Genomic DNA, 60,948 nt, shown 5'->3' on the forward strand with positions numbered 1-60,948 from the left:
AAACATGCCCCTTCACTTTACATGCCTTTCCACTGAATTTCCCCCACCTCTTTACCAGTTCTCTCCCTCTTTTGTGCCAAATATTGATCTGGCCAATACATAACTAGTAATGCTATTGGATGGAGAACTTTCTATGGGAATACTAACTTTCTATGGGCTAGAGCCTTTTTTTTTGGGCTTTTCATCTGGGCTTGTATTTATTTCTCATGACAGCCCACATTTTTCTTTCGAGCCGAAGCAAGCAAATAAAAATAAATGACCCAAAGTGCTTTTCTTACAAAAATTAGAAAAATAAATTTTGTATTTTAGCCCCTGATCTTTGGAGTAGTTTTACTGTGGCCCATAAATTTTGGATTTATTCACTTTGGTGCTTAATTTAATTGTAATTTGGTTCCTGAACTTTATCTTTTATTTAATTTTGACTCCTAAACTTTTTAAAAATATTTTTTTGACCCCAAAAATTTTTTATTTTTGTAATTTAGTCCCTAGTGAATTTGATTCTCTTTATTATAATTGTTTCTTTTCTTTAATAGCTAATAATGTTACTTTTGAATGTATTCAACTTGTAATTTTTAGTTGTCCTTAAGTTTCTTTATGTTTGACATATTCATGTGAATTTAGTACTTTTCTATTATTATTATTATTATTATTTTCAATTAAATTGGTATCATGATCTTTTTGTTCATTTTGAGTATAAATAAGGAAATTTGACTCCATTTAGTCACCACTTCAAAAGGGAGGTACCCCTATTATTTTTTAAATGTCAATTACGTGCTCTTATGTGCTCCTACGTGATCCTATGTGTTTATATATTTTATATGATTTATTATTTATTTGATTCAAATGTTCATTCAAATTTTCTTGTATTTGTTTAGTTAATTTTTATAATTATTTGGAAGGTATTTAAATACCCTAAGATGTAATAGATAGGTAATATTTTTGAAAATTGTAATTAGATAGACAAACATAATAGATAAGATAGACAGATTTATTTTATTATATTTTCCCATTTTAGATTGTAATTAGACCCCCTATTGTAATAGATAGGATAGATATGTTTCTTTTATTATATTTCCCATTTTTAGAATGTAGTTAGACTTCTGTCGTGCCCCACTTTTTGATAAATAAATAAATGGTTTAAAAAATGTATTTTTTGTGATTGAATTTGTGAAAGAAAAATGGGTCTAAATGGGGGTTTGAGAATGCGACGATTTGACCCAAAATTATAGTTTAAAAAGGGTTTTTTGAAACAAAATACGGAGTCGCCACTTGGTAATGAGTTAAGATGTACCAAGTCACCTAAAAATATATTTTTAAAGAAAAATAGGAAAAAGTAGTGATAAAACCCTTTTTAAACGACTCCTAGTCTACGTAAACCAAAGAAAAAGGTTCGGGAGTCACATTTGACAAAGGGGAAGGCAAGGATAAAATCCAAGGCACCCCTTTGACCTAGCCAAGGCTAGTTGCATGATTTAATCAAAAATTTTCTTGTTTTAACCAAAGAATTTATTACATTTGGATGCACTACATGAATGCAAACCCTCGACCTAGGGGTATTGGGGGAAATTTCCCTTCAAAGGTTGAGTGGTGCCAATCACATTAATTGTGAAGCCCAATAACGATCCTTTGAAGAAGTCACGAATAATGCGAGTGGGATGCAAATGAATGGAATGCATGTATGCAATGTAAGGACATGAGTTTGAAAAAGTAATAAAAGACAAGAATGTGTAAATGAAAATGTGCACGTGAGTGGGCAAGGTGCGGTATGTGAAATGATAATATGAAGTGCATGTGTGCAAGTAATGATAAAAGTGTTTGTGTGCAAGTGAAAATATAAAAGTGCACGTGTGCAAAATGGGAGGAAAAAATGAAAGTGTAATGAGGGTAAAAATGGGAGAGTGGATGCATGGACCTAGGGAATTCATGCATATTGGGTACGGGGAGACCTAAATCGTGACTCAATTTGTCCTTTTATAGAGGGAATACAAGCGTGCTAAGGCTTAGAAAAAGCCACACTCGTCTATATCCCATATTTAAGGAGACTCTCAAGCAAATGAACCCTATAACTAGCATGAAATGCAAAAGTCCTAAAATGGAGGGAAAGGGGGTTCGAGGAGCATGCTAAATGATAAAACTAAAAAGAATGCATGACATGTAATGAACATGCAAATATGTACTAACGAGGGGAAGTCCCTAAGGGTCTAGCGTTGGACTAGCCCATTCTATGAATTCCGACTAGCGTTGGACTAGTGGAAACGTATATTCATCCATCACATTCATTCATGGCTATGGAAAGCGAGTAGACATGCCAAAACACTTATAAACACATAGCACATAACATTTAGCATGCTCGACTAGATGCAAGGCCCTAATAAAGCAAATTAACACGTAGTAACTAAGCATGCAAGACACATAAGACAATTTAAGCCCTAACTATTACATTTGCTAGCTAGGCACATGACTTCGATAGGTCTTCATTGAATGCTCCTCCAAGCCCTATCTATTACTTTAGGGAGACCCTACTACAATCTAAAAGGGGGAAAAGGAATAAAATAATTAAATCCCTAACTATTACAAGGCAAGAGGTGTACACATACCCCAAAATGAATAACTTAAATAAAAAGCAAAAGTAAATAAAATAAGTGAAAGAATTGAAGAAAAGCAAAGAAAGCAAAGTAGACATGCATATTCACATAACACGTAGGAGCACGTAGGAAAAATAAACTCAAGAATATAGAAGTTACCTCCCTTGCAATGGAAATCAAGTAAATGAGATATTAGCTTCAAAACAATAAAAAGGTCAAGGTACCAATTTATTTGGCAAATAATCACAAAGGATAAAAATAAGCATGAATTTGAATCAATTAAATCATGTCGACAATTCATATTTAAGAAGTCAAGAGAAGAAAGGACCTGATTGCAAAGATTGACAAAACTTTGGGGCCAAAATTAAAGAAAAATAAAGTTCAGGGACCTATTTGCAATTAATTTAAGGACCCAATTGAAAGAAGTTGAAAATGTCCAGGGCCACAATACAGTTAATGTGAAATTCAGGGACTGATTCGCAAATGCATTTTCTGGTTTCTTAGTGGATCAGGCAACTTGGGCCATTTCTTATTTGCTGGGCCAAGACTCCCTAAGCCCGCTGCAATGCCCAAAGACTATAGGTGGGCTGGCCTTCATTTCTTAACAAAGCAAACCCAACAAAAGGATTGGGTTTTTATTTCCTAAACCCAAACTAGAAACCCAATCAAAATAAAACAGACCCACCTTTACAAACCCAAACAAATATCATTACCCAAAAACTAAACCCATAATATTAAAATCAACAAAATAAACAAAACAACTAAAATTATTAAGGACTAATTATGCTCCTAATCCCAGGAAAAAGCAAACAGCTTAAAAAACATGAAAAAACAATTGAAACTTATTAAGGGCAGAAATGATTTGATTGCAGCAATTTTCGGGTCATAATGAATAAAAGAATATGTGAGAGGTTCAAACAAAAATAAAATTAAGGACCTGATTGAAGGGCTTATGACAGCTTTAGGGTAAATTATGAAGTCTTAAAAACTCTGAGGTTAAATCACAAGGAAAAGGAAAACAAGCATCAGTTTCCGTCGAACTCACACAAACAAATCATCATTCAAAGGGAAATCTCAGTTAGGCATTTTCTCAAACAGATTAGGGGCATTATAAGTTTCATTCATTCTCTGCTCAATTGAAGTTAACCAACCCCAAAATTTTATATGAACAATCAGAAACAATAAAAAAAAACAATTTCAGTCCAATCAAATGCATAACGCATGTGTATTCTAAAATTCAGGAACAATCCGCATAAAAATTGAACTAACAACTCACGGAAGTGATGCCTTGGGATTTCAGCATCTGCACTTGACGAAGAAAGAAAAACGATATTCAAAGGCAGAGAGATGGCTTACAGTGCTCTTGCTCCGTGAAAATCCGTAGATGAAGACGGTGGATTCCGGCGAGGTGGTGACGGTTTGTTCTGGTGGTGGTGGCTCCGGTTCTTGAGCAGGCGGCTGGTGGCAATGGCGGACAGCAGCGGCAGCAAACACGAATTGGTGGAGGCCTGGTTCTTCTTCCCGTTTCTTCTCTCCGTTTCTTTTTGCCAGTCGTCACCAGAATCTCTTCATCCTCTGCTTCTTTTATTTCTGGCCACCCCAATCCCTTAGCTTCCCTTTCTGTTTTTCCCTCCTAACCAGATGAAGCCTCCTCTCTGTTTCTGGTATCTCTTGTTTTTGTTCTATTTCCAACCCCCCCCCCAAAGCTTCCTCTATTTTTCAGCCCTTTTGATTTTTCCTCCGTTGGCAATTCCTTTTCCAGATTTCCGATGTTTTCCTCCCTCTCCCTTCCTTGCTTCTCACGATTTCCAGATTTCTCTTGTTCCTTTTCTTCCTATAGCCAGCCACCCCAATGCCCTGGTTCGATTATGATGGTTGATTCCGGTGGTGGCGGTGGTGATGGCGGGCAGCAGCCGCAGCGGATGCGGGGCCAGTGGTGATTTGGGCAGGCGGCACGAGCCTCTCTTCTCTCTGTTTTTCTTCCGAAACCCCCCCAGCTTCTGTCTCTCGCGGTTTTTCCCTTTTTTCCTTTCCGCCGCCAGCTCCTCTGTTTTTCTTTCTAATTTTCGTTGCTTTTTCCTTCATCCGCCCCTGATTTTCTTTTTTTTTGTTTTCCCTGTTTTTTAGCCTTAGCTCCCTTTTCCCATTGTCCCCTGTTTTTTTTCGATCAAGCCCCCTTAACCCCAACAAGTGTGTTTGACACCTACCCCTATACACTTGTCCTATAATTCCTTAGACACTTGTCTAATGATTGTTGTGTACACTTGTTCAACATGCACACTTCCACCTATTTTGCCATTTTCATTTTCTTCAAAAATCAATGAATGATAAGTTAACAATTTTCAAACCAAATTTAAGAGAATTAAGGCTACTTTTAACATCTTACAAAAATAAAAATGATGAATCTAACCCAATTAAAAAAAATAAATAATAAATAAATGATAAAGATGAAATTAAAAATAATCAAAATTTGGTGTCTACAGTTTGCCCCTCTTTGTCTGAGTTTTGAAAAAACTTGAGACAAAGAAGTAGACACCAAATACTTACCTGCATTATTCGGCTGCAAAATGATTCCAACGAACAAGAATTCTAAAAATGGGACTGACCCGAACATGAATGCAAAAATGGGATAGACCCGAACAGAAATGCAAGCGGGATAGACCCGAACAGAAATTTAAAATCGGGATAGACCCACGGGATAGACCCGAACAGAAATTTAAAATTGGGATAGACCCGAACAGAAATTTAAATTTGGGATAGACCCACGGGATAGACCCGAACAGAAATGCAAGCGGGATAGACCCGAACAGAAATTTAAAATCGGGATAGACCCACGGGATAGACCCGAACAGAAATTTAAAATTGGGATAGACCCACGGGATAGACCCGAACAGAAATTTAAAATTGGGATAGACCCACGGGATAGACCCGAACAGAAATTTAAAATTGGGATAGACCCACGGGATAGACCCGGACAGAAATTTAAAATTGGGATAGACCCACGGGATAGACCCGGACAGAAATTTATAATTGGGATAGACCCATGTTTATTGGTGATGCAAATGAAAGAAGTGAAATGAAGGGTTAATGGGACTGACCCATGTTTGTTAGTGATGCAAATGAAAATTGAAAGGCACGCTAGTGGGACAAACCCGAGCCTGCCGTGATGAACTTGATTTGATTTTTGATTTTTGGATTTTTGGACTTTTGGATTTTTTTGATTTTTTGATTTTTTTGATTTTTTTGATTTTTTTTTTTTTTTTAGGGAACCTTTTCAAAATTTGCCCCAGTATGATGAATTGGTCAATGAGACGACATCTGAGCCTGACGGGGTGTGGACGGTCAGCGGGATAAAACCCGGTCCTGCCGAGATTGGCGGGATAAAACCCGGTCCCAATGTGATAAAAGCGGTCAGCGGGATTATACCCAGTCCTGCCGAGATTGGCGGGATAAAACCCGGTCCCAATGTGAGATAAGCGGTCAGCGGGATTAAACCCGGTCCTGCCGAGATTGGCGGGATAAAACCCGGTCCCAATTGATCTTGTGAAGTTGGCGGCATAAAATCCAGGCCCAACGGGATGTTTGAAATGTTGGCGGCACAAAATCCAGGCCCAACTTGATTTTTGGAATGTTGGCGGCACAAAATCCAGGCCCAACTTGATATTGGAATGTTGGCGGCACAAAATCCAGGCCCAACTTGATGTTTGAAATGTTGGCGGCACAAAATCCAGGCCCAACTTGATGTTTGAAATGTTGGCGGCACAAAATCCAGGCCCAACTTGATATTTGGAATGGTCAGTGGGATAAGACCCAGTCCTGCCATCCAACTGGTCAAGAAATTGAATTTGATTTGTCAAAATATAAGAAATTAAATTTGATTTTCCAAGAAACAAGAATTTGAACTTGATTTTTGATTTTTTGACTTTTGAATTTTCTGATTTTTCGAGAGAATCATTTTTCAACAATAATTTGCCCCAGTGTTGGGCCCTTTTTCCCTTCTTTCTTCTCTTCCTTCGGCATCGGCCTTCCACAACTCAGAAGCTTTTCGTCGACTTTAACTGTGAATACCTGCACAGGGGGCTTATATGCACTCAAATTTACAAGAAAAAGACAGTGTGATTGATTTGAAAGTCTTGCTTGAGTCTTTGACGAAATCCTCAAATGGACTATAAAAATTTGCCCCAGTGTGGGCTTATTTTGTGAAATCTTGGAAGCAAAAATTTTGCCCCAGTATGGGCCCATTTGATTGCAAAAAATTGGTTTGGATGCCTTTCCATTTATTTGAACAAAGTAAGAAACTGAACGTCTTGCTTAAAACCACACAGCAAATTTTATGATGAATTTCTCAAAATAATGCCAAATTACAAGAGATTTCTTCCTTACCTTAGCACCGAAGCTTTGGGTAATGGGCGTTATTTCTGATTTGGAAATTAGAGGTCAAGATTTGTCTTATTCATGTGCTCAGATGGTATGTAATCCCTTCAATACCATATCTTAGTGAAAGCAAAGAGTTTGTCACACTTATTTTTTAAGAAAACGTAGTCCACATATGAGCTTTATAGGCTTGCAGCAATATGGATGGAAACGATAGCTAAACATGCAAAAACTGGTTATACCTTTATGATCATGAGTGATCGATGGATTGCTTATGAGCATAATCATCACTTTGGGTTGTCATGAAGGAATAAGTCAACGATGGACTTTTATGGGCTTGTAATGTGGCTTGAAGACGATAGTTAAAGAAATAATTTTCAAGGACATTGCACCGAAGATCGCATTTTCAATATCGCCCTCATCTGGACTCCAAGATTTTGGAGTTCGTTTGACTTTTTATCATTGCCCAACAGGGTCTTTTAGCATCAAATCTTTTTTGCATCTTTCTTTTGCATTCGCTCGCTTTTCCCCTTTTTCCAAAAGTGCCCTCGCGAGTTTTCACATGAAGAGCAGTGTCAACTTCACACCTAATCAATTCAGAAATACAACTAAAATTTTCCGGCATCAGAAATTTCCTTGACAAGGCCATTGCAAAGAACAGAAGTCAGGACTTTCGGCTTTATAATGAGGTCAGGTGGGGTGCTTAGAAAAGCTAAGGCTTGAAAACGGATTTCAAAACTGGTTTGAAGAATCTGAGATCGCATTGTTGTGCCAACCCTACTTTAGGGTTAAATCAGAATTTGCCCCAGTTTATGCTTACTTGAGGCTTTTTCTCTTTCATTTTCTTTTTTTTTCTGATTTTTCGGCCTTCGGCCATTTTTGAACTTTCACAAAATTTGCCCCAATTTATTTTTTGAACTGAGGTTCTCTTTTCTTCCTTTGCCTTTTGATTTTGTGGCTTTTCACTTTTTGAAACTTTTCCTTTTCCAACTCGAACTTGCCCCAGTGAGGGGTTTGCGACTCTCAGGGGTTGCCAAACGAAGTATTTCATTCTAAAGGCTCAAAAGGGATAACTAGAGATGGAATGCTTGATCGGAAAAGAAGAGGGCCTGACTTTAATTCCGTTCCCTACATTAACTCTGAAAAGAAATTTTTATTAATGAGAAATTTTTGGCATGTATCTGAATTAATTGACTGAGGAAGACCCTTGCTCAATCATACTTGTGAAACATAGGCGGTTCGTGCGGACAAATCTCCTCCTTTTTTTCCAAAATTGAAGCCCAAGTGGAATCAAATTTTCCCCATTTGCGGTTCCCTCCTTTTTCCTTGTTCTTTTTTCTTTTTCAAAATTCCCCAATCTCCTTCCCCAATGTGGGGTGCGATCATATGTGCACTCGAAAAGAACCACCAATTTTTTGGCTCAAATGAGGATGCAAGGGATAAATGGTGTTTAGGTTGTAGAAATGACGGCCAAAGCATCATTCTTACACTTCATGACAATCAAAGTAATGCAATGCTCATTGAGAACCCATTCCCTTTTGAAAACCTTCCCAATGTAGGGTAACGATCATTAGGCACTTATTTGAAACGAAATTATTCTTTTAAAGGCTCAAATGGGAGAGCAAATGATAAAATGTGTATAGGTGGAGAAAAGAATGCTTGAAGTATCATTCCAAATTTTCGAAAACAAACAAGAATAATGCACATTTTTGCTTTCACTTAGATGTGAATTGAATCTGGATTAGACACCTTGAACATTTTCAAGCAAAAGTTGCCCCAATTTATCAGTCAATGTGACTGACCTTATTTCGGGATTAAGTGAAGGAGAAAGGTATCTCATGGGCCATCTGAATGACCTCTTTCAATTTTTTTTTTTTGAGCACTCTTATTGTGTAACTCGGATCAGCAATCTAGTGTACATAAGGATTTTTGAAAGCGTACACTTGTGAATTTTCAGGTTGGAGGTTGAAAAATCTTAATTTGGTCTTATTTGTCAAAATTCATCATGAAATCTCCAATGAGTAAGAATAAAGAATGAAATGTACATAAATATACACAAAACAATAATTGTCCAAAAATTTTATTGTTGAAAAAATTTGAAACAAAATTTCTCATTCAATTATGGTACAAATGAGAAGAGAGAGACTTGTAAAGAGCTCCACATATGCACTTTTTGTCTCTTTTCTTTTGGGAACAAAATGTATTAACAAATCAAATATACAAAATTTTCCTTTGGAAAACAATTACAACATCCCTCAGAGGCTTTAGCGTAGAGCTTCCAGATAAATCATTTATGTTTTCGTGGCAATGTCTGCCCAAGAATCAAGTAATACTTGTAATCTTCAAGCTTTATTGGATCAAAATTATCAGATATAGAAGAATATTTTCGCCTTATTGAAACATTTTTATGAATGCAAGGGAGGGGGGAAACAAAAGAAAAATACCCTGAGTTAGTAAGAAAGAATATAAAATTGGTATGCATGTCCTATGGGGGGAACCCTTTTATGCCAAGGGTAGGCCTAGCATGAAAATGCAATCCACTAGAGTAGGCACCATACCATACCTGATGGATCTGATCAACTCATTGAGTGAAACATAATTTTGAAGAATTTGGTCAATTGGAGTGACGAGAGATTTGTCAAAATGAAGACAACGTCCGAATAGATTGATCACCTTTGATTTGCAAAACGCACGGATTTGACCTTGACGAACCTCCTATCGAAGAGATTGGAATTCGTTGACAAATTTTCTCAGTGAAGCATGAGTCAAAACCCCAACTGATCAAATAGTTGGATACAATGGATGGTTTTCTCAAAAATCGACTAGATTTCGCAATTTGGAATTCGACATTGAAATCCTGATTGGTTAAATGGGTTGAATGAAATTGACAATTTATTTAAATCGACCGAATTACCCTAAAAAGGGAACGGGTCAAATGAATTGAGTGAAATTTAACTTATCCAAAATTAATCAGACCACCCTAAAAAGGGTAAATTGATCAAATAGATTGAACGAAACTTGATTTATTCAAAATCGGCTCGGTTGTCCTAAAAATGGGTAAATTGGCCAAATGAATGATTTATTCAAAAATCGGCCGAATGACCCTAAAAAGGGTAAATCGGTCAAATGAATTGACGATTTATTCAAAATCGATCGGATGACCCTAAAAAGGGTAAATTGGTCAAATGAATTGACGATTTATTGAAAATCGACCAGGTAACCCTAAAAAGGGTAAATTGGTCAAATGAATTGATGATTTATTCAAAATCGACCGGTGACCCTAAAAAGGGTAAATTGGTCAAATGAATTGACGATTTATTGAATGAATTGGCCAAATGGATTGGTTGAATTGTCCAGCCATTGGTTATTTCAAAATTATTGAGGTGCATTAGTCTATGACCTTCTAAAAATCAAATTTTGGCCTCAATCTATTTATCGTCCCAATAGGAGGAATCATTTGTGAATTTCTTCAAATTAATGTCCTTCGCGCAAGGGATTTTTACCAATTTTGATAAAATGGCCAAAAAGTGATTATTAGATGCTCATATTCTAAAGATCACTATATGAAAATGATCGGATCCTACCTTACCTTGTGCACTACCCCTTCGGATGGTACAAAAATGTAAACGTGCAAGTCTCACTGGATTGAGTATCCGAGACACAAGGTGGCTTATTCCTAAACACGGGATTCCCTATATGGCATTCCCTTTCTATGGTTTATGCATGATGCCATTTATTAAAGCGATGTAAATATGTGACAAATATGACCTAAAGGACATAAATAATGCATCGAGGGGAAAAGGTCTAAACATGAAATGTATTTACTGAAAAGTAAGTGCAAAGACTGAAATTTAGACATGTGAGCTATCTAGTGGGTGAGTCACTAAAAGAGTGCCAAAGAGGCCTCTTATTGCTAAGGCACATGAATGCAATCCAAGAAAACAAAAAAATGGTTAGTGCAATTGATAGTACACATAACATATTGGGAGCAATTAAGAAAAAGAAATACAATAAAGCAAATGAAAGGGGTGGAACCCCTTCCCTCGTGCCTAATGTGCTTAAAATAGGGTGAGGCTGACTCTAACCTAAGAAAATTCTAACATGGATGCATGAGGTTGGGGTTCACTAATGCCTAGACTCGATAAAGCTTCGGCTCCCAAGCCTTCAGACCTAAAGGCGAAGGGTCATCACTCCCAGGGCCCTTGGTTAGTGGCTCGAGTGATCCCTTAGGTAGCGCTATGGGCGCAGAGCACACCATCCGCCTACCCAAGGCAATCGATCCTAGTCCTACAAGGCGGTGTGGGATGGCGCCCACGAAAAATAAAATAAAATGGGATAACAGTAAATAAACGTGCACGTATGAAGTGCTCCCTATTTTGAGGGAAAGGGGTGAGAACCACGCGAGGCTCTAAAGGTGACACACACCCCCCCAAATGCAATGCAAGCGCGAGATACATACATCCAACCAACCAATCATACATTCGTGAGCGAGGGAGTAACTTGAGACGCGAGTGATGCAAAATCCTAAAAAAGGAAAAAAATGCAACCCTAAAACACCCAAATGTGATATATGAAAAGATTAAAAGAAGAAAAAGGTTGATTAAATCAAATTTGCTCGGACTCTCGAATGTCCCCAGTGGAGTCGCCAACTGTCGTGCCCCACTTTTTGATAAATAAATAAATGGTTTAAAAAATGTATTTTTTGTGATTGAATTTGTGAAAGAAAAATGGGTCTAAATGGGGGTTTGAGAATGCGACGATTTGACCCAAAATTATAGTTTAAAAAGGGTTTTTTGAAACAAAATACGGAGTCGCCACTTGGTAATGAGTTAAGATGTACCAAGTCACCTAAAAATGTATTTTTAAAGAAAAATAGGAAAAAGTAGTGATAAAACCCTTTTTAAACGACTCCTAGTCTACGTAAACCAAAGAAAAAGGTTCGGGAGTCACATTTGACAAAGGGGAAGGCAAGGATAAAATCCAAGGCACCCCTTTGACCTAGCCAAGGCTAGTTGCATGATTTAATCAAAAATTTTCTTGTTTTAACCAAAGAATTTATTACATTTGGATGCACTACATGAATGCAAACCCTCGACCTAGGGGTATTGGGGGAAATTTCCCTTCAAAGGTTGAGTGGTGCCAATCACATTAATTGTGAAGCCCAATAACGATCCTTTGAAGAAGTCACGAATAATGCGAGTGGGATGCAAATGAATGGAATGCAAGTATGCAATGTGAGGACATGAGTTTGAAAAAGTAATAAAAGACAAGAATGTGTAAATGAAAATGTGCACGTGAGTGGGCAAGGTGCGGTATGTGAAATGATAATATGAAGTGCATGTGTGCAAGTAATGATAAAAGTGTTTGTGTGCAAGTGAAAATATAAAAATGCACGTGTGCAAAATGGGAGGAAAAAATGAAAGTGTAATGAGGGTAAAAATGGGAGAGTGGATGCATGGACCTAGGGAATTCATGCATATTGGGTACGGGGAGACCTAAATCGTGACTCAATTTGTCCTTTTATAGAGGGAATACAAGCGTGCTAAGGCTTAGAAAAAGCCACACTCGTCTATATCCCATATTTAAGGAGACTCTCAAGCAAATGAACCCTATAACTAGCATGAAATGCAAAAGTCCTAAAATGGAGGGAAAGGGGGTTCGAGGAGCATGCTAAATGATAAAACTAAAAAGAATGCATGACATGTAATGAACATGCAAATATGTACTAACGAGGGGAAGTCCCTAAGGGTCTAGCGTTGGACTAGCCCATTCTATGAATTCCGACTAGCGTTGGACTAGTGGAAACGTATATTCATCCATCACATTCATTCATGGCTATGGAAAGCGAGTAGACATGCCAAAACACTTATAAACACATAGCACATAACATTTAGCATGCTCGACTAGATGCAAGGCCCTAATAAAGCAAATTAACACGTAGTAACTAAGCATGCAAGACACATAAGACAATTTAAGCCCTAACTATTACATTTGCTAGCTAGGCACATGACTTCGATAGGTCTTCATTGAATGCTCCTCCAAGCCCTATCTATTACTTTAGGGAGACCCTACTACAATCTAAAAGGGGGAAAAGGAATAAAATAATTAAATCCCTAACTATTACAAGGCAAGAGGTGTACACATACCCCAAAATGAATAACTTAAATAAAAAGCAAAAGTAAATAAAATAAGTGAAAGAATTGAAGAAAAGCAAAGAAAGCAAAGTAGACATGCATATTCACATAACACGTAGGAGCACGTAGGAAAAATAAACTCAAGAATATAGAAGTTACCTCCCTTGCAATGGAAATCAAGTAAATGAGATATTAGCTTCAAAACAATAAAAAGGTCAAGGTACCAATTTATTTGGCAAATAATCACAAAGGATAAAAATAAGCATGAATTTGAATCAATTAAATCATGTCGACAATTCATATTTAAGAAGTCAAGAGAAGAAAGGACCTGATTGCAAAGATTGACAAAACTTTGGGGCCAAAATTAAAGAAAAATAAAGTTCAGGGACCTATTTGCAATTAATTTAAGGACCCAATTGAAAGAAGTTGAAAATGTCCAGGGCCACAATACAGTTAATGTGAAATTCAGGGACTGATTCGCAAATGCATTTTCTGGTTTCTTAGTGGATCAGGCAACTTGGGCCATTTCTTATTTGCTGGGCCAAGACTCCCTAAGCCCGCTGCAATGCCCAAAGACTATAGGTGGGCTGGCCTTCATTTCTTAACAAAGCAAACCCAACAAAAGGATTGGGTTTTTATTTCCTAAACCCAAACTAGAAACCCAATCAAAATAAAACAGACCCACCTTTACAAACCCAAACAAATATCATTACCCAAAAACTAAACCCATAATATTAAAATCAACAAAATAAACAAAACAACTAAAATTATTAAGGACTAATTATGCTCCTAATCCCAGGAAAAAGCAAACAGCTTAAAAAACATGAAAAAACAATTGAAACTTATTAAGGGCAGAAATGATTTGATTGCAGCAATTTTCGGGTCATAATGAATAAAAGAATATGTGAGAGGTTCAAACAAAAATAAAATTAAGGACCTGATTGAAGGGCTTATGACAGCTTTAGGGTAAATTATGAAGTCTTAAAAACTCTGAGGTTAAATCACAAGGAAAAGGAAAACAAGCATCAGTTTCCGTCGAACTCACACAAACAAATCATCATTCAAAGGGAAATCTCAGTTAGGCATTTTCTCAAACAGATTAGGGGCATTATAAGTTTCATTCATTCTCTGCTCAATTGAAGTTAACCAACCCCAAAATTTTATATGAACAATCAGAAACAATAAAAAAAAAACAATTTCAGTCCAATCAAATGCATAACGCATGTGTATTCTAAAATTCAGGAACAATCCGCATAAAAATTGAACTAACAACTCACGGAAGTGATGCCTTGGGATTTCAGCATCTGCACTTGACGAAGAAAGAAAAACGATATTCAAAGGCAGAGAGATGGCTTACAGTGCTCTTGCTCCGTGAAAATCCGTAGATGAAGACGGTGGATTCCGACGAGGTGGTGACGGTTTGTTCTGGTGGTGGTGGCTCCGGTTCTTGAGCAGGCGGCTGGTGGCAATGGCGGACAGCAGCGGCAGCAAACACGAATTGGTGGAGGCCTGGTTCTTCTTCCCGTTTCTTCTCTCCGTTTCTTTTTGCCAGTCGTCACCAGAATCTCTTCATCCTCTGCTTCTTTTATTTCTGGCCACCCCAATCCCTTAGCTTCCCTTTCTGTTTTTCCCTCCTAACCAGATGAAGCCTCCTCTCTGTTTCTGGTATCTCTTGTTTTTGTTCTATTTCCAACCCCCCCCAAAGCTTCCTCTATTTTTCAGCCCTTTTGATTTTTCCTCCGTCGGCAATTCCTTTTCCAGATTTCCGATGTTTTCCTCCCTCTCCCTTCCTTGCTTCTCACGATTTCCAGATTTCTCTTGTTCCTTTTCTTCCTATAGCCAGCCACCCCAATGCCCTGGTTCGATTATGATGGTTGATTCCGGTGGTGGCGGTGGTGATGGCGGGCAGCAGCCGCAGCGGATGCGGGGCCAGTGGTGATTTGGGCAGGCGGCACGAGCCTCTCTTCTCTCTGTTTTTCTTCCGAAACCCCCCCCCCAGCTTCTGTCTCTCGCGGTTTTTCCCTTTTTTCCTTTCCGCCGCCAGCTCCTCTGTTTTTCTTTCTAATTTTCGTTGCTTTTTCCTTCATCCGCCCCTGATTTTCTTTTTTTTTGTTTTCCCTGTTTTTTAGCCTTAGCTCCCTTTTCCCATTGTCCCCTGTTTTTTTTCGATCAAGCCCCCTTAACCCCAACAAGTGTGTTTGACACCTACCCCTATACACTTGTCCTATAATTCCTTAGACACTTGTCTAATGATTGTTGTGTACACTTGTTCAACATGCACACTTCCACCTATTTTGCCATTTTCATTTTCTTCAAAAATCAATGAATGATAAGTTAACAATTTTCAAACCAAATTTAAGAGAATTAAGGCTACTTTTAACATCTTACAAAAATAAAAATGATGAATCTAACCCAATTAAAAAAAATAAATAATAAATAAATGATAAAGATGAAATTAAAAATAATCAAAATTTGGTGTCTACAACTTCCCACCGTAATAGGTAAGTTTTGTGTGTTTGCATGACTTATGTATTATGTGCTTTATCCGCTTTTCTTAAGATTTTAGCATTTAGATATTATGCTTATGTGTTACTTGTTACGTGCTCTTATGTGTTTATTTGTTTTGATTTATACTTTATTTGTTTTGCTATATATTAAAAATGCATGACGTCACCACACTAGTCCAATGCTAGTTGTGGCTTCTCCCTTCGCTTACTTACTAGCCCAACGCCAGTAAGGACTTCTAGAAATGAGTTAGTCCAACGCTAAACTCTTAGATCATTCATGCGCTAGATTCATCTTTTGCGTGACATTCATTACATTCTCATACATATATTTTTAGGATTTTTTCTCATTTGTATGATATTTCCTATTATATTATCCTCTACCATCTACCCTCTATATGTGTTAATCATATCATTTATGATTGCATCTTATTTAAATTGCAAAATAAGTTACTTCATTTGTTTGTCTAAATTAGGAGAATTACTTTTTGAACATGGAAAATGGGTGATTATAATTTTTTAGTTCAAATATCCTGTTAATCCCTACATAAGAAAATTATGTCACGAGTTTTTTGCCTCCTGTACCTATTATTTTGCATCCCTATTCTTTGGCCACTTATACCTAGATATATAATTTAATTTTCTTTTCTTTTCTTTAAATTTTATTTATGCATGCTCGTGACCCCTTTCAAGGGATTATTTTGACCTTCGCAATTAATGTGATTGATATCAATTAGACCCTTGAATGAATATTTTGTCCCTTTCGACATTTTCTATAAATTTAGATTTGCATTCATATGGAAAACTTCCAAATGTGATAAATTTAAGAGTTAGATTAAGAAAATTTTTACTAAACCTTGCAACTAGTTTAGACTAGATTGAAAGGGTTCTTTAGATTTGAGTTGATCGAACCTTTGCCTTCTCTTTTTTCAATCGTGACTTCCGAACTCATTTTTCTCTTGTTTTTTAAAGACCTAGAGTTGTCAAAAAGGGTTTATATATTTTTCGTTAAAAATATTGTTAGCTAACTTGGTACACCTAAACTCAATACCAAGTGACGACTCATATTTTTCTTAGAAAACCCTTTTTAGACTAAATTTTGGATCCAAACGTCGCATTTTTTAAAGTCCCATTTTAGCTCATTTTGTTGCTTATTTTTAAATAAAAATCACATCCTTTGTAAATACGATTTTCATCAAAAATGGGGCGCGATAGCTTGGCGACTCCACTGGGGACGCTAGAGAGTCCAAACATTTGGTTTAGTTATCTTTTCTCTTTCTAACTCTTTCACTTATCATATTTGGATGTCTTAGGTTGCATTTTTCTTTTTTAGGAGGTTTTGCATTTCACATTCGTATTTGTTCCTCGTTTCTCATGTATGTGATAAATGGTTTGTCTATTTACTTTTGTTCATTTACATATATTTACTTATTCGTATCGTGCTTTGCATTTGGAGATGGGGAGCGATATTACCCTAAAACCTTTATGCATGTTTAATGGTATTACTCCCTCTTCTCAAAGGAGCACTTCATACATGCATATGTTATTCCTTTTAACCCTTCATCTTATTTCTTTTAGTGGTTGTCACACCACTCCTCTCTATTAAGATTAGGATCTATCCACTTCGACATGTGGCCGTAGCACGACGTGCACGTAGCAATGTCTGGGGGATCACTTGAGTCACCGATTAAAGGTTTTGGGATTGATGACCATTCGCCCTTTTTGTCTGAAGGATTGGGAACTTGAAACCTTATCGAATCTAGATGTATTAGTGAGGCCAATATCATGCATTCATTTAGAAACCTAGGACAGAGCATTCATCTACCCTATTAAGAACACTAGACTTGAGAGGAGGGATTCTACCTCCCTCTCTTTTTCTTTATCTTATATTTCTGTATTATTTTTTTACTCCAATCTGTTATGTGTTGTTTATCAAATTGAAAACATAATTTTGGATATAATATATTTCACTAATTTATTGAGACAATATGTTACATATATATACACGAACTAACACCTCTATGTTAGGAAAGTTAACTGTCAATCAGCTAGAGTCCTATCATTAAACTATCCCTATAATCAAGTTATTCCTATAATTAAGCTGTCGCGCCCCATTTTTTCGCGATGGAAAATAAAAGGATTTATAAAAGATTTGATTCTATAAATGAAAAATGAAAAAGGACCTAAAATGGAACTTTAAAAAAATGCGACAATTTGGATCCAAAAATATAGTCTAAAAGGGTTTTTTTAAGAAAAAATAGGAGTCGCCACTTGGTATCGAGTTTGGGTGTATCAAGTCACCCAAAAAGTGTTTTTAAATAAAATAAAATAAAACCCTTTTCGACAACTCCAGGTCTTTGAAAAACAAGAGAAAATGGATTCGAGAGTCACGGTTGAAGAAAGGGAAGGCAAAAATTCGATCAACTCAAACCTAAGGCACCCTTTCAACCTAGTCTAAACTAGTTGCGAGGTTTAGTCAAAATTTTCCTAAATCTAACCCTTAATTTATCACATTTGAATATTTCCTATATGGATGCAAATCTAAATTTATAAAATATCGAAAGGGTCAAAATATCCATTCAAGGGTTTAATCGAACCAATCGCATTAATTGCGAAAGCCACAATGATTCCTTGAAAGTGTCACGAGTATGCGGATGATGAAATTAAAATAAAAGAAAAGAAATTAAATTATATACATATATAAGTGATCAAAGAAAAAGGGAATGCAACATAAAGGGTACGGGAGGCAAAAACTCGTGACATAATTTTCTTATACATGGATTAATAGGGTATTTAAACTAAAAAGTTATAATCACCCATTTCCCATGTTTGAAAAATAATTATCCTAACATGAACAAGCAAATGAACTAACTTAAATGAGATGTAATTCTAAATGACATGATTAGTACCTATAGAGGATAAGGGATAATATAATAGGGAATATCATGCAATATGAGAAAAATCCTAAAAATGAAAATATGCATCAAAATGTAGTGAATAGCACACAAGGATGAATCTAGCGCAAGACGGCCTAAAGGGTCTAGCGTTGGACTAGCCCATTTCTAAAAAATCCTTACTAGCGTTGGACTAGCAAGTAAGCGGAGGGAGAAACCACAACTAGCGTTGGACTAGTGTGGTGACGTCATGCATTAACAATTCATAGTGAAACAAATAAAGCATAAATTAAAACAAATAAACACATAAGAGCACGTAGCACATAACACGTAAACATAATATCTAGATGCCAAAATCCTAAGAAAAGCGGATAAAACACATAACACATAAGCCACATAAACACGCAATTTATCTATTACATCGGGGAGCGCCTAACTACAATCTAGGAGGGAAAAATATAATAAAACAAATCTAATTATCCTATCTATTACATTTTTGAGGTATTTAAATACCTCTCGAATCATTATAAAAACTAACTAAACAAATATATATAAGAAAAATGAACATTTAAATCAAATAAATAAAGCATATAAAAATATATAAACACATAGGAACAAATAGAAGCACATAAGAGCACGTAATTGACATTGAAATAATAAAATAGGAGTACCTCCCGTTTGAAGTGGTGACTAAATGGAGTCAAATTGTCCTAATTATACTCACAATGAACAAAAGGATCATGGCACCAATTTAATTGAAAAAAAAAAATAATAATACAAGCACTAAATTCACACTAATATGTCAGACGTAAAGAAATTTAAGCAAATCTAAAAATTACAAGTTAAGTATATTCAAAAGTAGGATAATTAGCTATTAAAGAAAAGAAACAATCATAATAAAGAGAGTCAAAATTCATCAGGGATTGAATTGCAAAAATTGAAAAACTTTTGGGGACAAATATTATATTTTTCCAAAGTTTAGAGGTCAAAAGTAAATAAAAGATAAAATTCAAGGACCAAAGTGCAATTAATTTAAGGACCTAAGTGAAACAAATTTAAAATGTTTTGGGCCACAGTAAAACTACTCCAAAGATCAGGGGCCAAAATGCAAAATTCGGTTTCTGATTTGGGAGAAGAAAGGCCATCGGGCCGTCATTTTTATTTATTTGGGCCAGATACTACCTAAGCCCAACCAAAACCCAAAAGAAACGAGCAGGCCAGCCCGTCTTTTTATCCCTCAAGCCCAACCAAAAAAGCATGGGTCTGACCTTCTAGCCCAACCAAAAAATAAGAAACAAGCTCACTAAAAAAATTAACTTAGCCCAACCCACTTTCCTTTTCTTTCTTTTCTTTCCTTTCTTTTCTTTCTTTTCTTTCTCCTTCTCCCCGTTTCCTCTTCTTCTTGTTCGGCCAGCTGAAGAAAACTTCAGCTGGTGGCCATGGAGGCCGCCGGTGGAGCCGCCGCCGCCGACCGCCACCGTCGGTGACCTCTCCGGTCACCAAAAATCCTCAAAATACACCCCCTCACTCGATTTTTCGCGCAGACTCCATTTTTGGACTTAGTTTTTACAGAAAATGACCCAAAAGTGGCCAAAATGCCAAGAAATCAGTTCAGTTTTTATTTTTTAAAACCCTCACATCTTCACCAAAAATCATAAAAATTATGCCAAAACCCTCCTTATGACTTCTACAATACAACTATGATCTCAATTTGACAAGAAAACAACATAAAAAGGCTAGAATAAAGCAAAACAGCCCCTAAAATTTGTTTTTTCCATTTTGGCATTTTCACAAGCACTTGACATGCATTCATGGGCCCATTTCGTTTTCCTTAATTCTAGTTATGCCATTCCCAAATTCAGCAACCCAACAACATAATGACAACATAAACCAGCAAGAAAAGAAACAAAGCTAACGTCTACACATGATTATAGTATAACGAATTAGAAAATAAAAAGCTGGAAAAAGAAGAGAAAATGAAAGGAGATACCTCAATGAATATGAAAATCTTTCGGTTGAAGTTTGATGAAATTTCCAAGCCTTGACCGATAGCTGCCCTTTCTTTTTTTGTGTTTTGATTTTGTGGGAAAAAATGTGTAGAGGGAGCCCTTTTTGTTGTTCCTCTTGTCTTCTTTCTTCTGCCCAAATTCGAGAGAGGAAGAGAGTAAGGAGTGGAAAGTGCTTCTTTTTTTTCTTTGTCTCTAACTTCCAAGAGAGAGCCGAGAGAGTGAGGAAGATTGAGGAGTTAGTTTTTTTTTTCTTTCTTTCCTTGTCTGATTTTTCTTCTGTGTGTATCGAGAGAGTGAATTGAGGGAGTAGTTTTTTGAGCCCCAAAAGTGCCGTTCCTTTTTTTTGTCAGTCCCCGAGATTCAGGAAGGAACCAAGGGATTTTTGTCAAATGGGTTTTGGTTTGTTCTTTCTTTTTTTTTTTTTAAGATAAACCTACAAAAATGAGACAAAATATACTTAAAATACAAGAAAACAAATGATTCATCAAATAGAAAATATTCAATAAAACATAAAATTTGACAAAAATTTGGCAAAAATTTGGTGTCTACAGCTTGCCCCTCTTTGTCTAGAGTTTCAAAGAAACTCAAGACAAAGACGTAGGCACCAAATTGCTTACCTGTCTCTTCTACTGCATCTGAGCTAAAATAAACAAGCCAACACTTGGCTGAAATTATTGGACAAAGTGATGCAATAACATTGTAGAAAATGTGACCGAACTCATGTAGAGTTGCCTACGTATCCCACTAAGGGAATCAGATCAAACGTAGTTCGAATGCAAGTGAACCACAATGAAACAAGTGCATTGACCAACTGTGGTCTTTGCAAAGTTGAAAAAGTCTGAACTCTCAGAACTTCTAAACATGAAACACAAAATGAATGAGAAAGCACAATTATTAGTCAAAACAGTTAAGAAAAGTAACTTGTCATAACTAGAAAAAGATGCGCGGAGGGACGTGGTTACGCTCCAACAGAAAATTAAATTTGTCTTTTAGAAAAAGATGCGCGGAGGGACGCGATTACGCTCCAACAGGAAATTAAATTGTCAAGAAGGGGAGATAGAAGGGTGCGCGGTGGACGCTGAGACTCACCAACAGGAATTTAAATTTGTCAAGAAGGGGGATAGAAGGGTGCGCGGTGGACGCTGAGACTCACCAACAGGAAATTAAATTGATGCGCAGAGGGACGCGATTATGCTCCAACAGAAAATTAAATTTGTCAAGAATGGGAGGTAGAAGGGTGCGCGGTGGACGCTGAGACTCACCAACAGGAAATTAAATTGATGCGCGGAGGGACGCGATTACGCTCCAACAGAAAATTAATGCGCGGAGGGACGCGATTACGCTCCAACAGGAATTTAAATTTGTCAAGAATGGGAGATAGAAGGGTGCGCGGTGGACGCTGAGACTCACCAACAGGAAATTAAATTGATGCACGGATGGACGCGATTACGCTCCAACAGAAAATTAAATTTGTCAAGAATGGGAGGTAGAAGGGTGCGCGGTGGATGCTGAGACTCACCAACAGGAAATTAAATTTGTCAAGAAGGGGGATAGAAGGGTGCGCGGTGGACGCTGAGACTCACCAACAGGAAATTAAATTGGTGCGCGGTGGACGCGATTACGCTCCAACAGAAAATTAAATTTGTCAAGAATGGGAGGTAGAAGGGTGCGCGGTGGACGCTGAGACTCACCAACAGGAAATTAAATTGTCAAGAAATAACAGATTGGTGGGATAAAACCCGAATCCAATAAAATAAAACGGTCAGTGGGATAACACCCAAACCTGCCGAATCCCAACATGATATACAAAAGACACGTTAGTGGGTTGAATCCGATGCTAACGGATGTGAAAAAAATATATATATATATAACACACGTTAGTGAGTCAATACTCGATGCTAACGGTGATAAAAGACATGACACACGTTATTGCATGAAAAAGTTCTTGAATACTTACCTGAAAAATCATTTCAGAAATTGACTCAATTTGAATCAATTTTGTTCAACCAATCATCTGCTTTGCATTTTGACATTGTGGCTCAAGTTGGTGGATTTGTAATCTTTTTTTTTTTTTTTTTTCAAATGAAAGAAACACACACATTTTTTTTTGTTTTTGTTTTTTTTGTTGTTTTTTTGAAAAAAAACAAAAGTGACAAATTCTAAAACTTGAAGAATACCAATGACAACTCTCCTTTCAAGAGATTTGAGAGGTACATACATATGTCACTGTCCTCTCGATTTTAAAAGACTTTTTTTTTTTTTTTTCACAAAGCCGATTTAAAATGCATTACCAAAATTGGAGCTCATTCCTCTTGATATTTGCCCCAGTGTAAATCATGTTTAATGAAGGCCACATTTTCCATGCTTTCGAAAAAACAAAAAGAATGATCATATGATACGAATACCATGTGATTCCTTGTGCTCCTTTTGGCCCTGAGAACTATGCAAGCATGATCTTTCGATGCCAAAACTGCTCCTCAAGAGTTGTGCTGCAACTTATTTTGAATCTTCTCAATTTGCTAGCATTAGTCAGCCATACCTCACTTTGTACCACAAATCAACTTTTCCAATGACCAGATTTGAATGAATGGCCAGTATCTCAAGTGTCGGCAACCCGCTTTTCATTCATGATTCTCTTGTGCTCCAAAATCTCACCTTGATGACCTTAATCTTTTAGATTTTCACAAAGGTCACACCTTTTTATTTTATTTTGTTTTCATTTTCTATTGTTTTTCCTTTTTTCTTTTTTTTTTCTTTTCGTCCTTCTCTTTTTTCTTTTTCTTTTTCTCTTTTTTTTTTCTTTTCATCCTTTTTTTTCTCTTTTTTTTTTTTGTCTTTTTCTTTCTTCCATTCTTTTGAAGACACCCTTTCAGGTTTTCACCTAATGAACAAATCTTTTTAACGACCTTTATCACTCAGAAATGTATTTAAAGAAAGGATGGCATCAGCGCGACAACCCGTCCCATGTAAAAATGGTGAAGGTATATTGACATCATTTGCCATTTGATTAAGTGATTTTTATTAGAAATACCACTAAGGCGGAGGTCGAGACTTTATGATTTTTATGATGGGGTCATGTGGGGTGTAGAAAAAGTGTTAAGGTTTCAAAGAAAAATTTTCAAAGAGGTTTCAAAAACCCTAAGACCGCATTTTATCAATATTTGCCCCAGTATGAGGGTATTAAGACCAAAAAAATTGCCCCAGTTTGGCTTTTGACTTCTTTTTTTTATTTTTCTCTTTTTTTTTCATGACAAATAGGAGATAAAAATTGCCCCAATATGGGGTTTGCAATCTTTAGGAGAGCTATCAAATGAAGGGTTAAATTATTCTGCAGGTTCAATGGGGAAAACTAGGGGTAAGATGTTCAAAGAGAAAAGAAGAAGGCTTGCCTTTGATCCGCCATAGATGGTATTTCAAAAAGAAAAATCACATAATCAGAGAAAGAATTTATTACACATGTCTGAATTGATTGGCAGAGAAAAGACCTGTCCATCCAGTTCTGTAAGAATGGACGTTCCTACGGATAGCACTCTTTGAACAATATATGGCCCTTGCCAAGTTGGAGCAAACTTTTCTTTAACCTCCTCTTGAATCGGAAGAATTTACTTCAAAACCATATCCCTCACTTCAAATAAGCGAGATTTGTCTTTCTTGTCATAACTAACGAACCATCCTTTGATGATAGCATTGTCCATGACAAACATTCAACTTCTTTTTCATCAATCAGAGATAGCAACTCATTGTGCTCCTTAATCCATTTGATTTCTTCTGCCTGAGCCTTTGTCAAAATGTGCAAGGACGGGATCTCGGTTTTGGCATGTATTACCACTTCCATTTCAGCATAAGAGGGCAAGGTGTTGCCCCAACTTAGAAATGTAATCTCCAATGGAATGCTCCCGGAGTTCAATTGCAAAATTTGCAAAATCGAAAGAAAAACTCTTTTTTTTATTCCAATCCCCTTTTTTTTTATTATTCTCTCTTTTTTTCTTTTTTTTACCCCCTTTCTCTTTTTTTTCTCTTTTATTTTATTCCCCCCTCGTTTTCTCTTTTATTTTATTCCCCCCTCGTTTTCTCTTTTTTTTTTTTGCTTTTCATTCCCCCTTTTTCTTTTTTCTTTTTTTTTTTTTTCAAGTTGGCTGCTAAAGTATGTACTCCTTTTGAGCAAATAGCCGATCCTCCACTTTGCAATGTAGCATTATTGCTCCATTTTTATTCGTGATAAATCTCCAAATTTGCAAGTTTTGAATTGCACCTTTTCCTCGATCTCAACCAAAAACACCTGCATAAGGGGAATTTTTCAAAGCGCTTGAATTTTTCAATTTTTTTTTGTTTTTGTTTTTTTTTTAAGCAATGATGTAACAATTAAGATTCATGCAAAGTATTGACTTATCAAGGTTTTAAAAAATATATACTTGATCTTGGACATACCCTACAAATGTATTATAAAATTTTGCTTCAATTTGAACTTATATGATGAAATCTCATAGATATATTACAAACAATTTGCCCCAGATTTGGGGTTTTTTTTTTTTTTTTTTTAGTTGCAAAATAATCACATGCTATGTGAATAGAAACTACATTTTTCAAATGAAGAATTTAAATATCATATCCAAACTCATGTAGAAGGTTCCATGATAAATCCCTCAAAATAAGACCAAATTGTAAAAGATCTCTTCCTCATTTTGGGATCGGTGTTGAGGGGAAAGGATCACTTTTCTTATGAGCTCATCTTTTAGGACCAATCAAATGGATATTATTCAGGATTTTGAGATGGGTAAGGGGAATGGTATGTCAGGATCTGTCTTTTTTTTTTTTTTTTTGTATCCAACACATTCAATATCACATCTTGGTAAAAGCAAATAGTTTATCACTCTTATTTTTTGAGAAAACTCAGTCAACATATAAGCTGTATAGACTTGTATATATATGGGTAGAAACGATAGCTAAACATATGAAAACAGGTTATGGCTTCATGATCATGAGTGATTGGTAGATTCCTTAGAGACAAATTTTTCACTTCAAATTGTCATGAAAGATAAGTCAGCAATGGACTTTATGAACTTGTAATGTAATTCAACAACGATAGTTAAAAAAAAACTTTCAAGGACAATGCACTTAAAATCGCGTTTCTTCCCAAAAATTGCCCCAATTTTGGATTTGAAATCCGGAACCCCATTTTGACTCTCTCTTTCTTATCAATCCTCTTTTTCTTCAACAATCACTAAGGGGAATGCAGCATTGGATGTCTTCGCATTTTCTTTCTTTTCTTTTTTTTTTCTTTCATCATTTTTTCATTTTTTTTCATTTTTTTCTTTTCTCTCTTTTCCCTTTTTTTTTTTTTTACCAATACTGATATCCCAATGTCAATGATAAAATTGAAAACTCCCTAATTTGGAGTGTAGATGGCCCCTGTTTCTTTTTGATATTGAAGACCAAAATATCAATGGTAGAGTCAAATTCCCCCAACTTGTAATTTTTCTCTTGCAAAAATTTTGAGCATCTTTGCCATTTTTTTAATTCTCAAATCTCCTTCCCCAGTGTGGGGGTGCGATCATAAGTGCTTTTGAAACGAACCACCAATTTAGGCTCAAACGAGGATGCAAAGAATGAATAGTGTTTGGATAGTAGAAACAACGGCCAAAGCATCATTCTTATTTTTCATGACAACCAAAGTAAAGAATAGCCCGTTGAGAAAATCCATTTCCTTTTGACGTGTAAAATTATGATCACTAAGGCTCTTATTTGAAATGAAATTGTACTTTTGAAAGGTTCAAATGGGAGAACAATTGATAAAATCTGTATAGACATAGAAACGAAAAGCCTAAAGTATCATTCCAAATTTTCAAAACAAATAAGAAATAATGGACATTTTTGCTTTCACTCAGATGTGAATTGAATCTGGTTAGACACAGTGAACATTTCACGGTAAAAATTATCTCACTTTGAAGCTAGTCAACCAAGGTGACTGACTTTGGAGGTTCAATAGAAGTGGACCAAAAATGAAAAAGAAAAGTGTCGGGGTTGATATTCTATGACAAACTATCAAATTTGAATGACCCCTCTTTATTTTCGACTGCTCTCATTGAATAGTTTAGACCACAAATCTAGTGTATGCAAAGATTTTTGAGAATTGGACATACACTCATGAATTTCGAACAAGAGGTCAAAAAATTTCAATTTAGCCTTATTTCTTAGGATTCATCATGAAATCTCCCAATGAGCAAATAAAGAATGAGTATATACAAAACAATAGTTGTCTAAATAAAACTTTATTATTCAAATGTTTGAACACTTTCTCTTTCTATCTTTTGAGACAAAATGGATTAGAAACAATGAATCAAGAGATTTTTGAGATGCTTTACACTAGCATTTTCAAATGGATTTTTCATTCTTTTTTTTTCATTTTTTTTTCACATTGTAGGATCTGCCCAAGAATCAAGTAACATTTGTAATTTTTTCAAAATTTATTAGACCCAAAAATATTATCAGATATAGGAAAAATATTTTTTTTTACCTTGTTAAAACAACTTTTATAAATGCAGGGAGGGGGAAAAAATAAAAGCAAAATACCCAGAGTTAGTAAGTAAAACTGCAAAATCGGTATGCATGTCCTATGGGTGAGCCCTTTTATGCCAAGGGTTGGCCTAGCATGAAAAATGCAATCCTTAGGGGTAGGCATCATACAATACCTGATGGATCCGATCGACTTATTAAAATTCGAATAAAAGACAATTTTGAAAATTTTGGTTAATTGGAGTGACAAGAGACAATTTGTTCTAACAAAATGAGGACAAAGTCCGAATGGATTGATTGCTTTGATTGACACATAAAGTGATATTAAAAATCAATTTAGTGTGAAAAGCTTATTTTTGAATGAATTGAAATGTCTCGACAAGTTTATTCGATGAACCATAGATCAAAACTTTTTAAAAAAAGAATAAACGGGCCAAATGGATCAAATGGAATTGATAATTAGTTCAAAAATTGATTAAATTATCCTAAAAGTGAATAAAGCTGATCAAGTGGATTGGATGAAATTGAAAATTTACTAAAAAATTGACTGAATTATCCTAAAAAAATAATGGATTGGATGAAATTGAAAATTTACTAAAAAAAATTAACGATTTAGTCACAATTGATTGGATTGTCCTAAAAATTGAATAAGCTGGTAAAATTAATTGGATGAAATTGACGATTTATTCAAAATTGATTGGATTAACCTAAAGTGAATAAATTGGTCAAGATGGATTGGATGGAATTGACAGTTTATTCACAAATCGACTGGATCACTAGCCAAATGAACAGAATGAAATTGATGATTTATTCAAAATGAAAATGAAATTAAAAAAATGAGCAAAATTGTATGGGTCGAATGATCTATAAAAAAAATCGATTCAATCATCTTAGATACAAAAATGAAATGAACGAAATTGATGATTTATCCAAATCGATGGAATTGTCTGCCCATTGGTAGTTTCCAAAAATTCATTGTGATTTATTAGTCTATGAGCCTTCAGAAATCAAAATTTGGCCTTAACGTACTTATCATCTCAACGATGAGGAATTTGTGAATTTCTTCAACTTAATGTCCTTTACGCAAGGAATTTTTACCAATTCTGATAAAATGGCCAAAAGGTGATTATTAAAGGCTCATATTCTAATGCGTAAAAACTGTTCCATCATTCTCAATGTAATCACACGGAAATGATCGAATCCTACCTTACCTTATGCACTACCCCTTTGGATAGTACAAAAAATATAAACGTGCAAGTCTCATTGGATTATATATCCGAGACACAAGGCGGTTTATGCCTAATGCGGGATTCCCTAAACGGCGTTCCCTTCTAAGGTGGATGCATGATGCCAGTTTATCAAAGCAACTAAATATGCAGTACATAAATGAAACATGATCTAAAGGAACCCTTTTTGTATGTCGTAGTGAGCCTAAAATGAAATGTATTCATGCTACAAATACGAAGCATTGAATTTAAACGTGTCACATCAAATAGGATAGGCTCCTAGAGAGTACCATGTTAGGACTCTTATTTCCTAGGGCTTATGAATGTAATGAAGACAAAAACCAAGAAAAGTTAGTTCAATCAGATAAATACACATAACACATTGTAGCAAAACAATACACAGAGATAAAACAATAAAAGGACAAGAGGGGTTGGGTCCCTCCCCTCGTGAATAGTGTCCCTAATAAGGTAAGGCAGACTCTACTCTAGGTAAACTATCATGGATGCATGAGGTATTGGCTCACTAATGCATCTAGACCTGATAGGTTTTAGGTCCCCGAGCCTTCAGACTCATAGCCAAGGGTCATCAATCCCAAGGTTCTTTGTCGGTGGCTCAAGCGATTCCCCAAACACCGCTACGCACACATCGTGTCACGGCTACGTGTTTGAGTGAATCTATCAAAAATTCTCAAGCTTCGATTAAAAGCTAAAGGCTATTAACCCAAAACTTAAAACGAAAGATTGAGTGACCCCTTGGATCATGCTACGCACACATCGTGTCGCGATCACACGTCCAAGTGGGTCGCCTAATCTTAAAAGGGAAGAGTGGCTTGACAAGCCACTAAAGAAAAATAAATGAGGGATAAAAAATAAAGCGTATGCACGTATGCTAGTGCTTCGTTTGGAGGGGAGGGATCGAGAACCAACGCGAGACTCTAGGGTAATATCCTCCCCACCCCAAATGCAAAGCGCGATACATATAAGTAAATAAATAAACCATTCATCACATACACGTAAGACGAGGAACGATTACGAGTGTGAAATGCAAAACATTCTAAAAAAGAAAAATGTAACCTAAAGCATCCAAATATGATAAATAAAAGGGCTACAAAGAGAAAATACAACTAAACCAAGTGCTTGGACTCTCTAACCTCCCCAGTGGAGTCGCCAAGTTGTCGCGCCCCATTTTTTCGCGATGGAAAATAAAAGGATTTATAAAAGATTTGATTCTATAAATGAAAAATGAAAAAGGACCTAAAATGGAACTTTAAAAAAATGCGACAATTTGGATCCAAAAATATAGTCTAAAAGGGTTTTTTTAAGAAAAAATAGGAGTCGCCACTTGGTATCGAGTTTGGGTGTACCAAGTCACCCAAAATGTGTTTTTAAATAAAATAAAATAAAACCCTTTTCGACAACTCCAGGTCTTTGAAAAACAAGAGAAAATGGATTCGGGAGTCACGGTTGAAGAAAGGGAAGGCAAAAATTCGATCAACTCAAACCTAAGGCACCCTTTCAACCTAGTCTAAACTAGTTACGAGGTTTAGTCAAAATTTTCCTAAATCTAACCCTTAATTTATCACATTTGAATATTTCCTATATGGATGCAAATCTAAATTTATAAAATATCGAAAGGGTCAAAATATCCATTCAAGGGTTTAATCGAACCAATCGCATTAATTGCGAAAGCCACAATGATTCCTTGAAAGTGTCACGAGTATGCGGATGATGAAATTAAAATAAAAGAAAAGAAATTAAATTATATACATATATAAGTGATCAAAGAAAAAGGGAATGCAACATAAAGGGTACGGGAGGCAAAAACTCGTGACATAATTTTCTTATACATGGATTAATAGGGTATTTAAACTAAAAAGTTATAATCACCCATTTCCCATGTTTGAAAAATAATTATCCTAACATGAACAAGCAAATGAACTAACTTAAATGAGATGTAATTCTAAATGACATGATTAGTACCTATAGAGGATAAGGGATAATATAATAGGGAATATCATGCAATATGAGAAAAATCCTAAAAATGAAAATATGCATGAAAATGTAGTGAATAGCACACAAGGATGAATCTAGCGCAAGACGGCCTAAAGGGTCTAGCGTTGGACTAGCCCATTTCTAAAAAATCCTTACTAGCGTTGGACTAGCAAGTAAGCGGAGGGAGAAACCACAACTAGCGTTGGACTAGTGTGGTGACGTCATGCATTAACAATTCATAGTGAAACAAATAAAGCATAAATTAAAACAAATAAACACATAAGAGCACGTAGCACATAACACGTAAATATAATATCTAGATGCCAAAATCCTAAGAAAAGCGGATAAAATACATAACACATAAGCCACATAAACACGCAATTTATCTATTACATCGGGGAGCGCCTAACTACAATCTAGGAGGGAAAAATATAATAAAACAAATCTAATTATCCTATCTATTACAGTTTTGAGGTATTTAAATACCTCTCGAATCATTATAAAAACTAACTAAACAAATATATATAAGAAAATTTAAATGAACATTTAAATCAAATAAATAAAACATATAAAAATATATAAACACATAGGAACAAATAGAAGCACATAAGAGCACGTAATTGACATTGAAATAATAAAATAGGAGTACCTCCCGTTTGAAGTGGTGACTAAATGGAGTCAAATTGTCCTAATTATACTCAAAATAAACAAAAGGATCATGGCACCAATTTAATTGAAAAAAAAAATAATAATACAAGCACTAAATTCACACTAATATGTCAGACGTAAAGAAATTTAAGCAAATCTAAAAATTACAAGTTAAGTATATTCAAAAGTAGGATAATTAGCTATTAAAGAAAAGAAACAATCATAATAAAGAGAGTCAAAATTCATCAGGGATTGAATTGCAAAAATTGAAAAACTTTTGGGGACAAATATTATATTTTTCCAAAGTTTAGAGGTCAAAAGTAAATAAAAGATAAAATTCAAGGACCAAAGTGCAATTAATTTAAGGACCTAAGTGAAACAAATTTAAAATGTTTTGAACCACAGTAAAACTACTCCAAAGATCAGGGGCCAAAGTGCAAAATTCGGTTTCTGATTTGGGAGAAGAAAGGCCATCGGGCCGTCATTTTTATTTATTTGGGCCAGATACTACCTAAGCCCAACCAAAACCCAAAAGAAACGAGCAGGCCAGCCCGTCTTTTTATCCCTCAAGCCCAACCAAAAATGAAGCATGGGTCTGACCTTTTAGCCCAACCAAAAAATAAGAAACAAGCCCACTAAAAAAATTAACTTAGCCCAACCCACTTTCCTTTTCTTTCTTTTCTTTCCTTTCTTTTCTTTCTTTTCTTTCTCCTTCTCCCCGTTTCCTCTTCTTCTTGTTCGGCCAGCTGAAGAAAACTTCAGCTGGTGGCCATGGAGGCTGCCGGTGGCGCCGCCGCCGCCGACCGCCACCGCCGGTGACCTCTCCGGTAACCAAAAATCCTCAAAATACACCCCCTCACTCGATTTTTCGCGCAGACTCCATTTTTGGACTTAGTTTTTACAGAAAATGACCCAAAAGTGGCCAAAATGCCAAGAAATTAGTTCAGTTTTTATTTTTTAAAACCCTCACATCTTCACCAAAAATCATAAAAATTATTCCAAAACCCTCCTTATGACTTCTACAATACAACTATGATCTCAATTTGATAAGAAAATAACATAAAAAGGCTAGAATAAAGCAAAACAGCCCCTAAAATTTGTTTTTTCCATTTTGGCATTTTCACAAGCACTTGACATGCATTCATGGGCCCATTTCGTTTTCCTTAATTCTAGTTATGCCATTCCCAAATTCAGCAACCCAACAACATAATGACAACATAAACCAGCAAGAAAAGAAACAAAGCTAACGTCTACACATGATTATAGTATAACGAATTAGAAAATAAAAAGCTGGAAAAAGAAGAGAAAATGAAAGGAGATACCTCAATGAATATGAAAATCTTTCGGTTGAAGTTTGATGAAATTTCCAAGCCTTGACCGATAGCTGCGCTTTCTTTTTTTGTGTTTTGATTTTGTGGGAAAAAATGTGTAGAGGGAGCCCTTTTTGTTGTTCCTCTTGTCTTCTTTCTTCTGCCCAAATCCGAGAGAGGAAGAGAGTGAGGAGTGGAAAGTGCTTCTTTTTTTTCTTTGTCTCTGACTTCCAAGAGAGAGCCGAGAGAGTGAGGAAGATTGAGGAGTTAGTTTTTTTTTTCTTTCTTTCCTTGTCTGATTTTTCTTCTGTGTGTATCGAGAGAGTGAATTGAGGGAGTAGTTTTTTGAGCCCCAAAAGTGCCGTTCCTTTTTTTTGTCAGTCCCCGAGATTCAGGAAGGAACCAAGGTATTTTTGTCAAATGGGTTTTGGTTTGTTCTTTCTTTTTTTTTTTTTTTAAGATAAACCTACAAAATGAGACAAAATATACTTAAAATACAAGAAAACAAATGATTCATCAAATAGAAAATATTCAATAAAACATAAAATTTGGCAAAAATTTGGTGTCTACATAAGCTATCCCTATAATCAAGTTATTCACAATAAATTCCTATATTAATTCTGTAACACTCCCCCTCAAGTTGGAACATAGATGTTACTCATGCCCAACTTGTTACATAGGTATCAAGTCGAACCCCATGCAGAGCCTTCGTAAAGAGATCTCCTAGCTATTTTCCAGTCCTTACAAATCCTGTAGAAATCAAGCCATACTGTATTTTCTCACGAACAAAATGACAATCTATTTCGATGTGTTTTGTTCGCTCATGAAATATGAGATTGGATACAATATGAAAAGTCGCTTGGTTATCACACCACAATTTTGCAGGCATTGAGGTTTTGAGACCTACCTCAATTAGAAGTTGATTTATCCACATGATTTCACATATCGATTGTGCCATAGCTCTATATTCTGACTCTGCACTCGATCGCAAGACAACATTCTGCTTCTTACTCTTCCATGAGACCAGGTTTCCTCCAACAAAGACAAAGTATCCAGTTATGGATCTTCAATCTGCCTTGGATCCTGCCCAATTAGCATTTGAAAAACACTCAATCTTAGTATGACCATGATTTTTATGCAGAATACCACGTCCAGGAGCTCTTTTTAAATAACACAAAATTTGTTCTACAGCTGCCCAATGATTAACGGTAGGATTAGACATGTATTGACTAGCAACACTAACTGAATACGCGATATGTAGATGAGTCACTGTGAGATAATTCAACTTTCCAACCAATCTTCTATACTTCCCAGGATCTTCTAACAATTCACCTTTTTTTGTGAGCTGCAAGTTAGGAATCATTGGGGTACTAGCTGGTTTAGCCCCCAATTTTTTTCGTTTCAAATAGTAAGTCAAGAACATATTTTCTTTGGGATGGGAATATCTCTTTCCTAGTCTTTGCTACCTCAGTATCCAAAAAATACTTTAACAGTCCCAAATCCTTTGTCTGAAATTGACTATGGAGACCAGGTTTCCTCCAACAAAGACAAAGTATCTAGTTATGGATCTTCAATCTGCCTTGGATCCTGCCCGATTAGCATTTGAAAAACACTCAATCTTAGTATGACCATGATTTTTATACAGAATACCATGTCCAGGAGCTCTTTTTAAATAACACAAAATTTGTTCTACAGCTGCCCAATGATTAACGGTAGGATTACACATGTATTGACTAGCAACACTAACTGAATACGCGATATCTAGATGAGTCACTGTGAGATAATTCAACTTTCCAACCAATCTTCTATACCTGCCAGGATCTTCTAACAATTCACCTTCTTTTGTGAGCTGCAAGTTAGGAATCATTGGGGTACTAGCTGGTTTAGCCCCCAATTTTTTTTGTTTCAAATAGTAAGTCAAGAACATATTTTCTTTGGGATGGGAATATCCCTTTCCTAGTCTTTGCTACCTCAGTATCCAAAAAATACTTTAACAGTCCCAAATCCTTTGTCTGAAATTGACTATGGAGAAAAGTTTTAAGAGATGAAATACCTACAACATCATTCCCAGTGATAATAATATCATCCACATATACTACTAACAAAATAATACTAGTTTCAGACTATTTGTAAAAAACAGAATGATCAGATTTGCTTTTCTGCATCCCAAATCTTTCAACTGCTAGACTAAATTTTTCAAACCAAGCGCGAGGACTTTGTTTCAATCCATACAAGGACTTTCGAAGATGACAAACCTTCTCAAACTCCCCCTGAGCAACAAACCCAGGTGGTTTCTCCATATAAACTTCCTCTTGGAGGTCTCCATAAGAAAGGTATTCTTGATATCTAGTTGATGCCAAGGCCAATTATGAGTGGCTGCCATAGAAATGAATAACCTGACAGATGTTAACTTAGCAATAGGAGAAAAAGTGTCAGAATAATCCTCTCCATAGATTTGGGCATAGCCTCTGGCAATAAGACGAGCTTTCAACCGAGCAACCGACCCATCAGGATTGAATTTAACTGTAAAAACCCACTTACTCCCAATAGCCTTCTTCCCTACAGGTAAATTAACTAAGTTCCAAGTATCATTACCATCTAAAACATTCATCTCCTTTATCATAGCATTGCGCCGCCCAGGATGGGATAAGGCTTCATGAACAGTTTTAGGAAGGGAGATAAAATCAATAGATGTAATAAAGGAATAAGAAGAGATGGGTAAATGATTATAAAATACACACGAAGACACAGGATAAGGGCATTGACGCTTACCTTTGCTAAGAGCAATAGGAAGATCATCACTTGAGACAGGATCTGATGACGAAGGACTGGTTCAGGGCATGCACCTGAAGGCTTTTGTTGTCGAGATGATACCTGAGTAATTGGAGGTTTAGCAGGGGAAGAACTTGAAGATGTGATAGTATAGATTAACAAATCATCATCCTCCTTCTGACATGAATGAAATGGAGTAAAAGATGTATTTTCAAGAAAAGTAACATCAACTGGCACAATGTACCTGCCAAGACTAGGACAATAACATCTATATCCTTTTTGGACACGGGAATATCAAGAAAAATACATTTCAATGATTTGGGGTCTAATTTAGTGACTTGAGGACGAGAGTCGCAGACAAAACATGTACAACCAAAGATTTTAGGTTCGATGGGAAACAAATGTCTATTTGAAAAAAGAGTATTATAAGGAGTCCCACTATTAAGAACAGATGAAGGTAGATGATTGATTAGAAAGCAAGCTATGGACACTGCATCAGCCCAAAAATGTTTAGGAACATGCATTTGAAATGATAAGGCTCTTGCAGTTTCGAGCAAATGTCTATTCTTTCGTTTTGCTACCCTGTTTTGGGATGGTGTATCCACACAAGAGGTTTGATGAATAATACCATTCTGCACCATATAAGATTGAAAAGGTGCGAATAAATATTCTTTGGCATTGTCACTTCGCAATATTTATACAGAACGCTTAAATTGAGTTTTAACCTTAGTACAAAAAGCACAAAAATGAGAAAACAACTCCAAATGATTTTCATTAAATATAACCAAGTCATACGAGAATGGTCATCGACAAGAGCAACAAAATACTTGAATCCAGTTTTAGAAGTGATTGGATTAGGTCCCCAGACATCTGAATAAACTAATGCAAAAAGAGCATCCGCTTGTTTATTGACCCTAGGGCTCAGATTAACACGATGATGTTTGGCAAACTGACAAGACTCATAATCTAATGAAGACAAACTCTGAAATTTTGGGCAAAGTGTCTTTAACAAAAGAAGAGAATGATGATCCAGTCAACAATGTGCTTCAAATGGAGTTACAATTTCAGAACAAGCTATGGACTTTGGTATCTGTGTGTCAAGGATGTAAAGACCTCCAGATTCATGCCCTTTACCAATAATTTGCTTCGTCGTAAAATCTTGAAACAAGCAATAGTCGGGAAAGAATTGTGTAGAACAATTAAGGGCACGAATAAGTTTACTCATAGAAATTAGATTAAAAGACAACTCAGGCAAACTTAAGACAGATGACAATGAGATTAATGGAGTAGGGTTAACTGAGCCTGATCCAAGAACACGAGATTTTGACCCATCAGCTAAGGTAACTATAGACGCAGATGTGTGTGGCTGAAAGGTAGAAAATAGACTAGAATTACCTGTCATATGATCTGTGGCACCAGAATCAATTACCCATTTGGAGAATGAGGACACAATGCATGTGTTTGGTTTACCTGACTCGGTGATGGGAGTTACAGGAGTAGATGAAGACTTTAATGATTCTTGGTACTGAGAAAATTTAGCAAATTCATTTGTAGAGATCGTAACAGACTTTTCATGAATAATCGCATCATTGGTAGAAGCAATATGTGCGGATTGAGTTCTCTGGTTCTTGTACTGCAATCTCTTGCAATCACGCTTTATATGACCTGATTTATGACAATAGTGACACACAACCACTTCTGCATTCTGTCCCCGCGTGTCAATTCCTTTATCACCACCTTTGTATTGCTGTTTTCCAAATTCATATTTGTTAGTTTGACTAACAAGAGCACTACTGGACTGAACAGATTGGGAATTCTCTGTGCGAAGTACCTTACTAAACACATCTTGCAAGGATGAGATCTCAGGACTCGAAAGAATCTGAAATTTAGCAGTTTCAAATTCAGGTGAAAGACTAGCCAAAAAACTCATAATCGCCATCTATTCCCATTGAGTTTGCTGAACTTTCACAGCAGAACTAAACGGTAATAACAAATTAAACTCCTCATAAGTTTTCTTAAAATCCATAAAATAAGTCATGATGGAATTATCTTATTTCTCTGCACGATAAAAGGCTTGACACACCTCATATATGCGAGAAATATTCCCTTTACCAGAATACAAAAATTTTAAATACTCCATTAACTCCTTAACAAATTCACAGTGATTAATTATGTCAATTACCTCACTGTCAATAGAATTCCGTATTTGCAGGAACAATCTAGCATCTTCCCTTATCCATGTCTATCTTGAACCATCTTTTGGAGGATCATCAGTCAGATGATTATCTTTATCAATACTTCACAGATAAAGACGAACTGTTTTACTCCAATCAAGATAGTTAGAATTATTGAGTTTGTGGTCCGTAAACTTAGACATCACAGGAACCACATCAGATGCAACGACGGATTTCGTTTCTGCCATGGATTCATAATTAACAGAAAAAAAGGACAGATTTGAACTCTTTAAAACAAGAGTGAAGAATAGAACACAGATGTGTGCTATACAGAACCAGATGAAGCGAATGATGACTAATGAATTTTCTGGCAGTGGACAGAGACCCTAACCTTGATGGTTGGGCTCTGATACCATGAAAACATAATTTTGGATAGAGTATATTTCACTAATTTATTGAGAGAAAATGTTACACATATATACACGAACTAACACCTCTATGTTAGGAAAGTTAACTGTCAATCAACTAGAGTCCTATAATTAAACTATCCCTATAATCAAGCTATTCCTATAATTAAGCTATCCCTATAATCAAACTATTCACAATAAATTCCTATATTAATTCTGTAACACAAATAAACTAACCATTATCTTATTCTCTTATATTGTATTCATAAGCCCTAGAAATAAGAGTTCATACTCACTTAAGGCAGACCGCCTTTTGTAAATAGCACGTTTAAATTTCAGTCTATCGCATTAATATTATGTATATGTATGCATGTCATTTTTTAGGCTTACCCCGGCATCTAAATGGGATACCTTTAGATCATGTTTCAATTATCATATTGCACATTGATTCGCTTTAATAAATCGTCATCATACATTAACCATAGAAGGAATGCCACTTAGGGAATCCCGTATTAGGAATAAACTATCATTTTGTCTCGGATATATAATCCAATGAGACTTGCACATTTTTATTTTTGTACCATCTAAAAGGGTAGTGTACAAAGTAAAATAAAATCCGATCCTATCCATGATGATGGCATTAAAGATGATGGAGTAGCTTTTGCATATTAGAATATGAGTTTCTAATATTCACTTTTTGGCCGTTTTATCAAAGTTGGTAAAATCCCTTGCGTAAGAACACTAAATTGAAGAAATTCACAAATGATTCCTTATTTTTGGGATAATAAATATATTGAGACCAAGTCTTGATTTTCGAAAGCTTATAGATTAATGCATTGCAATGAGAACTATGAAATTTAGGACTACAAATGAGTTGGCAATCCATTCGATTTTTTAATGAATCATCAATTCCATTCAATTCATTTGATCGTTTATTCTCTTTTAGGGTTTCGATCCATACTTCATTAAAGAAACTAGTCGAGGCATTACAATCTTTTCAAGAGTAAGCTCTTTTATACTAAATTGACTTTTGGCATCTCTTCTTGTGCCAACCAAAGCAATCAATCCATTCGGACTTTGTCCTCATTTTGTTAGCTCAAATGTTTCCTGCCGTTTCAATTAGCCAAATTTTTAAATTGCTTTTCAGTTGAACGCCAGTAAATTGATTGGATCCATTAGATATTGTATGGTGCCTGTCCTAGAGAATTGCATTTTTCATATTAGGCTAATCCTTAGTATAAAAGGGCTCCCCCATAGAACATGCATATAGAATTTGCAGTTTTGCTTATTAACGTTGGGTCTTTTTCTTTTTCTTTTTTTCCCCTTCTCCTGTATTCTTAAATGATATTTCAAAAAGGCAAAAATGTTTTTCCTATATCTGCCAATAATTTTGGTTTGATAAATTTTAAAAATTAGAAGTCTTACTTAATTCTTGGGTAGATGTTGCAATGCAAAACATGGATAATCCATTTGGAAGCGCCAGTTTAGAACATCTAAGAGATTGCGTGATATAGTTTGTCAAAAATAAAAAAAAAATCTTTTTTTCTGGTTTCTGACACATTTTGTCTTAAAAGAAAAAAAGAAAGAGCGTGTGTATATGTGAAAGGGAATTCCTTAAAAATTTTTATTTTCTCATTTGTATAGTCGAGCAAGAATCTTGTTTTAAACATTTCTAATAATAAAGTTTTCATTTAGACTATTCTTGTTTACAATTTTGTATATATTTATTTGCATTCAATTTTTTTAAACTTATACGGAGACTTTATGATAGATCTCAAGAAACAAGACTAAGTTTGGATTCCCAATTTTGTCATCTCTTGCATGAAATTCATATATTTAGCTTTCTAAAGTCTTCGCATGCACGAGATTTATGGCTCAGACAATTCAATGAGATTGCCCAAAAATTGAAATAAAAAAGGATCACTTAAACTTGTTAGTTTGTCTCAAGAGACTAAGTATGATGACTTTTCTATTTCATTTTTGCCATTCACATTTTGTCCAACTCTATCAAGTCTCAAAAATTAATCGCTCTGATTAACACACTTCAGAGTAGGACATTTTTACTTTGGAAAGGTTCATTGCGTCTAATCAAATTCAATCCACATCTAGTTGAAAGTAAAAATGTTCATTACTCTTATTTGTTTTGAGAATTTGGGATGATGCTTTAGGTTTTCGTTTCTCTATCCATACAGTTTTTATCATTTGGTCTCCTTTTTGAGCCGTCAAAAGTACAATTTTGTTTCAAATAAGAGTCTTGAAGATCATAACCCTACATTGAAAAAATTTTCAAATGTCAAAATGGAATGGATTTTCCCAATGAGTTATCCTTTACTTTGGCTGTCATGTGAAGTAAGACTAATTTTTTGGCCATCTTTTCTGCTATCCAAATACTGTTTATCCTTTACATCCTCATTTGAATTTAAATTGGTGGTTCGTTTCAAAAGTACTTACGATCGCACCCCACATTGGGAAAGGAGATTTGGAAACTTTCAATAATAGCAAAGATGCTAAATTTTTTAGAAAAGACATGAAATATTCAAAACAAAATATCCTTGACTTTTGCCATCCATACTTATCTCAAATTCACTCGTGATATCGATTCTCATCATAAAGGTATCAACTCATTGGTATTCGGGTACAAGAATCCGAAAATAGGATAACTCACCACTCGAGTTGGCCAATCCCAAGAGGAAATCAACCACATTTGAGATTCCTACTCGACATACATATCTAATCTTTTCCAAGTATCATGATAAATGTTTTATACCTATAACTTTCATGATTCACAGCTTACACTTAAAAAGAGCATTTAGTCCTTTACACTTATTCACGTAATCGGGACTATAACACCACTTGTCCCAAATTCACCCCGTGCAGAGACCATGCAAGGTGGCTCTAATACCACCTGTAACGACCCTACCTCCCTCTAGGACGTATCCAAGGGTTTGGCGGATCGCCTACCCAACTCTCACCAGGACTCACTACATTCACTACAATTAATTCTCAAAATAACCGTTCAAACCTCCATATAAGCACTAGAGTTCTACAATTCAACCAATAATTCAAGATTAATTACAAGCCAAAAGTGAAATGTAAGATACAACATCAAATATCCAAAATATATTCTATCTACCAAAAGTACAAGTATAAGAGGGTTATACACACTAGTGCACGCTTATTTACTCCAGACCACCATTCCTGTAAGAAAAATAAACTGAAGCAATAAGCTAAAACCCCAGTAAGGTTCCCAAACAAGCATTCAAGCAGTTAAATCACAGACATATTACCTTTAATAACAACCAATCAAGAAAAATATTTAGAGCATTCAAGTAACAATAGCACATTCAGTAGAAGGATACGTGCTCACTTGGAGCCATTCATTCATTCAATCATTCAGTCTCTTCCTTATACCTTCGACATTTGAAAACATTTGAAAATAAAAACTCCAATAGTGATCATTTCATTCATTGCATTTCATTCACTGGCAAGTACTCTACCTGATTTCGTAGTCATACTTGAGTACACCAAAACAGTGCCCCAGGGTTACCAACCTACCTGACCGAGTCCGCTTCTGCCTCGAATAGGCTAGTGACGAAGGGCAAGGGCCCAATTCAGCCAATGCGATAAAGTACACATGACTTGCATTCATGCACAAGTAACATTCAATCATTTAATCATTGAAAATTCACATTCACTTAGGTCGAGTACGACAAAGTACACACTTGCCCATTTAAAATTCATTTAACAATCATTGGAAAGTATTTAACACTCAAACACTTATTCACAAATATTCAACATAGTTACTTATTGCACAAACATGCAAGGAACAATCACCACTCTGTTAATATTAAAGAGTGGGGATTGATTTTGATTTTTAGGGTGTTAGAGTGGAATTGTTAATATTTATTAGTGATTGACTTGCAATATTTAGGGTGTCATAGAAGAATAATAGGAACTTGGGAGCGTTGTTGTGGAGGTGAATAAGGAAACACCACTCTGCAATTCTAAGCTCTCTGTTCACCAGATACACTCGGTGCATACCACTTTTATGCTATGCTTTTAAACTCGGATCGGACCGGCCGATTCGATCGGTTGAACCAAGAACCGGATAGGCGTTCGGTCCGAGTTGCTATAAAAAATCGGTTGGCAGGAAGCCGGTCAAAAACTGGGTTCATTCGGGGTTGAATCGGGAAAACCAGATTTGGAAACCCGGATCTTGACTTCCCAAGCTTTTGTATTTTTTATCCAAACCAAAAAAAAAAAAAAAATTTCTCTTCCCCAATTTGCAGACAAATCAATGATGTGGAAGTTGCTTCATCGACACTTAAATGAAAACTTGGAGAAGGAAAAAGATTTGCGGATCTAAAGATCTAAAACATCATCCATTTTTGCAATGAAACCTATTTCAGTCATTCACTGATCGCATCTACCACCACCAGACCTCCACTTTCCTATCCTACACTTGAATATCATAGACCAATAGGATTTCACCTTTCCTTTCACGAGCTCATTATGTTGCTCTCAGCATTCATTCTTTCATCCCATGAATCGTGACGCATAAAGAAATATCATAACCATCAAAGGGAGAAGTTTGATCTTAACGGTGGATGGGCAACGGTTACGCGTGAAACCACCATCCGAAATAAGGAAACATCAATGAAGCAAAAAAATAGAAGGGAAAGCAATGAATAAGACGTTTCCTTCACTTCTGTTTGATAGGAAAGCAACGATGGACACCTGGATTGGAAGATAATTTCTTTCTTTTCCTTTTGAAAAAAGAAGGACCAGAACACAAACAGCGAATTGGAGTTGGAAATTTTGTGACGGGGACATAAGAAACTGGAAAGTTTCACGGAGGAGAAGAAGGCTTGATAAGGAATCCCCTTTTAAGCTTAAAGTTTTTCTCATATTGTACTTTGATCCCTTAATGACTTGCACAATAATAACTACACACCTAAAGTTCCTTTTGCAGCCTCAATTTTTGTATGTTTACAATGATTATTAATTTTCATTCTAGATTCATCATCTTATAGAATTAGAGACTCGTTAATATGCATTTCAGATATACAAATGTTAAGTTAGCCAAACATACAAGTTGATTACTACAAATTTGACATCTCAATATATAGGACATATGTCAGAAAAATTGAAATGACTATAAGTACATGTTTATTCTATTTGTTTTATTTTATGTATAATTAATATATATTTATATTTTAATTATGACATCATTTGGTTTGACCCCGAACTAACCGATCAGACTCATTGACCCTTGACCTCTAACTTCTGCCGAGTTATTACCCAGTCTGAATTTCAAAACATAGCTTTTACCGGCACGTCAACCCATAGACGGTAGACATGGACTAAGAGCTTTTATTTTCTTTATTTTCTTTTCTGTTCCCTATTGATAGGTTACAATTTTATTATTTATTTTATTATTAATTTCCCCTATTACCTGACTTGATGTGGATCAATTGCTAGATTCTACTTACTTTTAGAAATTTGCATTTATTACAGGAAGTAGAACGAAAATACCGTAACAAGTGCCAATTTGGCAGTTATCAGGAAGGAGTTCAAGTAATAGGCGTCTAGGGACATTTTTGAAATATCAAGACGCGACCCTTTTTGGTAATTTGCGGGAGACAGCATTGGAAAAAAAGAACGAAAGGCTGAAGTCTTCCTGACCCTGGGGACGCCGCACAGTAGCTAGGCATTAGATAGAAGTAGGGAAATTAGAGTAGGAACTAGATATTAGATAGCAGAGAACAAGCATTACGGAGGCTGGGCCTTTGACTTTTTCGTTTTGTCCTTTAGTAGCTTTTTCTTCCTTCGTATGTCCAGACGAAGTGAAAACATTTAATCACTTCTTGTAGCTTTGCTTTTTCGTCAGTATTCCAATGAATTGAATTTACCCAATTGATGGCCGCGACTGTTGCTTCAATTTTGTGTGGGTTTTTTCGCATCCGGGATGAACTAAATCCCCTTTGTCTAGTCCAGGAACAACGGAGGTTTTGGTTCGCCTAGAAATTGTGAGATCGATTTAATTTAATTTTTTTCTTTTATTTATTAGTATTTGCCTATTCTTTAATTACAGTGCTTATGGGTTCCCAATTAATCGATTGTTTTGGATCCGAATAATTAGTTAATTTGGTAATCTATTGTCAATTAGGGTATTAAATCTGTACTTGTTTAATTGCCTTGAAATAGTGACAACTGGCATGATTAGATTGTGTCAGGAGAATACGCGGGCTAATTTAAAATAACCCTGGTAGTGCGTTATTTGGTTAGAATAGGGGTTCTCTAATACGTAAGGCAATTGGGAAATTAAATCTTACGGGCGTATCTAGAATTATTTCTCAATTAGAGTAGTGATTAACGGGCGTACCTTAATTACCGGTACAGTAAGGAGGGATTGACTGTCGTCGTTAGTTTGGCAGTTATAACTTATTTATTAATAAAATATTGAAATTGCTTGTGCATCGATGATCAATTAGATGAACTATTGCTGATGTTATTTTTTGGCTAGACCTTTAATTATTATTACTCTGATTTTAATGAATTGTCATTTAATTTTTAGTTGGCTATTTTATTTTTAGTTGAATTGCTTTAATTGTCATCCTTTATACAAAAAAAATCTCCCGTGTTACTTTGGATTTCAAAAAAATAAATATCCCCAATCCCTGAGAATACGACCCTACTTGCTCTGTTTACAAATTAATAATTATTTGTGAAAAAATCATCACATTCGGGTATATCGGATCAAGAAACTCTTCGGGAACAGGGTGAATCAAGTAACCCATTGCACACCTAGAGTCCCTGTTCCAGTATTTGGTATTGAGTTTTGGTTATTTTAATTGGCAATTAGGTTTAATTTTATTATTGCACAGGCATCGACAACCTGTCAATTTTTGGTGCCGTTGCTGGGGACTAGCATCAGTTATTTGTTTATTTTTAAGTTCATTTTTGTTCTAATTTTCTGGTGCTTTTCGAGTGTATGTCTCGTTCTTCTCGTACAGGTGAATTAATTTTCGACTCCGAGGTAGAGAAGACTGCACGTAGATTACGAAAAGAGACCAGACAACTCAGAGAAGAGCACTCCAGAACTGCATCTCAAAGACCTGAACTAGAAGTTGAATCAACAGATTCGTTTGGTGACACTTTGAATGACTCGAATTAAGAAGAAGTCACTATGACGAATGCACGAACGCTAAGGGAGTTGGTTGCTCCTGATTTAAATCAGTAGCCTTCATGCATTACTTTTCCAAGTTTGAATGATAACACTCCATTTGAATTAAAATTTGGTCTAATTCATCTCTTGCCATCTTTCCATGGTTTATCAGGTGAAGAGCCATATAAGAACTTGGAAGAGTTTGATGTCGTTTGCAACGGTATAAAGCCCCCAAGAATTACAGAAGAGCAGATAAAAATGAGGTTCTTCCCCTTCTCTTTGAAGGACTCCGCGAAAGACTGGCTGTACTACCTCCCGCTAGGTAGTATCACCACGTGGGACCAGGTGAAGAAAAAATTCTTAAACAAATACTTTCCGGCGTCTCGAGCTGCAAGCCTAAGGAAGGAGATATACGGTATCAAACAACACCTAAGCGAATCTCTCTATGAGTATTAGGAAAGATTCAAAAAGTTGTGCATCAAGTGCCCTCAGCACCAAATAAGTGAGCAATTGCTCATCTAATTTTTTTACGAGTGGCTACTTTTTAAAGACAGGAGTATATTTGATACTGCAAGTAGAGGGGCATTGGTAAATAAAACTCTTCGAGAAGCATGGGAGCTAATTGAAGGAATGGTTGAGAATTCGCAACAGTTTGGTACGAGAGAGGATGTCCTAACACGCAAGGTGAATGAGATAGAGATATCTTCTATCTAGCAGCAATTGACAGAGCTAACATCTTTTGTTAGGCAATTGGCTGTGGAAAATGCTTCACAAGCCAAAGTATGTGGGGTATGCGCTGCCTTGGGTCATTCTACGGAGATATGTCCGCTAGTTCAAGAAGAAAATGCAGAACACGTAAATATGGCTGATCACGCACTCGCGCCAAGAAAGCAATACGATCCATATTCAAGTACCTACAACCCTGGTTGGAGAGATCATCCCAACCTCAGCTATGGGGGGAACAAGCAGTCCAATTTTGTGCCAAATAGACAACTAGGGTACCAGCATCAGTATCAACCTCGACCACCACCTCCTCTACCGAGCTCTAGTTCATCTTTGGAGGGGATGATGAAACAACTGATCGCTACTACCGCGCAACATCAACAAAAGACGAACTCCAAACTACAGAACATAAGAAATCAAATGAGCCAGATGCAATCCATGCAAAGTCAAATGAATCAAATGTCTATAACGATCAATCGTTTAAAGTCCCAGGTCCACGGAAAATTACCATCTCAGCCTGAGTTGAATCTGAAAAATATAAACGCAATGACCTTGAGGAGTGGCAAGGAAGTCCAAGGACCCGAACTTGTAGTCCCTAAGGATAAGGATAAGGAAAAGATCGAGAACGAGTTTGAGAAGGAGAGTAGCAATGGTAAAAATCCAGTGGTACTTTCTGACCCGTTCGTTGAGGTCAAAACTCATTCTCCTCATTTTTCCTAGCAGGTTGGAGAAATCGAAAAAGTAGGATAAGGAGAAGGAGATCTTGAAGGTGTTTCGTAAGGTAGAGATCAATATTTCACTGTTAGATGTCATCAAACAAGTGCCGAAATATGCAAAATTTTTGAGGGACCTGTGCGTCAATCGAAGGAGATTGCGGGGACTCAGGTATGTTTACTATTCCCTGTAGAATAGATAACACCTTGATTGGAAAGGCCATGTTAGACCTAGGAGTCTCGATAAATGTCATGCCAAAATCTATCTATACTTCTCTGAACTTAGATCCATTAAAAGAAATTGGGATAATAATTCAATTAGTCGACCGAACTAATGCATACCCTGATGGTTAAGGATGTGTTAGTCAAAATTAATAATTTGGTATTCCCAACTGACTTTTATGTACTTAACATGGATGATGATTATTCCCCCGAACCCTCACCTTTGCTATTAGATAGACTCTTTTTGAGCACAACACAGACTAAAATTGATGTTAATAAGGGTATCTTGTCCATGAAATTTGATGAAAAAATTGTTCATTTTAATATCTTTGATACTATAAAATATCCCTCAAACTCTAATTTTAGTTCTGTTTTTTCTGTGAGTGCTATTGACCCTGCGGTTCAGGAAGTGTTTGAAACTGTTGGCAAAAATGAGTTGGAGGTTGCTTTAACCAAGCACCTCGAGTTGGAGACGATTCCTGAGTTAGAGTGGAGTGAAGATTTGAAATGCATAATAGGGGCATTACACTCATTGCCAACCATAACGAAAAGGTATGAAATCTCACATATTTTCATCTCTGAATCTCACCAAAGGGTATTACTATCTGTGGTGCAGGCACTTGTGTTGGAGTTGAAGCCCCTGTCGAAACACTTGAAATATGCATATTTGGGCGACAATACAACACTCCCGGTGATTATCTCAGCTGCACTCTCAGAAATCCAAGAGGAGAAACTAATCTGAATCCTTAGATAACATAAATAGGCGATAGGGTGGACTATCGCCGACATTAAAGAAATCAGCCCCTCTATCTATATGTATTGAATGAGGCTGGAAGAGAGTGTCAAACCTGTATGGCAAGTCCAAAGGAGGTTCAATCCTCTCATGATGGAAGTGGTGAAAAAAGAGATATTGAAGTTATTGGATGTGGGGATCATATTCGCGATATCAAACAGCCCATGGGTGAGCCCTGTTCAGGTAGTTCCAAAGAAGGCGGGAGTGACGGTAGAGACCAACCAAACGGGTGAATTTGTGCCAGTGCGCAAACCCACCGGGTGGAGGCAGTGTATTGACTACCGCAGATTAAACGTTGTCAGAAAAAATGACCATTTTTCTCTTCTATTTATTGACCAGATGATTGAGCATTTAGCTTATCGGGCTTTTTATTATTTTTTGGATGAATTTTCAGGGTATTTCCAGATAGCAATCGCACCAGAGGATCAAGAGAAGACGACTTTCACGTGCCCGTTCGGGACCTTCGTATATAGACGGATGCCATTCGGGTTGTGCAATGCTCCTGCAACATTCCAGAAATGCATGGTAAGCATCTTTTCAGAATATGTAGAGAAAATTATTGAAATTTTCATGGACGATTTCAGTGTGTATGGTAATAGTTTTGATACTTGTCTAGATAACCTTAAATTGATCTTGTTGAGGTGTATAGAGACCAATCTTATGCTTAACTGGAAAAAATATCATTTTATGGTTGAACATGAGATAGTCTTAGGTCATGTTGTGTCTTCTAAAGGTATTGAGATTGACAAGGCTAAAATAGACATTATATCTGTTTTACCTTACCCCGTGAGTGCGCGGGAGGTGCTCTCGTTTCTTGGACAAGCAGGTTTCTAACGAAGGTTCATCAAGAATTTTTCAAAAATTGGAACCCCGTTATTCCAGCTTTTACAAAAAAAAGTGGCCTTCAAGTTCGATGACAAATATGAGAAATCTTTCGACAAATTGAATGAGTTATTGACCTTGCCACCAATTATCCAACCCCATGACTGAAGTTTACCCTTTGAGATCATGTGCGACGCCAGTGACCATGCGGTGGGGGCTGTGTTGGGGCAAATAGTGGGAAAGGCAGCTCACATCATCTACTATACGTCCCGAGCCTTGAATGAGACTCAACCGAATTACTCCACTACTGAGAAGGAGCTTCTGCCAGTCATTTTTGCCTTATAGAAGTTTAGGTCATATTTGTTAGGTGTTAAAGTTATTGTATTTTCTGATCATACAGCGTTAAGGTACCTAATGATCAATAAAGATACAAAGCCGAGACTCATAAGGTGGATATTGCTTCTACAAGAATTTGACCTGGAAATAAGGGATAAAAGAGATTCAGAGAATCTAGTAGCCGACCATCTGAGTCGCATACTAATCGGAGAGGAGGACAAGCCACTGAATGATGCATTCCCTGAAGAATATTTATTCTCTTTAAATTCTCAATTGCCTTGGTATGCTGATCTAGTTAACTACTTGGTAACTAGTAATTTTCCTGTAGGTTGGCCAAAATCGAAGAAAGACAAATCGAAGAACGATGCCAAGTATTTCATTTGGGATGACCCGTACTTGTGAAAGAGATATGCTGACCAAGTAATGAGGTGATGCGTAAGTGAAGCTAAATTTCAATCAATTTTAACTTTCTGTCATACTTTAACCTGTGGAGGCCATTTTGGACCAAAACAAACTGCACATAAGGTATTGGAGAGTGGGTTTTACTGGCCTTCTTTGTTTAAAGATGCGTATTTGTTTTGTAAGTCCTGTGATCGATATCAACGGGTAGGTAATATAGCCCGTAGAGATTATATGCCCCAAGTTCCGTTGATTTTTGTAGCAATTTTTTATGTTTGGGATATAGATTTTATGAGGTCTTTTCCTACGTCATTTGGTTTTGTATATATTTTGTTGGCAGTCGATTATGTGTCTAAATGGGTGGAAGTTAAGGCCACCTAGACTAATGATTCGAAAGTGGTTGCAGATTTCATTAAATCTAATATTTTTGTACGTTTTGGGATGCCGAGAGCCATTATTAGTGACAGGGAGAAGCATTTCTGCAATAAGACCATAGTTCACTACAAGAAAATTGGTCATCAGTGACAACTTTTCTCTGTGACGAAACAAAGTTGTCACAAAAGGGGATCCTTTATTGACAACTTTCTAACTCGTCACAAACCTCTAATGGGAGCCAACTCATTTGTGACGACTTAAGAGCGCGGGAGTGTTTAGAACACACAATAGTGACGACATTAAGAACATCATCACTATTGCTTGGCCTATTTACGGACGACTTTTTGTTGGCGTCACTGATCACCAAAAAAAAAAAGTTATTAGTGACAACATTTTGTAGTGATGACAATAAGTCGTCACAAAAGGAGTTTCTTTAGTCGCGACACTTAAAGTTGTCACAATTGCATCAAAGCAACTAAATATTTAGTGACGACCCATTATTTTCGTCACAAACTACACTGCAAGAAATATGGTCATTAGTGACAACATTTTCTAGTGACGACAAAAAGTCATCACAAAACGTGGTTGTTTAGTGACGACAAGTATAGTTGTCATAATTGCTCAAAACAACTAAGTCTTCAGTGACGACCTTGAAAAACGTTGTCACTAAAATGATCTATATAGTGACAACTTGTAATATCGTCACTGTCACTCTACCGATTCGGATTTAGTGACAAGAATTAATCGTCACTGTTTAAAGTACTTATTTCTAAGTCACTTTCAATAATTCTACCGTGCCACCCTAACTTTTGCGATTTAGTCCCAAATGTTGTAAAAAATTCCATTCATTCCATTATGATACCTTAACTTTTACAATTTAGCCCCATATGTAGTACACCGATTTCTTTAATTCTATTATTACTCCCTAACTTTTGTAATTTAGCCCAATATGTAATTCACCAATTTCATTAATTCTACTATGGCACTCTAACTTTTGCAATTTAACCCCCATATGTAATACACCAATTTTATTATTTCTATTATGGCACCCTAGCTTTTACAATTTAGCCCCTATTTTTTATTAGGAAATTGCAAATGGTATCTTGATAAACTATGCATAAATATTTTATAATTTTCTCAAACTTAAGTAATAATTTGTTATAAACTCTAAAGATATATCTTTCATTACAATAGTTATAAGGCAGCCAGGTCTTTTTATCAATGGAATAAGAAATTTATGCCAGATTTATCCTTTGTACTACGTGCCAAGTAGTATTAGCAAAGGAATAACAAAGTACTACAAAGTAATTAACAAAATAGCCTTCAGGGAGTGTAGTTTATGGGCAAATGAGCATTATCTATTCAAAGTACTAACTTTTTATGGGCATTTTACTCTCAAACATATAATTTATGATAAATTTATAAATGTTTGTAAGTAAAATTTAAAAAGTGTTACACTGATTTCTTACAAAACGAAAATTGGCAGGTTATCTTTTCAACATAAATTAAATTTTTTTTTTTAAAAAAATGGCCCATAAAGTACCAACTCTTTGTGGGTTTCCTCCATTACATGAACAAATATTCTGCTCTTTATGGGCATTTCACTCTGAATCATTTAATTTATGTTAAATACATAAATGTTTGTAAGTAAAATTCAAAAAGTGTTGCACTAATATTTTTATGAAAGGGAAACTGGTAGGTTTTGTATTTAACATAAATTAAATATGTGAAAGAAAAAAAAAAGAAATTACCCATAAATCTATGTCTTGCAAATCTATACTAGTAAAATAGTTTCAAACAAAATTAAACATTAAAATAAACTGTAATTTATACACATTAAAATATCTGTAATTTATACACATTTTGCAACTACTACTTTGTGTTTTCTCTGTAATGAATTTTTTAACTATTGAGAACTTAAGTTTTGTCATGCAAATCTATACTAGTACAATAGTTTTAAACAAAATTAAACATTAAAATAAATGTTTGAAAAAGAACAAAAGTACATTTATCACTTGCAGTAATGTAACAAAATTTTCTCAACCATTATCAATATTTTCACAAAAGTATTAAAAACTAGCAATTTAATTAGTGACGACTTTTCTTGTCATTATAATCTTGAATAAATTAGTGATAACATTATGTCATCACTAAATTTTCTTTGATTTTGACTTAACAATAATGTCTTATTAATAGCATTTGATTATTTTTAATGAAAGTCTGTTATAACCATAGAATTTGACTTTCATTATTTTCAATTAATGATGTACTTTAGTGCTGCAATTATAAAAAATTGCAGGGCTAAAATATTTACAAATTATAAAAGTATATTTTCACTTATATGTAATTAACAAATTTTGCCACCTATATTGATGAAAATTTGTGTTTTTGTACTAAAAAATAAAGAATAATATTATAGCAATAAAATCTATGCTTCAAACCAAATTAAAAATAAAAAAAGCATGATGATTGGTCTCAAATGTTGGGAAAATGATTATTTTTATTGAAACTATGTTATAACCATATAATTTGAGTTTAATTATTTTCAATTACAAGATGTTCTTTAGTGCTGCAATTATAAGAAATTAGTATAAAATATTAGCAAATTATAAAAGTACATTTTCAATTATATGAAATTAACAATTTTTGCCACCTATGTTGATGAAAATTTTTATTTTTTGCTAAAAAATAAAGAATAATACTATAGCATTAAAATCTATGGTTCAAACCATATTACAAATCTAGAAAAAAACATGATTTTTGGTATCAAATGGAGGGAAAATGAGTGAAGTCAAAATTTTGATCAAATCATAGTGAAAGTGCCGCGCAACAAAAACAATATCCAAAGCAAAGTAAAGACCAAAGCAGCGGAACACATTCTGAAAACAAAAGCAACGGAACACTTGGTCTGACTTAAAGCAACGGAACACTTGAGACAAACTTTCACCGAGCTGAAGTAAACAAAAGCTTCCGCAAAACAGAGCACTAAGCACCAAAACAGAGCTTCCGCACGGCCTGATACTTTCACCCACACAACAAATCCGTTCTCTGGCTTCTCACTAGCATCACCATGGCTTTCCAGCATTAAAGTACAAGGTTTTCATTGGAAAGGTTCATTTTTCTCTCTCCTATACATTTTTCCCAATTTTTCCAAATCCCTAATATGTAAGATCCTTTTTGTTATCGCTACTGAGTCGCCTGGATTAAGCTGTGTAGCTACTTGTTTTAGCTTCAATATTTCGGGTTATCTGACCACAGGTTAGGGTAGTTTAGGATGGTCCGAGGAGCCAGTGCTCCTTATTTTCTGGAATGCATTAAAGAGGGAGGAGACAGAATTGTTGAAAATTGGAATGGAAGCCTATGTTAGGCATTCCGAGAGAAGGGATCGAGTTTTGTTTAAATAACTGGCCAATTAGGTGAGTAGTTCAAGGTTATTTCATTGACAGCGCAATTAATTTTTGTAGGCTTACCCAGTAAGCGAAGTTTTGAGCTTCCATGGTTTTGGTTTGCTGTCGTTGGAAATACTGATATATTAAATTTTTGTGGCCCTATTGCTAATTACGTAATACATGTCTTGGTTGAGAGTTAGGTGTAACCGTGACCAAAATCTTTTTCGTTTTCTTGGGTATATATCCCCTTATCCGATAAGGTTGCCATGAAAGGGGACAGAAATTGAGGGAATGGACGAAGGAATCATTTATGTCCACTGCCCAGTTCTTGTGAATTAGCAGCAACCAAGACTCTAGTCTCAGTGGGTCTATTTTGTCTAATATTTTCAGTTGCATTGCAATAAATTCTGGTATTGTTTTTTTAAAAAGAAAATTCTGGTTTTTGTATATAGGGATCGAAGGGTTAAATTAACACCCTATATCTGAAATCTGCACTTTTGATGGCTTAATAAGTAGCATAGTTATATTGATTATGTACAGCATTAATCCTCCGAAGTGGAGCATAAGCTATGGATTTAGTTGACAAATTGATAAAGTCAAATCGGTCATACTTTATTCAAGTATAATTCTCAGAAGTATGCATGTTAAACAGTGTATATATTTATTCTTTTCCCAAAAATACCAGTTAGGATGATCAAGAAAAAAAATGAACCAGCAATCTAATTTTTGTTCTTTTCTAAAAATCACTGAAGAAATAGATAAGCTAACAATCTAATTTTTCTACAATAAGTTTAACGTTTTGCTTTTGAATAAATGGTCCTCGTTTGATTACTCTAACATTTAAGTGGCACTAGACTATTAAACCACTCTATGGAGATATTAGATATACATATTCTACAATATTTTTAATCCAGGCTGTCCTACATATTATCACATCACTAAATGACTTTCTGATCTTAGCCGGTGACCACAATTTCATTTAGCTATGGTCTGTTTTTCAATTTACTTGACCGAGCTCAGGTAGGACATTAGGAACTGTGATGAGTCAATTTCAGGCTAATTGTAAAGCGCATAGCCATCAGTGGAAGCTTTAAGGACTTTCACTAACCTGGAATTGGATGTTCTCATATTTAGTTCAAAGTCACGTATTCCTTAAAAGATATGAGCAATTTGAAAACCTGTCTTTCTTGTTAGTAAACTGATTATGCTCAAAGTCCCCTTTTTCCTCAAGATACTCCAGATTCTAAGTTTGTTAAAAGGAGATGCTAAATTTATCTTTAATGGATGTTAAAGATGCTGGTGGAGAAGGTCTATGCCTTGTATTCAAGTCCTTACAGATGCATGCCTTTTTTCCTTTTTCCCCTTTCCCCCTCTTCTCTTTTTGCGAGACTTTTCTGCTGCCAATAGAGTGGTGCACAGAAGCTAGAAGTACCTGTTCAGTGGTATGCAGTTGTCATTGTGCATTGCCCTTGCTTCTATTTTTCATTTTTTTCCCTCCCCTGTAACGTTTTCTTTGACCTTGAAATCCCATGTATTCTGTGCATTACTGAACACTTACAATCTTCATGGTCAAAATTTGTATATGTTACGAGGTTTGATTGTACAAAAATAGAGCATATGAGTTTTGACTGCATGCTCTTTTTTTGCCGTGCAAAAAAGATTGATCTTATATGGCTCTGTAAGTATAATGGGAGTAGATTGGTCAGTATGTGAGGAACTAAAGCAGAGAATTAGATAAGGAAGAACTGGAACTAAATCATTTTGTAAGATTTTAAAAGGCTTGTATGGCAGATTACAGTTATCAATAAGTTGGAAGCTTCATACAGGGAGACTTAGTTATATTATATAAAAGCTCCTTGTTCTGTTTGATTATAGAATCTTTTGGTCCTATAGCTGTTTGCTGGTTTATTCCTCTATCAGTGGTTAATTGAATAGGTTACTGTGGGTTATAATATCTGAATACAATTCTTAAGATGTTGACAGTGTTATCTGTTTGCATTAATTCTTGGTTGTCTATTATAACAGGTTGAAATTGCTAAGGCCTATGAAAAAGGTGGAGCAGCATGCCTCAGTGTATTAACAGACTAGAAATACTTTCAAGTAAGGATTTAAACTCTTCAGTCATTTGGTGACTTTTTTCTTCAGGGTCATATAAGCCTGTCTCTGCAAGTCAATGTATTTGTTTTTAAGTTAATTCTTACTGCTAATTATCATCACTACTTTTTTGTTTCTGTGCTCCATAAAATAAGGGAGGCTTTGAGAATTTGGAGAAGATAAGGAATTCAGGAGTGAAGGTATTTTTTTTCTCATATTTCTGCTGAATATTAGCTCGAAGTATTATTTTTGAAAGTGATTGCTGAAACAATTTACATGTGTAGTGCCCTCTGTTATGCAAAGAGTTTGTTATAGACGCTTGGCAAATATACTATGCTCGCACAAAAGGCGCAGATGCAATCCTGTTAATTGCTGCTGTTTTACCAGATCTTGATATCAAATACATGACTAAGATCTGCAAATTGCTTGGTTTAACACCACTTGTGGAGGTATGGTTATTGTTTTCTTCTTTCTTTCCTTTTGCTGTCTTAACAATTAATAGAACTCAATTCCCTCCTCACTTTTAGTGTTAGATTTAGGACGTTTAAGTCAGGGTAATTTTCATTTTCTTGTTTGTGATTTGTACAAAAATCGGAATATCAACAAAAATCTGTAATGATATCTCAAGTTTGTTTTTCGTCTTCTTCATGAAGAAAAAATTTCTTTTTTAAACATATGTAGGTTAGCGGTCCTTCTGTTCTCATGAAGGCTGTCTAATAATTATCTTGGTACTTTACTTGAAGCAATTTTGGTTTTATTTTTTCCTGATTTTGGTTTTATTTTGTTTTTCTTGTCAAGTAAAACGTTTGAAGTATCAATGATTTTGACCTTTGTTTGTCATATCTCATTTTTTAGGTACATGATGAGAGGGAGATGGATCGTGTTCTTGGGATTGATGGGATTGAACTTATTGGAATAAACAACCGTAACCTCGGTATGTTTCTAAAGAAAATTCTATATCGATCATTTAAATCTTCTCCTTCTTGATTGTGCATTTAAAGTTTGATACCTTGATATTTTGATTCTAAAGCTGCTATCAAGTTTACATTCGATTGTAGCTGTATTTGGACAAAAATTAGTTCCTTGTATTCTTACTAACATCGATGAGAAGGCCTAAATATTTTCAAGTAGCTAATCATTTGCTGAAGTGTATATCATTTGCACTGTGATGCTATAAATAATAATACCAACAAATTAATTCTGTTATGACAATCCCCTACTACCCTTTTTTTTTTAACTTTCTAGGAATTAACTTCTTTGACATACTTCCACACGGCACCAATTGCTAGATGCCAAAATCTGGTGCTGGATACTCTTCCTAGTTATATCTCGTCTTGCTTAGTGCTGATATTCAATATGGTTGCATGATATAACCTTTTTCTCTTAGAATGGTAGTTCGTAAACAGTCAGTCAGGAAAAAATGAGTTAGGTAACAATGGGTAATGACGGGTTCTTATTGTATCAATGCAAGTTTAATTCCGATTTTACACCCGTTGGACTGCAAGTATACAGGTCGAAATTTTAGTACAAGATGTGTATCGGGTCGATCCCACGAGGAGCAATTTAAACAATTACTAAGCCCCTGTTCTCTCTATTATTTAGACTTACCATTAATTTTGAGCAGAGAAAATCTAATGCTGTAATCTACAAATCTGATGTACAAATCTAGTTTAACAAATGCTGAATGCAAATAGAGAAATTTCACTTAATGAAGATTCTAGGGATGTAGATTCCACTTATGGCATAAACTACACAAATAAATGGATTTACTTATTGCTATTATTCTTGCTTAACCAGAGATTTATTTCCAAGATTACCAAGTCTCATTTCCATGATGAAATGGCTTAGAGCAATATAGATTTCCCTATTTCCATGGTGAAATACTACTACAACTCTGTTTTAGTTCATGAAATACTAAGTAATCCACTTAAGTGTATTTCTATTTTCATGAACATACAACTCAAGCTCTACTCATGTGTTTCCATTGTTATTACCAATTCTCATTGAACAATAACAACTGTAAACAAGTTATTGGTGATCAAACAATAACAAGAAATCACAGCTACACAAGTAGACAAGTTAACTCAAGATATAACAAGTGTAAATCACATTCAATTAGTATTATTTAGCCATAAGTTTCATCTACTCCCTAGATGAAGGAGTTTAGCTACTCATGAATGATTTAACAATCAAATTCACAAGTTTATTAATACAAAACATCATAAAGTACAAGTATAAGAAAGATAAAAGAAAGCTTAGCCAATTGAAGGTGAAGCTCTCCAATTCCTGCTATGTTCTTGCACAATATGATTACAAGTGAAAACTCTCCAAAAAATGCTTCTCCAAGTACTCCTAACTAGAGAGAAAACTTGTTGCAAGAAGGAAAACTAGCTACGTATGGTTATCCTTGCTTCTCCCTTGTGTTTCTGCATAAAAGGTGGTAGAAATTCCATTCCTCTCACTTCATAATTTCCTCCACTTAGATTTTGTAAAAAGAAGTCAAAGATATGATGTTCCTTTTGTCCACACTCATTTGGTCTTCTCTTTTATTGCAGAAGCATGTGCCACCGATTTCTGTCCCTCAAAATAGCTGTAAAAGTTGTGAGAAAGGTAAAGAAAAACGGCTGTGCCACTTGCTGAGGAGAGAGACAGATCCGAGCCTCGGATCCGAGGAGTGATAATGGATCCGAGCTCGGATTATAGGATCCGAGGCCTTCCCATGATGGATCCGAGGTCGGATCGTCCTGACCTCGGATATACTCCGCCAGAAGTACAGACGAGGGGTCGGATCCCTCTTGTACACACGGATCCGAGCTCGGATCCGTGTTGAACATTTTTCCAGTTTTTCACTTCTTCCCTTTTTCTACATTTTTGCTCCCACTTTCTTGTGTACTTTGTCCTCTGGATGACCCTGACATTTCTTTCAACTTGTGCATGAATTTCATACATCAATTACCTTCACAATTTCACAAAATTACGCATTAATCACTCATTTATCAATTTCTTAACTCTTAAACAATATTTAAGCAATTATCACCAAAAGAGTTTAAATATGGCTTTAATCTTCTCAAAACATACCAAAAATTCATGCCAAATTCATACAAAATGTACGTTAAATATTCACTTATCAAATTCCCCCATACTTGAATCATTGCTTGTCCTCAAGCAATTTTACACAAAACTTACTTCAAATATTCAATAGAGAAAACAGTATGCGTACTCTTGTCAAATTTAATTCCTCAAAAACCTAGAAACCAATTATTATGCCATTTCTCAGATTACACTAAATACTCATAATATTCAATTAAATAAAAATAATTATGCCTAAATTTTGACAAATTCAAATCAATTCTCTCATTCTATCCTAATTCCACAAATAAGTAAATCACATAGTCAATTTTATGGCCTTCCTCATCCCAAAACTTAACAATTTAGAGGGATTTATTCACAATTCATTTTATTTAAATAGTGAAAACGTCTTTTTACGCGAAAATCAACACTTTTAGGTGAAAATTCCCGGTTACTCAACATTTCACTCATTTAAATTGCCAATCATACTCTTAATTCCAATACTTTTTTACGCGAATGTCGACATTTGTAAATGCCAACCCCCGGTTACTCAGTATGTGAATCATTGGAGTAGAAAATTACTAATAATATTTTTCTCTTTTTTTTTTTTTTTTTTTTTTTTTTTTTAACAATCAAATTCAATTTCTTTTTTTCTCTAAGTATAATTAAAGGAAGAATTTGGCCTTTCTTTGACTATATCAATCACTTACTTATAAAATTAAGTAAAAATGATAAATATCATTAATCTTGCAAAACTCTAAGCATAACCTTTCTTATTTAAGCAAATATATACTTTCTAAAATGTAAAAATATTACTTGCATAATAATTCATTTCAAGCCAAATAAGAATTAAACTTTTCCAAAATACACATAGCTTGTTATCCAAATGGAAGATATTTTAGAAAAATTTTGACAGAATTTCCCCATAAAAATGGATGAAACTCCCTGCCAACAACCTCATTTTCACAAAAAATTATCCTCATGACAATATCTCCAAATATAATTCCAACATTTTTAAGCTCTAAACAACTAAAGTCATGCATTTCAAGACACAATCACCCATACGATAAAGTGATCCCTCCCCCACACTTAAAATCTACAATGTCCTCATTGTAGAGGAAGGTAAAAGAACTGAAACTTCCCTCAAATAGGTGGTGATGCAATTTGAAACCCTTAATCATCACGATCATCCAAATTCTGCCCAAATTGAGACAACAAGGGTACCAAACACCATAAGTAGCACAAGATGATTCAAATAAAAGAAAACTGAAATCACAAAGTTTGTTTTAACAAAAGAAAAGAAAAATAAAGAAATAAAAGATCTAATCCGCTAAAAAGTATCATGGTTGCTCGGAACGAGGGTCTACTGCCTCCTCGGCTCCATGATAACCCTGTGAAGTACCAATATGGCCCTCCTCCTGATGAGGTGTCGGAGTAGGAGACCGTCGGATATGAAAATGATCCTCGATCGCACGAAGGCGGCGATCATGTCGGTCGAGGCGCTCAGTCATCATCCGCTCCGTCTGGTCAATGCGCTCGACGACTCGCGTCTCCATACAACAAATAGCATTGAGAAGCTCTTGCCACTTGGAGCGCGGTTGAGGAGGTGGTCGCGGAATCGGAGGAGGAAGAGTCTGCTGTGCCTCCGTCTCTTGGGTTGCCGCTTGTGGTTCAGTGTGAGGCGGAGGCTGAGTGGAAGTCGATGCTTCTCCTGTGTCCCGGACCAAAGCAGCTCCAAAATCAGTAGAAATACCCAAAGCGTTGAGTATAGAAGCATTTACCTCCTCGACAGACCTAGTTACCACCGCTCTCTCGGTTCCACGAGGAACCTTGAGCTTCTCAAACACGAGGGATAGCAGTCGAGGGAATCCGAAGCAAGTCTCGCCGGCCCTCATGCGAGCTGTGGTCCGCATATAGCTGATGATAATGCTGGGTAGAGGAATGCCAGTCAACTGCCTACCCAATCCATGTATCATCTTATCCAGAAAATAGAGATCGCTATTTCGGATCTCCCGTTTACCACTCTTTTTCGGCACCACATTAAATGCAAAAAGATAGAAGATCAGGTGGTATCGATGCTCAAAGGAGTCGGCATATACCGTGAGTTTTTTCGAAGTTCCTCGCTCACGGTACTGACCCTTTAGACGCTCCACGGCTTCTCCCACTTGCCAAGGGTCTCGAGCCTTGAATTCCTTAGTCAGTTTGACATCTTCGCCTTCGTCTATGAGTTGAACGAAACGTCGCAGTGCCTCTCGATTGAGAACCACTTTCCTGCCTCGAACCCACGAGACGATGAGGTTGCCACTGTGGCTCTGCTTGTTCTCCACATTGGCGTAGAACTCCCGGACCAAGTTGGGGTAGTAGTACTTGGGCAATTGAAGGATGTTCTCCCATCCAAGTCGCTTGAATGCTGTCGAAATATGGTAGTGCGCATCCACCTCTGGAGCCAAGTGTTTCTCAATGATGATCTCCTTGGCTAGGCCGGCTTCATACCACTCTTGGTTTTCGAGCGATGTGAATCGTGTGGTATCGTAATCTGGCGGTGGCTCATCACGGCTAGTGGATGCAGTCTTCCGGCGAGATCGAGGTGGTGACTCAGGCGAAGGAGATTCTTCCTCAGGCGACTCCTCATGCACAGAAGGTGTATGTTCTTCACTTGACGATGGTGTAGGAGTACGAATACGAGCCCTCCTTGTACGAGCCATAGCACCTATAAACAAGATGAGTATGTATTAGAAAAGATAGAAACTCGCTCATTCATATTAAAATAGGAATTTAAGAAAATTTCGGCAGAGTTTCCCTTTGAAAAAGGGCTAAACTCCCTGCCAAAATGTCCCCAAATTTAAACAAATAAGCTTCCTAACACTTCTCAAATCCAATTCCTACACTTAGAAAGGATATTAGCAGTAAAGAAATTATTTCATGCATATTAAGTGCAAACAATTTTAAATTATATCTATTTGCAAAAATAAACATTCAAACACTTGAGAATATCATCAATCCAATTCATAACACTCGTTAACACTCAAGTTAACTACACATGACTCCCAAGTTATCCTAATATTAATTATTTCAAGTAAAAGTGGTTCAATGTGCTTAACTTGATCGGGAACACACACTTTTACCCAATGGGCTATTGCTCTAATGATAGCATATCATTTTCAATTATAACATTGATTTATACTTCTCGGAACAGTTCATATATTCACTGAAAGCAAAATTCACAAATTTAAACCACTAAAATGCTCAAGCCCAAAAATTGAGAAGGAAATCTCAAAACTATCACCAAATTCATAATTTTTA

General features: G+C 35.8%; 1 protein-coding gene and 1 long non-coding RNA gene across 2 annotated transcripts; one reads left to right on the forward strand and one right to left on the reverse strand.

The window, feature by feature from the left end:
* Positions 1-33,759: 33,759 nt before the first annotated feature.
* LOC140015236 (uncharacterized) lies at positions 33,760-36,900 on the reverse strand. Its single transcript, XM_072067151.1, has 6 exons — positions 36,022-36,900; positions 35,757-35,943; positions 34,962-35,003; positions 34,586-34,841; positions 34,445-34,535; positions 33,760-34,038 (listed from the first exon to the last, which is right to left on the reverse strand). Exons 1-6 carry the CDS (start codon positions 36,898-36,900, stop codon positions 33,760-33,762), a joined length of 1,734 nt encoding a protein of 577 aa, XP_071923252.1.
* Positions 36,901-52,030: 15,130 nt separating this feature from the next.
* Positions 52,031-55,528, forward strand: LOC113692940 (uncharacterized). Its single transcript, XR_011822090.1, has 5 exons — positions 52,031-52,204; positions 54,508-54,582; positions 54,732-54,776; positions 54,861-55,025; positions 55,432-55,528. It is a non-coding gene; the product is annotated as an uncharacterized lncRNA (long non-coding RNA).
* The last annotated feature ends 5,420 nt before the right edge of the window (positions 55,529-60,948 follow it).

The sequence above is a fragment of the Coffea arabica genome, chromosome 10e, assembly GCF_036785885.1.
Source record: "Coffea arabica cultivar ET-39 chromosome 10e, Coffea Arabica ET-39 HiFi, whole genome shotgun sequence".
NCBI classification, from domain to species: Eukaryota; Viridiplantae; Streptophyta; class Magnoliopsida; order Gentianales; family Rubiaceae; genus Coffea; species Coffea arabica.

Excerpts from the sequence above, each read along its gene's own strand:
- LOC140015236 (XM_072067151.1), bottom strand. The coding sequence starts at position 36,900 with ATGGCGATTATGAGTTTTTTGGCTAGTCTTTCACCTGAATTTGAAACT. Across the intron at positions 34,842-34,961 it reads TCCTATTGCTCTTAGCAAAG|CCTTATCCCATCCTGGGCGG; the intron begins GTAAGCGTCAAT and ends CTGTTCATGAAG. Across the intron at positions 34,536-34,585 it reads GCTAAGTTAACATCTGTCAG|ATATCAAGAATACCTTTCTT; the intron begins GTTATTCATTTC and ends GGCATCAACTAG.